General features: G+C 31.8%; 5 protein-coding genes and 1 pseudogene across 7 annotated transcripts in view; 4 read left to right on the top strand and 2 right to left on the bottom strand.

Annotated features, from left to right (window-relative positions):
- The first annotated feature begins 988 nt into the window (after window positions 1-988).
- On the top strand, window positions 989-3,158 carry LOC129891460 (metallocarboxypeptidase inhibitor-like; annotated as a pseudogene).
- A 10,870-nt stretch (window positions 3,159-14,028) lies between these two features.
- Window positions 14,029-15,458, bottom strand: LOC129893041 (uncharacterized). Of its 2 annotated transcripts, none has more exons than XM_055968534.1 (4): window positions 15,196-15,458; window positions 15,004-15,088; window positions 14,595-14,665; window positions 14,029-14,488 (listed from the first exon to the last, which is right to left on the bottom strand). In XM_055968534.1, exons 1-4 carry the CDS (start codon window positions 15,274-15,276, stop codon window positions 14,294-14,296), a joined length of 432 nt encoding a protein of 143 aa, XP_055824509.1. In that variant the 5' UTR covers window positions 15,277-15,458; the 3' UTR covers window positions 14,029-14,293. The 2 variants fall into 2 exon arrangements, with proteins under 2 accessions (XP_055824509.1, XP_055824508.1); XM_055968533.1 differs by having other exon boundaries at window positions 15,004-15,091; window positions 15,196-15,439.
- Window positions 15,459-31,344: 15,886 nt separating this feature from the next.
- Window positions 31,345-33,818, bottom strand: LOC129893040 (protein CHLORORESPIRATORY REDUCTION 6, chloroplastic). Its single transcript, XM_055968531.1, has 4 exons — window positions 33,555-33,818; window positions 32,755-32,886; window positions 32,312-32,520; window positions 31,345-31,635 (listed from the first exon to the last, which is right to left on the bottom strand). The coding sequence occupies exons 1-4, from the start codon at window positions 33,754-33,756 to the stop codon at window positions 31,432-31,434; spliced, it is 747 nt and encodes a 248-aa protein (XP_055824506.1). The 5' UTR covers window positions 33,757-33,818; the 3' UTR covers window positions 31,345-31,431.
- Window positions 33,819-38,367: 4,549 nt separating this feature from the next.
- On the top strand, window positions 38,368-42,374 carry LOC129892980 (probable flavin-containing monooxygenase 1). The gene is made up of 5 exons (XM_055968478.1): window positions 38,368-38,805; window positions 39,622-39,859; window positions 39,951-40,129; window positions 40,763-41,124; window positions 41,905-42,374. Exons 1-5 carry the CDS (start codon window positions 38,368-38,370, stop codon window positions 42,254-42,256), a joined length of 1,569 nt encoding a protein of 522 aa, XP_055824453.1. The 3' UTR covers window positions 42,257-42,374.
- A 14,954-nt stretch (window positions 42,375-57,328) lies between these two features.
- Window positions 57,329-63,874, top strand: LOC129891459 (uncharacterized methyltransferase At2g41040, chloroplastic-like). Its single transcript, XM_055966835.1, has 8 exons — window positions 57,329-57,711; window positions 58,859-58,959; window positions 59,051-59,191; window positions 60,219-60,300; window positions 61,498-61,691; window positions 61,804-61,915; window positions 63,056-63,160; window positions 63,468-63,874. The coding sequence occupies exons 1-8, from the start codon at window positions 57,547-57,549 to the stop codon at window positions 63,594-63,596; spliced, it is 1,029 nt and encodes a 342-aa protein (XP_055822810.1). The 5' UTR covers window positions 57,329-57,546; the 3' UTR covers window positions 63,597-63,874.
- Window positions 63,875-66,182: 2,308 nt separating this feature from the next.
- LOC129891458 (uncharacterized methyltransferase At2g41040, chloroplastic-like) overlaps window positions 66,183-72,089 on the top strand; it is a 6,269-nt gene continuing 362 nt past the window's right edge. Inside the window, exons 1-8 of one of the 2 annotated variants that reach the window (XM_055966834.1) lie at window positions 66,183-66,449; window positions 67,513-67,613; window positions 67,706-67,846; window positions 68,929-69,010; window positions 70,244-70,437; window positions 70,548-70,659; window positions 71,648-71,752; window positions 72,043-72,089. The exon at window positions 72,043-72,089 is cut by the window's right edge and continues 37 nt beyond it. In XM_055966834.1, coding sequence (XP_055822809.1) covers window positions 66,285-66,449; window positions 67,513-67,613; window positions 67,706-67,846; window positions 68,929-69,010; window positions 70,244-70,437; window positions 70,548-70,659; window positions 71,648-71,752; window positions 72,043-72,054 — 912 coding nt within the window. In that variant the 5' untranslated portion in view covers window positions 66,183-66,284 and the 3' untranslated portion in view covers window positions 72,055-72,089. The remainder of the gene's footprint in view (window positions 66,450-67,512; window positions 67,614-67,705; window positions 67,847-68,928; window positions 69,011-70,243; window positions 70,438-70,547; window positions 70,660-71,647; window positions 71,753-72,042) is intronic. The other variant, XM_055966833.1, reaches the window with a different exon arrangement.

Raw genomic sequence — 72,089 nt, 5'->3', positions numbered from 1 at the left:
AAAATGTTGAACCCCCTTCATAAAATTCCTGATTCTGCCACTGCTTGTAAGCACTGAATTTTTGAAGCTTTTGTAGGAGAGCCAAACATTAAAATGGAAAAAAAAAAATCGATCCAAAGGTTTAAAGGAGAAATAAAAGGGAATCGGGTATGGTGTTAATGAATCGATTTTTGTTTCCAAATTTAACGCCAATAGAATAGTTGAGTCCAACTATTAGCGAATGATATAAATGAACTTTTTTCTTAAAGTTCGATTAGAATTTTTTTTTACAAGTTTAATTTTGGTGATGTGAACCTCTAATAAGAGGTCACGTGGAAAATAATTTTGCAAACCCATCAAGCTTGACAGTCAAAATATAATGGCACGAATGGACCATTTCTGTAGTGACAGTGGCATAATTGAGCCTTATTAGCGAATGATATAAATAAATTTTTTCTCAAAGTTTGATAATATATTTAAGTTTTTTCCCTAAATTTATTAAAAAGGTAAAACACTTCCCATCTAAAATTATCGCGATGACACAATAATAATTACTAGCCACCTTTACCAACCACGATTACCATTGGCCATCACATCACAATCATCACTATCAGTTGCTATTAATACTAACTTTTAAAGTATGCTTCATCAAATAAATAATTTTTACAACACATGTAAATTAATATATGCTAATGATATTTAGTTTTTATGTTGTTTGAATTTCAATCATTACTTTTAAAATAAAGATAAATTAAACACATTTAGATATTGAGGGAACAAAGAATTTTCTCATAATTATCAAGTTTAGAGATAACATTTCAATAAACACTGAATTGTATCCAAATTCAAACATCTTAATCATTAAAGATATATATAATAGTATTTCGTAAAATTAACAACAAAAATTTTAAAAATTGTGTGGTTGTGAGACAATTTGATTTGCCAAGTGTCTTGATAAGGCTTATAAATACTATTGTTGGTTGAGGAATGAAATGTCATTACATTAATAGCTAGTATTATTACCATGGCACATAAACTTGCTATCCTTTTAACCATTCTCCTTGTGGTTATTGCTGGTAAGTCACTTCATCTTACTCCTATGTTTTAGAAGGGAAAATGATCACATTTGTTCATTTATTATACGAAAAAGAATATTTTTATCTTTTATAATACTTTACTTGATGTTAGTCAAGTGGCACAAATATATATGTAAAATTCACACACAGCAATTTTTAGACTTTGTAATTGAAAATTAATTACTATTAGGAAGTTTCAAATTTCACAAATAAAATTTACATGTTGATAAGATGAACACTATATGACATGTCACCGCACCAGCCAATTCCCCACCCCTTTTTACCCCCACCTCTCTCCGCTTCTTCCATCGTTAGCACTTTCTCCCCATCCACCATCAACAACCCCACTACCACCATATTAATTTGATCTCCATCAGCATATGAAAAACTTGGATTTCAAGAGCGATTTTGAAATATACATGTATATTCAGTGAAAATCTCATAAAGTGTGGTCCGAAGAGGATAGAGTGTATGTCGACCTTATCCCTATCTTATGAAAGTAAAGTAGTTGTTTTTGAAATACCTTCGGCTCATGCTAAGCATAACAAAGAAGTAATGAAACGTAGACAAATATGACAACTAATAGTTACGCAGTGTAGAGCATAGAGACAAGAAACAGTAACATCAAATACTGCAATCACGTAAATATATTAAACAATATATGGTAAGAGATAACAAAAGCATGAAACTACATGAATAAGACTATTACTACTACAGACATGGTGCCCCAGACTACCACCAAGACTAATCTCATCGAAAAGGATTACAACGCTCAACTACCTATCCTCCACCCTAATCTACGATCTGCATACCCTTCTATCTAAGGTCATATACTTAATAAGCTGAAATTGCACCATGTCATGTCTAATCACATCTCCCAATACTTCTTCAACCTATCTCTACCTTTACTCCTACTCACTATATCCAAACTCTCACACCTCCTTAGTGGGGCATCTACACATCTCCTCTTCATATGTCCAAACCATTTCAATCTCTTTTAATTCCCTCATCTTGTTCAATGTTCACCACGGAGGTCGCTTCCACCTTGTCCTGAAAATTTTCATTCAACTCCTAATCTTATTACTCCTAGTATGTAAATTTGAAAAATATATATGAGTTTAAAATAAGTCATATTGTTTGCAACAAATTTTAAATAAATGAAAAATAAATCAACCATAAATAAAATCTGAAGAAACAAGAATATTATAGATAAAATAATATGGGTATAATTGTGTTCCTCCCTTGATTCTTCTCTCTCTTAAGATTTATCCGTGATTCGAGGGCCATAATGGCATATTTCTCGAACTAGGATGACATTGACCTCATTGAGATTTATTTAATCTTCATTGATCTTTTTGAATATTCCATAAATTTGTGAAATATTCGAGATATCTTTTCAAGTGAATGTAGTACCCTTTATATATATGCATGAATTAGGATTTATGGTAGAGTAGCCTTCAAGAAACCCTAACGGAAAAAGGATTAGTCTTGTAAAGTCCTACAAAATTTCAATGTACACACACACAATTATGTGGCTATAAATTTTCTCATTAAGAATTTTACAATTATGTGGCTATAAATTTTCTCATTAAGAATTTTACAATTATGTGGCTATAAATTTTCTCATTAAGAAAAAAATTAAAGCAGCTCATGACAATTCATTATACTCCACGAAAATTGATTTGTGATGGCCCAAGATGATATACTACCAATGGCTTTTCAGTATAATAGAGATCCAACTTGTGACAAATCTTGTAATACACATGCTGATTGCTCTGGTGGTTGGTTTTGTCAAGCCTGTTGGAATTCCAAAAAGACCTGTGGGCCATATGTTGGCGATGCCATGGCCGTGTAATTTCAGTATTATTGTCCAAGTGCTGTTATCCTTTCCGACTTTTAGTCACTTATAAGATAAATAAAATAAATAACAAGTGACCAAAGTGTTCTTAGGAAAGAAGAAAAATAAACAAATTATGCGATGTGTTATATGCTTTGTGGCTAAGAAATCAAATATGCTTGTTGATTTGATAAAAGTTAATATGTTATCAGGGTGTAATGTGTTCATTAAATTAAATAAAAGATCATCGTAGTTATTATATGTGTGATATATGTTCCCTTTCGTTTTATACAAGTGTTGTAAAATTAACCCATACAATATGATTCGTACAAACTCTCCCGGCAAGAAGAACTTTTTCTATTGTGATTTTTTTGGCGAGTTCGACAAAAGAGGTTTGCATGGGTTACTATTTCGTTCGCTCAATATGTTTAAAAGATGAGTTGATTTGACCTAATTAAATATGTAGCTCAAATTAAGGTATGAAAAATATTCTTATCAAATATTTTTTATTTATTTTTTATTTAATATATCATATAGAACCACAATTAAAAAAGAATTTAAAATATTAATTTTATTTGATAATCAAATAAATTAAATAAAAACAACTAAAACTTGGTAAGAGCCATTGTTAAGTCTATTATCGCCAAGTTATTTCAATTCAAATAACTTTTGGGCGAAGATTAACACGCGCATATGTATTACCTTAACTCATTAGATCTATTAATCTACAGTTATTGTACACTTTTCTCTTAATCACATTGTTAACCATCTTCTTATTCAGAAGAACTGTCAGGTTGATGTTTGATAATTGACAACACTTTGTTTTTCAAGTTAGTGTATAATAGTCGGGTGACTGTTGATGTTAAGGTTTAGAGTTAAGTCTTAAATTAAAAGTGTTGTAATTTAATTTTTGGCTCATTTTGTTTAGTAGAGTTTGGAGTTAAATTCTACTTAAATAGATCGTGATTTTTATATCTTTCGAGTCGGGTAATTTCCCATGTTATAAAATCACATGCTAATTACTATTCTACACTTTACGGTCTTAGTTGTTTAAACTAAAGTGGAAATAGGTTGTTTGGGTTAAGATGAGTTTGGTAAAGATAGACTGAATCAACAAATGGATCGTTGTCAAACCCTATACAAAGTTTACTTGGGCAGTTGGGCTAATATGAGTTTGGTCAATATGCGCTAAACATGGGTCATAGCCCAACCCCTCCAACGTGGCCCAACTTTTGTTCTTTCTTTTTAAGAATATCAATAAACATTCTCAATCAAATATCAACAAACAAGTCCTCATACATATTATCTTTTTAAGTAACTAATTAATTGTATTAATTACGAGTAGTTAATCAACAATGGTTATGGTGTAGTAGTACGTACTCATTCATTTTTAATAGAGGTTTTGGGTTCGCGTCCCCCTGTATACGAGTCGTCTTTGTTAGGAAGCATGTATGGGAGAACACTATTTTAATTGTCTAAACCAATATAAAACTAACGAACAAATATTCAACATTATTGTCATTCTTAACGTTGAATTATTTTTTTGTTAGCATTAGTATTGATTTGATCTTTATCGGAGTTATAATATCTATGAACTATAACTTTTATTGGACTATTCAAAATTTTAAGTTTCAAACTTGAAGTAATATGTTAAAAGATAAAAACTATGAAAAAGTACAAGAAGTATTTATAAATTATATCAAAGTAAATATTTTTATGTATAAAATAAATTTTAAAAATTATATATGTAATGTCGGATTGATTTGGTATCGGGTTGACTTTTTTTAATTAAAACCAAACCAAGTATAGTAGGATTTTTTTCAAATACCAAATCAAGTCAAACCACATTACTAGTCGGATTTCTTTTCCAATTTGACTCTATTTACGATTCGATTCGATTTTGTTCATCCCTACTATTTGGTTCTCTCTGCTTTTGCGAAAAAATAAAAATATATCTAGTGTTCCGGCCTCTCTGTCCAGAATGCATGGACTAATTTTGTGTATTTAGTTTGAGGAGTTGTGTAAGATTTGACTTCCCTAACGGATGTGTTCGCTTTGGAGGAAATTTCTGATTTTCTCATGTTTGGTTAGTCAAACTTTTTAGAAAACATTTTTTCTAGAAAAATAAATTCTTTAAAATTGAGAAGAATGACTTTTGTAGTGATAGTAGCGAAAACAAATTCTACAAGTGGCATTTCAATTGATTGTATCCTTCCACCCCTCCATCACACCTCACCTTCACCTACACAGCCCCCCTCCACACCCTCACCACTCATAATATTTTTTTAGATTATATACAAATATTTTTAAAATAATATTTTTACTTACGTACCAAATACAAAAACATAAATTTAAAATCCATTTATTTTCCTAAAAAATATTTTTCTCCGTACCGAACTCACCCTTGATCTTCTGTATAATCTAATGGTGAAACTGATTGTCGTCTAGTTTAGAATTTGATGGTCAGTGCGTCCAATCATCAATCTTCCAAATAATTGTACAGGAGTGTTAAATTTGACAAGATTTTAGATGAATTAATTTGAATATATGGTAGGAAGATAATTTTTCATTGATACAAAAAGTCAAGGTAACTTTGTAGGTGAAAGTTTGGTAAATCATAATTTGGTTTCACAAGGTAAACCTTGACATTTTGACGCATAGTGATGTCATAGATGAATAGATACTTCTTGATTTATTAGAAACGCACCTCTCACTTGCCTTCTCATCCTCCTAGGCATTTGATCTTCTTTCTCTCTTGTAATATTTCACTTGTATTTTTTTGGAGTGAAATAAATATTGGTTGGTTATATTCGAAAATTAGGCAAAAGTAAACAAATTTTGCCGAACCTCAAAAATTTCTAACGTTCTTTTTCGATGTTATCTCATTTACTATTTATTAAATGTCCTTAGCTATAGTAATGATTTTATCACTTTTTATATATTCGATTTCCGCAACAAAAGCTCTTTGATTTCCAGTTCTGTTTGACACATTACCCAATTGGGACCAACATTAATCCCTCGTGTTGGATCTTGGTATTTGAGGAAAAGTTTATGATTAGTGAGCTTGTGAAATAATTCCAACTATCTGCTAAAGAAGCTCCCACACAATATAAACTAATAACTACCCCAATATATGCTCCAAAACATCATGAGTATTATTTAAACTATAACAAATTAGTAACAAGAGAAAAATAATATCTTATGATATAGTGAAAGTAACCATAAGATAAGATTATAAAGAGAATTAATAAGATTTAAATTTTACAGATTCAATTTTTTTTTAAGTTTTGAGTAATTTTACACATAAATTTATGTTCTACATTGAAAATAGTAAGTTTTGATATCGCAATGATATAGCCGCCTCTGCATATCTAACAAATTGTTCTACATTGAAAATAGTAAGTTTTGATATCGCAACGATATACCCGCCTCTGCATATCTAACAAATATATTCATTTTATGTATCTAAAAATGTCAAGTTTCATATCAATATAATGAATACAAGTCTTCACACTCAATAGATAGAAAAAAGACCTAACCTTGAAATTTTAAATTGACACACAAGGATACAATATTGTCCTAAAGTTTTGAACTGAAAATTTAAATTTTAGCACATAGTTCAGAACTAAAAACATGTACTTCCAAACACATGTTTAAGGAAGTGAAACATCAACTTCGCGCCTTTTTAAGTATTGATTAAATACTAAATAATTTGTAAGCTCGAGATTATACATAAATTACGGTCCTAAAGTGGCTACCTTGGTGACATTATTGCATTTTTAACCAGTAAAAAGTCGTGATCACCTTAAATGTACATTTTGCATTTTTGTGGTCCAAATTGCAAATATATCTTCCAATTTTTTGGGCCCAAAACTAGTTGACCTAACAAAAAACATATTGACCCACATTGTCAGGCATACCACTCTACTCACGTTATTGCATTTATTAGGGAGAAACACATTTTGATCATAGTCCAAAACCAATCTGTTGGGCCCAAAAAACATCATCACATAATGCAAAGATCCATAAACCTACTTCATTCATATCATAACCCTCCAGTTTTTAATGTGTACCTAAATGCTTCTGTTGAATTATAGAGGATCTATGAAGAATTCTTCATTCTCCATTGATGAACTTGATGAACATTGAACAAAGAGAGAACAGAGAAAAGAGCTAAGTTCTGAAATTGATGAAGATAAATTTGAGAAATGAAAAGTAATTTATTTCATGTGTATCATTCACATATATATAAATGTAGCTACGTCACATGTAGCACACATTCCAATGTAACAAACTAACTAATTCTAACTAACTGATCATCCAACTAATCTCTAACTAACTTCTAACTAATCTGCCAGCTCAGCATACTTAAATTAATTACTCTTCATCTCAACACCCCCACTCAAGTTGGAGGTGAGTAACTTACAACCAACTTGCGTAACATAGAATAATGTGTAGCACTTGATAAGGGCTTGGTTAAGATATCAGCTAATTGCTCACCAGTTGATATGTGGTGAAGTACTATAAGGCCTTCTTGTAACTTCTCCCTAACAAAATGACAATCCACCTCAATGTGCTTTGTCCTTTCGTGAAATACAGGATTCTTCTCAATGTGTACAGCTGCTTGACTATCACAGAAAATAGAAACAGGCAAGTTGCAAGGTGCATTCAATTCAGCAAGCACCTTTCTAGCCATACTAGCTCTCCTGCTACCTTTCTAACAACCCTATACTCAGCTTCTACTGATGACAAAGAGATGGTTGTTTGCTTTTTGGATTTTCAACTAATAGGGTTGTCTCCCATTAGGACAATGTATCCACTTACTGATCTTCTAGAATTCGGACAGGCAGTCCAATCTGAGTCACAATAGACAGTTATGTTGCAGTTGGTGTTGTTGGATAGGAATATTCTCAGGTAAGGATCATTTTTTAGATACCTTAGGACATGATAAGTAGTCTTGAGATGTGGTTCTCTAGGAGATTGTAGGAATTGACTGAGATGTTGAACATTGAAAGCTATGTCCAACCTAGTATTAGTCAGAAAATTCAACTTGCTAACCAACTTCCTATAATGTGTAGGATCTTTAAGCAAGCTCCATTTATTAGCTTTGAGCTTGACAGTAAATTCAAGGAGTGACATAACTGATTTATACGAGGAATAATCAAATTCTTTTAATAGATTTATGGTGAATTTCCTTTGAGAAATTAGGACCCCAGTGTCTTTATAGAGTATCTACAACCCTTAAAAGTAGTGAAGCTTTCCTAAATCCTTTATTATGAATTATTCATGAAGAAATCTTTTCAAAGACTTGATCTCAGCAACATTAGTTTTTGTTATGATTACATCATCAACGTAGACAACAACAAACACTAGAGAAGGACCAATTTTTCTATAGAACAAAGAATAATCATTGTCTGAATGAGAATAGCCCCTTGAGAAGAGTACTTGGGCTAACTTGTCATACAATTGCCTACTTGGTTGCTTGAGTCCATACAATGACTTTTTGAGTCTACAAACCAGACTGGAATCCTCCACCATAAGGCCCTGAGGGGTGATCATATAAACTTCCTCACACAAATCTTCATGTAGAAATGCATTGTTGACATCCAGGTGGCGCATGTCCCAACCCTTCTTCACAGCTATACTAATTAAAGCTCTGACAGTGGTCATTTTTACCATAGGAGAAAAGATTTCATTATAGTCAATACCAGCTTGTTGAGTGTGTTCCTTGACAACAGGTCTGCCTTTATACCTCTTAACTATACCATGAGCTTTGTGCTTGATTTTATACACCCACCTGCATCCTATTGCTTTCTTCCCTGTAGGTAAATTAACAAAATCTCAAGTATTCTTAGACTATAAAGCCTCAAATTTTGAGGTCATTGCTATTTGCCATGCAGGATTCAATATTGCCTTCTCATATGAACATGGCTCAATGTCATGAGAAATGTTTTTAATAAGTTGCTGACTATCTTGGTTAAAGCTTGTAAAGGATAAGTGATGATCAGGATAAATAAGATGAAAGGATGAGGTTGAAAGTTGAGATGATGAATTTGAGATTTGAGGTAAGGAATAATTATATTCTTTTAAGTAAGTAGGAATAATGTATGGTTTGGTAGATCTTCTAAGGTTGGGATATTGGGTTGGATTAGTGGTAGAATCTGTGGTTGAAGGAAAAGGTGGCAGTAATGATAAATCAGTGGTTGGAGGAGAAGGTGGCATATGTGTAGTATGAGGTACAGGCAGAGAGGTGCCAGTGACATTAGTGGTGGTGTCATTATCCAACACATAAGATTTGTTAAAAGTATTGTGAGTAGAGTTCAACATATTTAAATTAGCAGTTATCTACTGTAGGATCATGGTAAGACTAGAATTAGAATAATAAAGAATAAAAGGAAAAATATTTTCATAAAAGGACACATTTCTGGAAACATATATTCTCTTGGTGCTTAAGTCTAGAACTTTGTAACCATTTGTATTGAAAGGATATCCTATAAAGATATGGAGTGTTGATCTTGGATCAAATTTGTCTTTGTGGCTTTTGAGTGTAGAAAAGCATAGGCATCCAAAGGATTTAAGATGACAGTATGTGGGTTGTTTTTCATATAAGACTTCTAATGAAGTTTTATTGTGGAGAACTGAGTTTAGCGATCTATTTATTAGGTAGGTTGTTGTTAAAATACACTCTCCCCAAAACTTTATTGGAATTTTTGATTGGTATAATAGTATTCTAGCAACTTCAAGGAGATGCTTGTGTTTTCTTTCCACCACACTATTTTGTTGTGGTGTGTATGGACATGATTTTTAATGTATTATTCCTTTATTTTAAAAATAGATTTTTGTTTCATTATTGATGAACTCTGATCCATTATCAGTTCTGATAGACTTAACAAATTGGTTTTCTACAAGGGACAGGAAAGTTTTTATGGCATGAAAAGTATTACTTTTGCAGGTGAGTAGTTGAGTCCATGTTGATCTGTTGAAATCATCAACAATGATTAGGAAGTACTTATAGTTATCATGAGTAGACACATGATAGGGTCCCTACAAATCTACATGAAATAGTTCAAAAGGTGTGCTGCTGGAGGTAGTTTTTTTATTGGAAATGGGTAAATAATACAGTCAAAAGGTTGCTTGGGTAAAAAGGATATAGGAATGAAGGAAATTCCTTTCATTTTCACAAAGGGCACATGGCCCACTCTATTATGCCACAAGTGAACTACATTGTTTCCATGAAACATGCATGATATTAGAGGATTAGAACAAATATAGCCATTCATATTAGAAAATGCAGAAGTAGAGTTAGAACAATAGATCACAGTCTTATTATTTAAGCATGTGGATCTTATAAGTGAACTGGTGTTTGTGTGTAGAGTACTTTCATTACAAGGCAAACTAGAATCATCAAACAAAGTATTACGTGATGTAGAATTTGAAATGGCTGAAATAACAGATAAGCTAGAAGGAACAGACATATGGTTATGTGATCCATTTCTCGAGACAATAGAGGTATGACAGGAAGTGTTACATCTTGAGCACAAGAAGTCAAGTCTATTTTGTGCTCTACCAATTTTCAGAGGGCTCTTCAGTGAAGGTCTCTGCATCAAACAGGAAAAAGAATTAAAACTAACAACACCTTGAAGGTATAAAGCTAAGAAATGAACTGAATCAAGTTGAACTTGAAACTAGGCACAAACAGAACTTTGTACAAAGTTAGTGCAGAATTTAAACACGTATCACCAATTTCTGTCACTTTTATCCTAATCATTTAGTAAGGTAACTAAGAAAGGGTAATGTAGTGGTCTGATGTTAATGAGTAGTTTCTTGTTGAATGTCATATGATTTGAAGCTCCTGAATCTACGATCCAGGAATCAGCAAATAAATTAAAACATTTCATGACAAATTACCAATATCAGTGATTGAAGACAAGCTAGAATACTTGCAAAGTTTACAGCTCCACCTATGATATTGTTCACAGCTTCTCTTGTTGTGTTTCTAGTGCTATTTCCTCCTTGGACTTGAATGTGCTCTAGTAGGTTCACCAATTGGTCAAACTGTTGTTTGGTTATGATTTGGCTTTTCTCATTACCATGTCTGTCCTCACTCCCTTCATGACATTTTCCCTTGTGCATGTCTTCAAGAACACCATGGGCAATAACTGTTGTTTTTGCATTCTTTTCTTTAATGAACTTAAAATCTGGAGGAAAACCATGGAGTTTATAACATTTTTTCTTTGTGTGTCTAGGTTTTCTACAGTATTCATGAAACAAATTAAACTTGTTTGGAGGTCTGTTGTTTCCATTGCTCTTATATGGAGCATAGTTGGTCCTAAAACTAATGTTAATACTAGCAGCATTAACATGAAGTGAGGCCGATTCTAGATTAAAATTGCCATGAGGTTTGACTTCTCTTCATTTTTTCTCTTGTGCTAGGATACAGAAAGCATGTGCCATGATAGGTAGAGGATTCATCATCAGGATGTTACCCCTAACTGTAGTGTACACTTCATTCAGTTTCATTAGGAACTGAATAAGTCTTCTATCTTGCTCAGCTTTATGCATATTTGGCTTGCCTCTACAAATACATAAACATGTGTACTGAGAACTCGTGTCTATAGTACTAAGTTCTTTTTGGAGTTTTTGCATTTTGGTGTAATAACCAGTAACATCCAGGTTCTCCTGGGTGAGTTCATTAATTTCTCGCTGCAACTAATATAATTTCGCTCCATTAGCTTGATCACACTTGCCTGCTAATTCATTCCAAAGTTTTTTGGCGTTGTTGACATATTGTAAGATGTCTTGAAGATCATTCGATAATGAGTTCAAAAGTCACGAAGTCACCATGTCATCGCATCTCTCCCACTGTGCAAATTGACTTAATCTGGATTTGGCTTCTTAATCTTTCCATTAATAAAACCTATTTTGTTTTTCACTGACAATGCTTTGAGAACTCCCCATCTCCATGAACGATAACCGAATCCATCAAAAACTACTGGAACAATAAAAGATCCAGCACTTTCAGATGGATGCATATAGAAGACATTGTGAATAATTGCAGGATCATGAGTTGGATTTTGAATTGGAGTTTCCTGATCACAATTTTGATTCATGATTTTTGGATATTACCAGTTTCAACACTCTACGAAGAAGAAGAAATTGCACAGATGAAAAGAAGGAAATTTGAGAAGAAATTGCAGAAAAGAAAAGAAGGAAATCTAATTTTGACAAATGATGATTTGCGGAAAGAAAATAGAAGCCTTATGGCTCTGATACCATATTGAATTATAGAGGATATATGAAGAATTCTTCATTCTCCATTGATGAACTTGATGAACACTGAACAAAGAGAGAACAGAGAAAACAGCTAAGCTCTGAAACTGATGAAGATAAATTTGGGAAATGAAAAATAATTTATTTCATGTGTATCATTCACATATATACAAATGCAGCTACGTCACATGTAGCACACATTCCAATGTAACAAACTAACTAATTCTAACTAACTGATCATCCAACTAATCTCTAACTAACTTCTAACTAATCTGTCAGCTCAGCATACTTAAATTAATAACTCTTCATCTCAACAACTCCTTGTACTTGTTCCCATCATTAGTTTCCAATTTTTCAGTTTAAACGGAAAAAAGATGAGTAGCATTTCTTATTTTCAATCTTAAGGTCATAAGGTGAGTTCAAGTCACTAACGAAGCAAAAAAGGATGAGAGCTATTAGGGATGAGTTAAAAAAGAGCTCTTCTACACAACCACATAAACAAAATAATAAATAACCCACTATTACAAGTTAAAATTTACATAATTATGGTATATACTCAATGAAAAAAATAAAATATTGGAGTGTATCTAGATACGCATCTTCACAAACAAGAACTATAAGATCGCCCTGCTTGACTCCTTCCAGTTTAGATGCCTAATGCTCATGGGTGAAGCTAGCTTGGGGCTAGAGGATTTTTCTGAATTCCCTTCGTTGAAAATATATATTATTTATTCATGATTAAAATTATTTTTTATGTATAGATATTGAAACTCCTTCGACTATAGTTCGCGTGTTTACTGTTTCATATTTTAAGTTTCTTAGTAAAAATTCTGACTCCGTCACTGCCTCGCTTCTAGCATAGGAGGCCAAGTATTCTTCCAGTTGTCCTGGCATAGGGAATCTACTTGCCTTTGATACTTAAGTAAATCTTCTATAATAAGAGACGCTACTTAACTTTTTCAATTTTTTTTTTTTGAATATTTGCATTATTTTTGTATATAAGTTTGATAAAATAAGTAGAAATTTGAAAAAAGAGAAGTATTTCCAATCGTCGGAGGATGTTACTTTGTCCTTTTGATAGTTTTCTAAAGTAGGAAAGGTGAAATTTCGAGTTTATTTATACTTGTTCTATAGTTTTAAGTTTTAACTCTTGATCCTGATTTACAAATGTAATAACATTAATTTTCAACAAATTAAATTTTTTTAAAATTAAAATGTTATATCCACCTTTAAATAGCCAAAAAAACAACTTATTTATGATGTAATTGTTGATCTAGAATATACGGCATATCGAATATGGTCTCCACTTTATAGTAAGAGAATGCGGTTGGGTTTGACTTCATTATAAAACTAGCTAGTACGCTTACAACTTCGAATTCTATTGTGTTAGGTGCACAAAGAGTTATGTAAAAAAAACTTAATTTTAAGTGTGTTCCACGTATAAAAAAAAGAGTTAAATTTCAAAGAAACTATTTTTTTTTATTTTGATTCCTAATATTTTGATCTAGAATTACTTTCATTTAATTCTAAAAAATATATATCTCATCTTCTAGGATATATAGTTGGGAGCTTTGTCATCTCAAAAAATAAGTGGATCTACCTATGCCTAGGAATTTTAAAGTCATGGATCTTTTGATCACGAATTTGGTTTCATAATATTATTATCGGACTTATATTTCCCTCCAATAAGACTATACAGATTAAAGAACAGGTCGAATTCTGTTAAAAGTTAGCTCAAGATAATTAATTTGTTAAAAGATATATTTTTTAAAAATCAAAAGGTTTGTTAAAATTATATAGTACTAATACGTTGTTATAATTGGCACTTTGCGGGCAATATTTTATAAGACTACTTAACTAGCCATACATGAAAGTAATTATGACTCAATCATCAACTAATAATATATATAAGTAAGTAATTAATATGAAAATATGGACAAAATCTTCCTAACCCTAAAAGAAGGGCATCATTTCTGAATACTGTCTCCACTACTCTTATATAGTAATTTTTTCCCCCTAATTAAAGGGTTCTTTTTCTAATTTAAGTGCTACAAATATATATTGTTTTTTTCAACTACAATTTTTTTTGAACTATTAATATTTTCCAATAACTTCTTCATACAATATTCTCTTAGTTGTGAATTGGAGGTTTTCTCTTCGCCGGAGAATAATCCATTCCGGCTAGGTCTAGCACGTCGGGATGGTGATCGGAGGATGTTTTCCGGTGACCAGTTTCCGGCGATGAATTGACTGAGAAAGTTTCACTACGTGATTGGCCTTTCAATATGGTGGTATCATGAGCTTTATTTCCTTCATTCTTGATATTCTGTAAATATATATAAAATAAACTATGTAAATAATTTGAAAAATAAAATATAAAATTTTTTAAACTTTTTTTTAATTTTATTTTTTGGTCATGAAAATTAACCAACCTTTGTTGAAGTAGTTGTGATAATTGGACTAGAAGTAGAGGTTGTTTTTGTCATAAGTTTCCTATTTCTTCCTGCAAACATAACAAGAATAATCACTTGAATAAACAAACCAAAATGAGACATTAAATTAAGTTGAGTACTAGTTAGACATAATTTTGATGATGCAAATTCCATTAATATTACTAACAAGCTAAAAATGTCGGATATTGAGGGTTCGAGTCACGTTGAAGGGTAAATGTGAACATGGGACAGAAAATAAAATGAGAAAAAAAGAAAGTAATTAGACTAGTATTAAGTTAATGGTGTCTAGGCCTATGTCCTCTAGGTCCATAATAATCTTCATGGATACTTGGTAACCAATGGTGACTTGTTTTGGCTACTTTGGTAAGTCTTCTCTTCATTGTAGTACCTGATGATGAACAATGGTCATCTTTGCAAAGTTTATTAACTTCTCCAGAATATCCATCATCACTTCTTTCTTTCAAAACATTTTCCTGCTAAAAATAACCATTATTAAACTTTTAGCACTTTGAATTTCAAAATAAGTAAACTTTAGATCATGATGAGTATAATTGAAAAGTTGAATTAATATAATTCTCACCTTTAACATGGGAATATTCCTAGCTTGTGCTTCATGGACCAAAGTGGATAAAAGCAAAAGAGAAAGTAGAACTTGCTTCATTATCTCAAGAAAATAGGCTAAAAGGTAAAGAGATTTTTAGAATTGTTATATATGAGAGAATGAACAAAAAGAACTTTGACAAAATTGGAATTCTCTAAAAGTTGGGAAGAATAGAAGAATTAAGCTTAACTTCTTTTTGTTTCTTCTTCCACTTTCAAGATATATGAATGGCAAGTGATATACAAAAATGGGTTCTTGGTTCATTATATATATATAAAGAGAAATGGTCTAGCAAATGGTCTAGGGACCACAAATGTTTTTTTTTTGGACATGGAATTAAATTGATATACTTTGAATTTTACTATGTTTTGTTTCTTTAGTGATATGTGGGCACTAAAAATGAATAAGAGGGTCTTGATAAAGCTTAACATGCTTTTGAGGTCATTGTTATGAGGGGACAAGATTGTCTTCATGTAAAAAAAAAAGAGTACATTTTTCTTGAAAAAATTGCAGAGTAAACTCCCAAAAGAAACAATTTTCTAACAAGTAGACACTTTGGAAATGGAAGAAAGTGCAAAAAGTGACTATTATTATTTTTAGAATATGTCCATAATTATATCCACTTTTTCAAGGGTAGCTTGTCTCTCTAGCTTGCTGGCTTGGTTACCCAAAATCCAAGAAAATTTAGAACACCTTCCACACACATATATTACCTTTGAGTTTATGAATCCATTTGAAATAACTTTTAAGTTGGTCAAATTTATTTTTCAGTTAGTTTTTGATTTCTGAAAATATTTGGCAAATATAAAATAAGTTTTAAATGATTTAAAATAAGTTAAAAATTAAAAGTAGATCTCTTTCTACTTTTTATTTTTTGATTTAAAAGTAATTTAAGTTTGACTTTTTATTTTTGACTTAAAATCTACTTTTTTAAGCCAATCCAAATGAACTCTAAGTAAGTTATATTATTTACTTTTGAGGAAAAAAAATTATACTATCAGATTACTTTTATATGTTATAACAAGTAATTTGTCTTATTTTAAAATTACAAAGCTAGTATTTTTTAAAAAAATTTGTCTGTAAATATTATTTAAATAATCAGATAGTGTAACAAAAAAATTACATTGACGTAGATATAACTTAAACCCTACACCTTTCGATGTTTTCCCTTTTCTTTAGTGTATATATATACTTCTTTCTTTCCGTTATATTTTATATAATACTTTTTCTTTAATTTGATATGAAAGATTGATATTTTCTATATTGAAAAAGTTTTTAATTATAACGTTCTTGGTTTGTCTTGAATGATATTCTATTGCAGAAATGACAAGCATGACATTCTTAACTACACAAAATTTAAAGAGTATTTTTGATATATTTCACATAAAACATTTTTTATCAATAACTAATAATAGTGCATTCTTCCGATATTACAACCTGACCCTCTATTGTGAAGAGCCAAACGCTCCTTGACGTAGAGAGGTTCGATTCAATCTGTTCGCTCATTTAGATAATGTATTAAAAGTCTTTTTTTTTTGTATTATAATTTAATATTTAATCAGACACTATCATATATATATATATACGATGCGACCGAGGGTGGTGGAGTAAAATTAACAATATCAAATACAGAATCATATGATACGTCTTGCAACAAGAATTAGCTTTCATTAATTTGGTCATAGATTTTGCAATTTAAAATTTAAAATTTTGAATTTTTGAAATTTGAAGTTATGTTTGGATATGTATGTATTTTATTTGGAAAAATATTTGAAGATCAGATTTTTTGATCAAATTTCATGATCAAACAAATATTTGAAGATAAATTTTTAAAATCTGATCAAGAATCTATGGTCAAACGCCAACTTAATTAGTCATTTCACAATTATGCAACTAAACTAGTGCTCTCTTTGTTTCAATTTGTTTGTTTGAGTTTGACTTAGTATAGAGTTTAAAAAAATAAATAAGACTTTTGAATCTTATGATTTTAAATTAAAAATATGCTGAATGTACCAAAATATCCCTCAATTTTATGATTTTAAACATGTCATTTTAAAATAAAAAAATTGTCAAAAAAGAAATGAGATATTCTTTTTTTAAAAAAAAAAACAAATTAAAAAAAAGCAAGACAAATAAATTAAAACGAAAATAATTCACAAAAAAGAATTGGGTGGATCTACCAACTTGAGTCACTATATATCTAATTAATGATAGCACTGGTTTAGTATCAATCATTCAATAGTCTAATATGATGTGCCAAGACTTGAGAGGATCATCTGCCTAGACATAAAATTAGATAACTTGTATTAGTAACAAATCATTCTTGTTTTGGCCTCCTTTTTTTCCCCATTTTCCAGGACTAATCAGACCATTCATGTATCATGCATATATAGGTAGGTTCATCATTATTTTGTGTATAATAACCTGCAAGGAAAGGAACATATCAAGTGGTCGTCATCCTAAGAAATTAAATAAATTGGACTAGACTTGCATTTTGCAAATATCCTTCACTTCTTACTTTCTTCTATGTACTTATCTTCATCAAACTTTAATAATTAATCTTCGCCCTTGAATGACTTTAAGCATATTAAAATGTAATCACATAAGTGGGGTTTGGGAGGAGTAATGTCTTGTGAAGGTAGAAATATTATTGTTTTCGATAGACTATTGACTCAAGTAAAGCATAAACAAAATCAAATAAGGAAAAGAAACACAAATGTAAAATAGTTATGCTGAACATAATGAAAAAAAACAGTAATAACACACATAATACAATAATTGAATCAATAGAAACAACAAGTAATAATAAAATCGAAGAGGAAAAAGATATTATGTGAGTGTAATAACAATACTAACAAGGAAAACTAACAACGCTCAACTACATACTAACCTTTCATTCTAACCCTTGACCTCCATATCCTCTCATCTAAGGTCATGTCCTCAGTAAATTGTATGTGTGTCATGTCATGTCTAATAACCTCTCTCCAATTCTTCTTCGTCATAACTCTACCTCTCCTCGGCCTCACTTGGGTATCTATGCATCTCCTCTTCACACGCCCTAACCATCTCAATCTAGTTTCCCTCGTCTTCTCCACCATGAGGGCCACTACCACCTTGTTCCGAACTATATCTTAATTTCTAATCATATCTCTCATAATATACCCACACATCTATCTCCTCATATACCGCCATAGTCAATCTCTGCCACTAGTATGAAAGTGAATGTCGTCCTTCAAAATTCAAAGTATCTGAAACATGAGTTTCGTCGAGACAATACAAATATTACCATAAATGTGCGATTAGATAATATCAAAAACAACCGCATTTGTTAGCATATACAAGTATCAAGAAAATGACAAAAAGTCGTCTGAGATATATATATAATCTGAACATGCATGTCATGCATCAACCTTCAGATGACTAATTCTATATGTATGAAATCATGATAAGTGAAGGTATTAAAAAGAGAGAAAGAAATTAAAATCACATTCAAAAAAAAAAAAATTATCTCAAAAAATTTATAATTTCTTGAAATTCATGCGGACTTGGCCAAATTGGACTAGGTGGCAGTTGGAACAATTAATTATAGTGTAGTGCCACGTCATCAGGGGTGGGGGTGGGGGTGGGGTTTAGCTGAGGGACAGGTGGAGTAATTGCAGACGTGGACGTCCTTGTCGTGTAGGCAGTTTGACACGGTAGACGAATCGGTCCACGTGGCTGTCATTTTCTGGGACCTACAAAGGTGACGTGTAAGATATATGGCCACGTGGACACCGACGTCTCATGAGCACTGTTGATTCTTTTGGTAACAGAAAAACATCCGACCATCCCATCTTGTCTCTATTCACTCTTCCATAATCTTCACCTTATTTTATTGGCTAAAGAGTTAAATATTTTTTTTTAATTTTATAAAATAATTTATATTTAATCTCCATTTATTTTTCAAATATATTTTTCCCGTTCCACAATATTAACAATTTATTTAATGTAATTTCATAACTGAAAAAATTGAATGGTTTATGTATATGCCCTCGTTGCATAATACAATATAGAATGTCACATAGAATGCATGTGTTTACTTATTCAATTTTATACAAGCTTAAATTACTATTTGTGCACACTTAAAGTTGGAGGTCATAAATATCAGTTGAAGTCAAGTTAAAATGCATATTTATATATCATGTATTCTTCTTTTTTTTTCTTTTTTTTTTTAATTTAAGAGCTCTCACCACAATATCAGAATTAAAGGTGAAAGATGTTTAGCATCTGAACAACGTTCTCTTATCAAAATGTGAAGTAAATAATCTATTACATTACATGAATTTGCCTCGATATTGGTGTGTCGGTGTTGTGTTGTTTGGACTTAAGTGTAATTGTGATTTTTTATTATAATTACTTTTTACCTAATTCTTGGATTTGCCGGAATTAATGGAGAAATGAGAGAATTCCGTTCAGTTGCGTAGCCGCTCCGGCGTCATTTTGCATGGCGTCAATTATATTGACTTGTTAATTACGTGAAACCACTTTTTTAATTAGGGGATTAATACATTATGTCAAACGAGTAGCAGAACTTATTCAAGATTTGAAGTTTATGAATTTTCAACGATTTTAATTTAATTATTATTTTTATAAAAAAAACTTTATTATATGTGTCCAAGAGGAATTGAACCCTCATTAATTAGGAGGATAAAAAAACTTAAAGCAGATTCTATTTCTACCACTAAATCAAAAAACTATATTTTATTGATTACTAGATTTTCAGTAAATATTTCTTATATATTAAATAAATTTCTCAATATAAATATAGTATTTGTGTGAAAGTTATCATGAGTTCTAGAGAATCCGCTCCCACCACTCAGATCCTCCTTTGCATATCGCAAAAAAAATATTTCTTTTTCAATGAAGACGTATCAATTGAAACTAATTTTGAACTAATCTGTCACTTATCGTTAGCTATCCTAAGTACAAGTTAATCATAACAAAATTGCTATATCAACGATAAGATAATAACATGCATGCTTAGTGATGTACACAGAATTTTTCGTAATCGATCTCGATATTTTAAACAAAAAATGAAAAAATTGAAGAGAAGAATGAATAATTATTTCAAAGATATTAAGTTTGCTTGAACCATTAAGTTCCATAAATTTTTCAGTTCAAATTTTCAATAGTTTTTTTCTAAAATTTTTCTAATAAGCTAGATTAACTACAAAAGACTTTAGAGATTATTTTGAGTATGTGGCTAACAATCTATCAGCCGACAGAGAGACATTTGAACTTTTTTTTAATGATAATAATAAATTCTTAGAATATTTAAAAATATTGCACCATTTCCTTATGTATGATTATTTATTTAATTATTTCAGACATGTGTTAGGAGTATGTTTGGACAAAAACAAACAATAGTCATGCAATTTAGTGTGGAAGTTAGCTGGAATTTTCACTTTAATTGGAGGAAATTAAATAAACTTAAGAATAAATTGTACTCTTAATAAATATGAATTAATTAATTAATAATTGTGATTTGATTGGAATAATCAATAATGAGTTAAAAGCAATTATGAATTCAACAAAAGTAATACACCTTTGGAAAACTTTTCATTTTCAATTTAAATTATGATTTCTTATTTACGAAAAAAGAATATTATTGAAAATTGTCTTTCTTAATCAATTCAGGCAAAAATGTGTTGTTGTCTCACACTAGTTCTGGAAGGGAAGTTTACTTTGATTTTGGACAATTTTTATCACATAAACTTGCTTTTGCATCAAGTCAAACCCAAAATTTATTCTTTAGGATGAATTTAGAAAATAGTCATTTTTCACTTCTTGTAATTAAAAAATAGTTATTCTTATGAAGTTTCAATTACAGGAGCTGAAAAATGGTTGTTGGACGTCATTTCTATCATTTCTTATGATGATATTAAAGTCGTCATTCCCAATTTCTGATTTTCAGATGTTGGACTCCTATATTATATTGTCCATACTCAAGATATCCAATATTAGTCATATGAGAGGATAATGAAGTCTCATATTGATAGGGGGAGAAAAAGATTGATCTCGTTATATGATTTTGATCAATTCTTAACTCGTGAGTTAGTTTAATCTGAGTTAGATCCAAAATTTGTTTCTTAACAAACCAAAAAAAATAAAATCCTAAACGTATTTTCAAGGCCAAAAGTTTCACTCATGTACTTAATTCCCTTACTATCAGCATTTATATTTATCATTTATTTATGTGTCTGTATTGTCCATTCAAAAACTAAAAATCTGTTGAGTTGTTCAAACTTCCTAATAAAAATGGAACCTACAATCATTTTTGATTAAACGTTACTTGTATATATTTGATAATATTTCATGTCGACTAGAGGCGAGTATAGTCAAGATTTTAACTTTATGAATTTAAATGCCAGAACAACAATTTTAAATAATAAATTATTGAGTTTTAAATTTAATATTGATAATTTTTTAATGCTTTAATAAAAACTATTCGATTCGATCAAACACGTATTTAAAATTCTAGTTCCACCTCCACCCTATGTCGACTTTATGTCACTTAACTACCAAAACTATCAAAATTAGAGATAGATTTTGTTGTATTGATCTCCAACCAAAGAACGGCAAAATTTGGCCAGGAGTTCATCAGTTATATAAAAAAAACTGTATATTGTCTTATCTTTGTTACAATTAAATATTATAACATATTTTGGTTTTTAAAATGTATTTTATGTGGCTATATATGTAGCACAGTTGTTTGGATTAGATTTGATTAATAGAGTTGAAAATGTATATATTAATGTCCATTAAATTTTGCCATTCATATGCCAAATAAAATGCTGGGATTATATTTTAAATTTAATTTGTATATACACAATGATTGTGTAAAGATAACAAGTCTAAATCATGTGATAGTGTACATATGTTCAAAATGAATTATTGTAAAGGTAAAATGTTTTTTTCTTTATTAATTCTATTTCAATTTTATAAATTAACAAATAATTTGAAATGACTTTTTTAGTAATTTGAATACTCGCTCTGTTCCTTTTTACTTGTAATTTTTGACAAATCAAGAAAATATAATTTTTTTTACTTATTATATCCTCAATTTATTTAGAGATTTACTGTCTTTGAAAAATATAGAACTTCTTGAAAAATTTTAATGATAAATTTGGGACCTATCAATTAATAGGATAAAATGATAAATTTATTATATCAATTTTTTTTTAATAAATATATCAAGTCAAAATTTAACAGGTAAAAAAATACGACGGAGGGAGTAACTGATATGAAATAAACTTAAGTAAATGCTCTTTCGTACTAGTGATAACATAACTGTATAAAGACAATCTTCAACTTGAACATTCATAAATTAAATGTGAATATCCCTTCTTTAATTATATTTCATAATTACAGATAAATGCTACCAGACTAAAGTGCATAGACCTAAAAAGATTTCTTTTAAAAAAATACTTCCTCTTTTTTTTTTATTTGTCAAATTTTGACTTGACTGATATATTAAAAAAATAATTATTGATATAGTAAGTTTATCATTTTATCCCTATTAATTGATAGATTTTTAAACATATTCACTCACTATATTTTTTAAGGACATTAACTCAATATTAATAAATTGAGGGTATAATGGAGAAAAAAATTATCTCTTTCTTGATTTGTCAAAATTGACAAGTAAAAAAGAAAATCAAATTAGAAAATATTTGACAAATAAATATTAATGCAGGGAAAACACATTGACCTTACTTTCCCCGGCATACGAAAAGAAAATCCAGAATGACGGCTTTCAAAAGACGAGAGGCTTGCTTTTAATATCCTTTTTCTTTCCGGGTTTCATGATTTAGAACCCGTTTGGATGAGCTTAAAAAAAGTAACTTTTATGTATGAAGTGTTTTTAGAACTTTGAAGTGCTGAAAGTTATTTTTATAAATAAGCAGTTGAGTGTTTGGATAAAAGTGCTTATGATGTGAATTTTAGGGTTAAAAGAATAAAAAAGGTAGTTTGGGAATTTAGTTAAAATATAAGAGATATAAAAGTAATTTCCATGGTCAAAGAAAATGACTTTAAGCACTTTGGGAAAAAAAAGTTAGGAATCCTAATTTTTCATTTTTGACTGACTTTAAGAACTTTATGGCTTAAAGTCAGCATTAGGCAAACACGTCCAAAAGCTAAAAAGAGGCTTTAAATTAGTTTTGACCAACTTAAAGCCAATTCAAACGGGCTCTTAGTCTTAGTACTTTTTTGTCTTAAAATACTTATTGTCCTTATTAAATATATTAATTTATTTCAAAATACTTGCTATTTTTTAAAATTTTAAGAGAAAAATAATCATTTTATTCCATTTTAATCTTAATATTAATTGTTCTTAAAGACTACAAATACCTCAATTATAGAGTTTTTCTTATAACTATGGTATTCGATCCATCATACGTGCACCTCGATTAATTTTACATAATATCTACCATCTTCTACCAGCAATATGTACCAATTAACTCTGTCCATCAAAGCTAGGATAGATGAGAAAAAAATTACCTAGTGTTTTTGTCTCTAAAATTTAAACTTGAAACTTAATGATTTTTCATCTACTTCATTGCTACATCCTTGAAGTGCAATTATAGAGTAAATATTTAATGAAAAATATTATACCTTTAAAACATAAAATATGAGTAAAATAGTCCAACACTAGTTCTAATTAATATTTTCTTAAAATATATGTAAATGTAGGACCACAAACTCAAACAAAAAAAAGAAGTAAATAAATAAATGAAGGGATGGGTATAATGCAAGTTGAGGGATTATTAATTGCATATGAACAGAAAAAACATCTCATGCATGATTAAATGCAGAGCTATATAGGGCCACAAAATAATTACTCAGGAAGGTATTTCAAATAGATTTGTAATTAATGCATATGAAACTATATATTATATTGGAGAAGCCATAATATTGGTAAATATATTACAAGTGGAATAATTTGGGCATGGCTAAAAAACATAAATATGTATATTCTTGTCTAGAAGGGTTATTAATTAAGGTGTCATGAACATTACTGATTCATGGGATGTCATACGAACAACTAAAAATATATATTAGCTTGTGATAGAATTTGTGAAATTTTGGCCGATTATATTCTTTTTTAAATAACTGTGGAGAAATTTAGAGAAAGAAAAAAGGATCTTCATATGATGTTCATTGACTTGAAAAAGGTTTATGACAAAGTTCCGAAAGATATTTTCTAAAGGTGTCTGGAGACTAAAGGTGTTCCGATAGTGTATATTAGGACGATAAAGGACATGTATGCTGGAACCAAGACTCGGATTAGGACAGTGGGAGGTGACTCAGAGCATTTCCCTATTAAGATGGGACTACATCAAGGATCTGTGCTGAGTCCTTTTCTTTTTGTCTTGGTGATGGATGAGTTGACACGGTCTATTCAGGAGGAGGTTCCATGGTGTATGCTAGTAGCGAATGACATAGTTTTGATTGATGAGACTCGGGATAGAGTTAATGATATGTTGGAGGTTTGAAAACAAACGCTGAAGTCCAAAGAGTTTAGATTGAGCAGGACTAAAACGAAATATATGGAGTGCAAATTTAGTATTGGGATTGATGAAGAGAGCATGGAAGTGAGGCTGGCTATTCAACCTGTCCCCAATACAGAAAACTTCAAATATCTTGGACCCAATCCAGAGTAGTAGGGACATCGATCATGATGCCACGCACCGTATTGGGGCAGCGTGGATGAAATGAAGGTTTGCCTCTGGAGTCCTGTGCGATAAGAAAGTACCTCCTAAACTTAAAGTTAAGTTCTACAAAATGGTGGTTAGACTAGCGTTGTTATATGGAGTGGAATGCTGGGCCAATAAAGAACACTCATGTTCAAAAGATGCATGTTGCGGAGATAAGGATGCTGAGATAGATGTGTGGACAAACTAGGAGTGATAAGATTAGGAATGAGGTTATTCAGGAGAAGATGGGAGTGACATCTGTAGCAGACAAGATGAGAGAAGCGAGACTGAGATAATTTGGGCATGTGTAGAGGAGAGGTGTCGACGCCCCAGTTAGGAGGTGCGAGCGGTTGGAGTTAGGGGTAGATCGAAAAAGTATTGGAGAGAGGTGATTAAATAAGATATGGCTCTACTCCATATCACCGAGGATATGACCTTAGATAGAAATGATTGGAGGTCGCGGATTAGGGTAGAAGGCTAGTAGGGATAAAATTGTGTCCTACCGTATGTCGATTTAGGGTGGTCGTAGGTCTAGGCGTGCATTTATAATTGTGTTGTTATTGCTTTTGATTATCACATTACTTTGCTATCATTATTGTTTTTGTCTTGTAAAATATGCAGCCTTTTTTTCTTACCATTATGCTATATATTTCATTTTTTTCTTTTAATTGGGATTGTGACTTTTGAGTCGAGAGTCTTTCGGAAACAGTCTCTTTATATCCATGAGGTAATAGTAAGACTTGCATACATCTTACCCTCCCCAGACCCCACTTGTGGGTTTTCACTAGATATGTTGTTGTTGTTGTTATTGTTGTTTAGTAAATAACTTTTTAATTTTTTATAATTTATAATTTTTTTAGGTTACATTCTAAAGATTTCTTTTGAAGAGACTAAAATTTTTATGAGAAAATGTTCTTAGATCCCAATTTAAATTAAATTTTGTGATTTAATTTTGTATAACATTTTGTTTGTAAGGTTGAGCAACATATGAGAAGATAGACCCGAGTCTAATGTCTTCTGGGATGATAATTTTTCAAGAGTTATATTTTCACAAGCTTTCTACCAAAAAATGATGGAAAATATTTTATATTTTATATTTATTTTCTATCTGATGTCCACTACTCGCTTGGGGGCGATTAAATATGGATTTCTAATATTTAGATAAAACACTTTCTAATAAAGATGACTTTATATCCTGAGTTTGAAGATAAATTTTTTGATTAAGAACTTATAAATTAAAAAGTATTTAGCACTTTACCGGAACTTCTGTTTGTGCTGGAAGAAATTAAACTTGCTAATGTACTTGACAAGAAGTTAGTTAGATGTATGCTTCATTATAGTTGAAATTAAACCTTAGAATGGAAAGTGTCTTCTAATAAGAGTTGAACCCCTTTGAGCAGCCAGACATGGGCCAAACCCTTTGCCAAAAGTTAACAAATAGCAGAAAACCAAACAAGGACAAGGAGATCTCTATATATATCCATCATATGTGCAGCACTCAATTAATGTTTTTTGGTTTTGTCTATCTTTTTGTTCTTTGTAAGTAGGGGCAGAATCAGGTAGGGCAAGGGATTCTTCTGAATTTCTTTTGACGGAAAATTACATTATATATATATAATTTTTAAAAAAAGCTGTTCATAAACCTGATGGATATCGCTAGGATAGAAGAATTTTCATCAACAGTTTGTTTTATCTTTAATATTTATAATTATGTTAAAAAATGCATAATCTGTTGCTAATCCATCACTAAATAAAAGGACTAATTCATATTAATTCCTATATTTTCAATGTCTTATTACTACGATTGTCCCTACGTAGACATTGTTTACATCTCCCTTTATATATGTTCCCTTTGGTTTCCCTACATTTGCTTTACGTGGATGACATTGTTTTCTCTAATAATAACTTAAATTTTGATTAATGAGCGGAAGAAAATATTTAGAACCCTGTTTAATATGAAAGATTTAAGAGATCCTGTCCATTTTTGGTATATCATAAAGACAAATTTCAAAATAAATATCTTCTTTGATTGATATAATATGATAAGAACATATTCCGTTGTTTTAAATAATTTCTCAACGGAAAATATTTATGTCAAATAGACAAAAATAATTTATGTTATTTATTTTTGTCCGGCATAATTAATAATAATTTTCTTCAAAGTCTTAATTCAATATTATTTGCTCCATCGAGCACATCTAAATAGTATACTAGCACTAGCTATGTGTTTTTTTGTTGAGACCTCAATCAATTTTTTTTAATCAAGAAAGATCGTGACCACAAAATCGAGTTTTGTTGGTTTGACTTTGGTTTCAAAATTTAAGAATAGTTAGTTTGATTTGATAAATGAAAAAAATCGAACCAAACCGATCTTATTTATGTACAACCTAACTCGTGGATGAAGGATTTGTGACAAAATATTTGTCAAAAACATTACCAACGAGACAATTTCTGACTGAATCCATATGAAAATAGTTTATTTTCTCATAATGTATACAAGATTTATATATATTTTTTTTTGAACAATAATGCTATACTAGAAAAGAAAAAAAAAATCAATAGTATCATACACTCAAAAAAGGAGAAAGTTGTATGATAGATTTGATTTTGAGTTTGATTAGATACTTGGTTTGATTTGGTTTTTAGATTTAAAAATTTGACAGAGTTAGTTTAATTTGGTAAATGAATAAAATCGAAGCAACCCGACTTAGGTACATTTCTGTTCGCTGATAAAGGATTTTCGATGTAATATTCATTAGAAATATTATCGACGAATCAATTTTTTGTAGGGAATACAAGATATATTTTGTTTGAACAATTATGCTATACTAGTACTAGAAAATAACAGTAGTGTCATACACTAAAAAAAAAGGGGGGGAAATTGTATGATAGATTTGATTTTTTGGATTACATTTTTGTAACATTTTTTCTTATCTAAAAACACGTCTTTCCCATACACTCAACACGTTTATTGAACCAATTTCACATGGCCATGCCCCATTTGCAAAACATTTTTGCATGGCTCTTTTGGTTAATGTCAAGAATTGGATCTTATTTTGTTCCCCCCCCAAAAAAAAATGTTTTCCAAAGTAATTGACATAGATCTTAATTGTTGGTTGTGATATAGTATATGATGTGAAATGTCACTATTAAAGACTATTGGGACAAAAAAGAATGGGTTGTCAAAGAACGTACAAAAAAGAGAGAGAATGGAAACTTCTCCACTCGTATCGCTCGACGGCTTTATAAAATTAATGATCTCAAAACTATACTTACTTTTTTTTGGGGGGGTCTATTTAAAAAAAGAACGAACTTTTTCATTTCTTGGGACTTCAAAACCCTACAATAGTTGTATATACTACCGTTGTTCTAACTATGTTGTTGTTGTAGTTTAATCTGATATAAATTTCAAAAAATAGAATTTATTTTCAAAAAGAATTATAATCTTAAATTTGTCATAACATTTCTACGAAAACGGTAACTACTAACTACAAAAGCATGTATACTATTGCCAGTAAGTATGGATGAAAATCATCATATACACTAGCTATAACAGAATTGGGTAGACCAACTTGGGTTGTGGTGGTCTTGGGTTGTGGTGCAGTGATAAGACTGATTTATCTTTAATCAGAGGTCCTAGGGTCGAGCCTCAAATATAGAGAAAATCTTGTTGGGAGCGTCATCTCCAAATGGGTCCTGCAGTTCACTATCTAGATTTGGTCGAGGCTCCATTGCGGGCACCAGACACTGGTTGAAAAAACAAAACAATTTTTTTTTATCTAAATACATAACTTATTTTACCATATTCTCTAAAATTCCCTTCCATTTGAAAAAAATACAAAAATCTCTACTCTCTCCTATTCTCGGATACATCAGTCTACCCGAAGTATCAGTCGGATACATCACTTTATGAGATGTGTCCGAATTCCACCAAATTTAAGAAATTTTTGTAATTTTGAAAAGAGTAGGAATATAATGTAATTAGCCCTTAATACTATGAAATTTGTGTAATCCTTCCCCGCAAAAAAAAAAAAAAAGGCATTAGGCAGGGCACTATTTTGGGCCACATAGAACCCATTTGAATGGGCCTCTTAAATGTCCAAATGGTTGCCTTCTTATGTTCTCAATATTTATATTTTGAAGACATCTTTTTTGTTTTGTTTTTTTCTCAGTTCAATTTTAGGTGAAATTTGTGGTTGGGCAGTGGTGTGAAGCAAATGAATTGGATTAAATGTTCAGTAAGATTCTTGAGAATTAAAAAAAATAAGAGAAGAAAGAACAAATAAATAAAAACTCAAGGAACAAAAATTTGGGCTTTCATCTCAGTTCATTTTTGGGTTGGGCACAAACATTAAAGGAAACTTACATAAATATACATTATTAAGAAAATATTTTCCATCTATAACAATAAAAAAAAATTCACTGAACACTTATAATACATTTATAATACAGTTTTAATACATATTGCAGATAACTATTTATAAAACATATATAATACAAGTTTTATAGATGGATAATACATTTAACACATACTTTAATAGACTTATAATACATTGTGTCAGTTTCTTACAACACAAACATAATATATATTTTAAAACACTTATAATACATTTATATTGTATGCATAATTCATTTTTAATACAAGTGTAGATTTATTATAATATTGCTATGTATTGCTATAAATGGTAATAAATAAAAAATATCGCTAAAATCAGTAATTAATTTTTAAAAAGCACTCAATCAAGTAATTTTTCCAACATTAAATTATGAGTATTTTACTTAAATCTCATAGTGAAAAAGCCCAATTATAATTTATTCCGACTTTTTTGATAATTATCTGAATTCCCTCTTTTTTCCAGATTTCTGATACATACGAATGACGTTGATACATCGCGATTTGATACATAAGTCCTTTTCATGATACATCACTAGTTGATACAAACCAAACATTGTAATATCAATAAAACTTATGAATCAACTTATAACACCTAATATATCATGAACACAATAAAAATAACAGTAAAACTTATGTTTCACTGATACATTTTGTGTTTGGTTTGTATCAACTAGTGATGTATCATGAAAAGGACTTATGTATCAAATCGCGATGTATCAACATCATTCTTATGTATCAAAAGAGGGATTTTTGAATTTTTTATAAATGATAGGGAATAATTAGAAATATAGGAATACAAGGTGTGTAATTTGGTAATTTTTTCTTAAATTATTGGGCCTTTTGTTACTTAAGGTTAGGGGTGTACATGGACCGGGTTGGTTCGGATTTTTTACAAACCAAACCAAACCATTTGTGTCAGGTTATTAAATTTATAAACCAAACCAAACCAATAAAATTCAGGTTTTTTATATCAATTTTTCTCGGGTTTTTCGGGGTTTTTCGGGTTTCTCGGGTTTCTCAGGTTTTTCGGATTTTTTCGGGTTTCTCATAGTATCAAATAAAAAGCACAGAGCAGTGCTTCTTAAAAAGAGTTCTAGTACAAAATATCAACATATAAGATGGAGACACAACACTGTTTGAAGTTTTAACTTTATAATATAACTTTATAAGATAAGTTTTTTTTGTATATTATTAGATGGGCTACTCAAGTCCAAATCTAAATGTAAGAAAGAAAACAAAAATTATGAAAAAAATTTAAAAAATATTTTTAAATTACATTTTAATAAATATTTTTATGTATAACATAATTTAAAAGTAGTATATCTATAATCGGGTCGGTTTGGGTTCGGTTTGACTTTTTTTTTGTTAAAACCAAGCCAACCCTATAATGGTCGGGTTTTTTTTTCAAACACCCAACCAAGTCAAACCAAACCACTAGTCGGGTTTTTTTTCCGGTTTGATTCGATTTGTCGGTTTGGTGCGGTTTATCGGTTTGTCTTGTACAGACCTACTTAAGGTAATGGGTCTTTGGATAAGCTATGAGTGCTATGGATTCATGAATTCTACGGTATAGCTACTTAACATCAATTCATTCTAGGTTATCTCACTATTTTGTGGTTGTTACTGTTTTCTTATTAGTTATTTTATTTCCTTCATTGTTGTTTTTCCCTTTTCATACCTACTTTCATATATTAAACTCGAATCGAGGGTTTCGAAAATAACATTTTTTACCTTTACGGTGTAGGGACCACTTGTGGGATTCACAGAATATGTTATTGTTGTTGCTATTTGTAATGCCTAGTAATATTCAGTAGTTTGATTCTGTAGGGTTAGCTGAGAGAGATCCGCCCTCCTAGTCGTAATAATTCGTAGTTAAAGTCGATGTATATACTCAATATACAATAAGTAACAAACTATAGTCCAAAGGGAAAAGAGGGGGAAAAAAAGCATGCAATTCCTATAATACCATAGTTTTTCTAAGATAATTGTGTTTATCCGAACCATATTGAATTTAATTAATACAAAAACCATTTTATATTGAACAATTTCAAAATATATTTTGAAAAATTAATTCAACTTTTATTATGGATCAATGTGATTTTTATCAATCAAGTCAAAAAGTTCATCACCAATCCCAAAACCAAGCATTCTTGCCATGTCTTTTGTCTTGAGCCTTGGCATTGGAATCTCATTTTGCTTCAACCAAGAATACACTACAAACACCTTATTCATCACAAACAATTCCAATGCTTCTGGATTGAATACTACTCCCATTTTCATACTCATCTGTCAACAAAAAAAAATGAAATATTAAAAAAAAAAGAGGCTGCATTTAGCTTTAATTGATCAAAAGTTCTTAGCGTAACGGTAAGAGTTATTATCATGTGACCAGAAGATCACGTATAGAAAGCAGTGGTGTAGTCAGAATTTTCTCTAAAAGAATTCAAACTATAAAATAGTAAACACATTAAGAAATCAAAGAGTTCAACGTATAATACGTATTATAGAAGGAACAAAAAGAATGATTTGTTTACATAATGTTGTTTTCTGGCTAAAGGGTGTCTATTAACTTTTCTTTGAAAACATGCAAGGTAAGATTGCGTATTGGTCCAACTTATTCCAAGGACCCAACAACAAGAGCGGAGCTAGGAGGTGCAAGGGGATTCTACTAAAAATAACATTGTATATATATAACATCAAAATTATTTTTATGTATATAGAATAGATACTGAATTCTTTCGGACTTTGTTATGAGTTTTGAACAACTTTACTGAAAAAAATTCTGATTCTACCACTGTCTGCCGATAGTGTGAGCTTGGTGCGCTAGTTGCCCTACTTTTTTTGGTTTAATCAAGAATTTAACACCGGCTATACAACAAGTTAAAATACTGTAATTATGTAAAAAAAAATAAAAAAAAATTACACTATCAGCGTATATAAATTTAATTAAATAATTGGATACCTGATGGGGTACCAACATTGCTGCATAACGTGCAAGTTCTCCAGCTCTCCAATCCAATAAAATTGGCAACCATGGGTAAGTAGCATCTAATCTAACAAACCATAGTCTTATATCTGGAAATTCTGATAATTCCCTAAGATCATATTTGTCTTCCCTTTTGTAGTTTATTGTGAAACCAATTGTCCTTTCCATAAATTCTTTTGGCTTGGCTGTTACATTTTTTTTTTTTGCAACATGTTAAAATCATAGACAGTGCTAATAGGAAAAAAAAGAAGAAAAAATTAACTTAAATAATTGTTCATCCAACTGATTAAATTAAAAATAGTCGACGAATATATAATATATGTATAATCGAAATATAATATATCTATGATCATGTATAATTTTTGTATATCGAATAAAAATAATTTTTAAATGCATTAATTAATTAATGAAATACTTACCAGATAAGGGTGATGAAATTCCAGTTGCATTCTGAAATGGGGATAAATCAAGACGTTGAATGATGTCATTATCTATTACAACTTCATATCTACCTTCTGTTGGTGGCATTGGTGGAGGTGCTATTTCTGTATCTGTTAAAAAGACGAAATTAGAATTTTAAGTTTATAAATTTCAGAATTTTATTCGATTGAATTATCTCATTGTCGTGCATTTAGCAGGGGAATTGAACTAGCGAATTGACCAATTATGAGCTAATCTTATCTTTTCAGAATAATAACATATGGACCACATTCAATTGAAACACATGAAAACATGAGAAAATAAAAGAGATAGACTGAAAACAACATTTAACATTTTTGATGAAACAGAAAATTGTCAAAATAAGAGATACTTAAGTGACAAATAAAGTTGTCTCATAATCGTGCATTCAGTAGGAATTGAATCGACGGATTAACCAATTATGAGCTAATCTTATCCTTTCAGAATAATAACTTATGGACAGCACTTAATTGATAACTTTAAAGAGATAGATGAGAAACGACATTTGTTATACCAATAATATTAAAAGGTGTGTGATGGTGGTGGTGATGGAGTGTGGAGGGTGGGGGTGGGGAGAGCTACACTATAGGTACGTATTTCAATGAACTTCATAGCATTTACTTAAACTTTATATATGTATTAAAAAATCTAATAAATATTTAATCGCGAACCTAATATGAATTGATAACAAGTTTAAAATCAATAAATTTCAAATCTCAATTCTTATAGATATGTAAATGAAAGTATAGTATGTGCTTACTTTCTTGGTCCTCATAAAGGGTGAGGTCAAAATTTCCAGAAGGATTAAATGATACAAAGGCAGCAACTTGTCTCAAACAAGAAGAAGAAAAAGTAAAAGAAATTGAATTGGATTTGTGTGCATTAATCAATGGAACCAAAGAAGGAATTGTTTGTTTAAGTGGAGAAGAAAGTGTGTTTAATATTGGTCTTGCTGAAGCCATGGATAAAGAAGAAATGATTTATTTTTTTTGGATAGTTGAAATAGTTGTTTTATTCTTTTTAATTTATCACCTTTTTATTCTAGCCTTGTGTTTAAAATTGCTTATATCCATTATTTGGCTATTTTGGAAGTGTTCTTTTTAAAATTGCAAGATTGGACTGGAACTATTAACTTTTTACAATCGCTTCCCCATCCCCTATGGATGAGGACAAAATTGATAAATATTGTACGGAATGCCTACTTTAGTGATGATGTCAAATTTTTTATTAAAGAGCATAAAATATAAATAAATAAATAAAATATATTATATAATGTAATTTTTTAATGAAGTTGTGTAAATTTATTCCTCTTTCGAAGAGGTGGCTCTACTGATGCTCCATCGTGAACCCGAGTTCTTGGGTTGGAGCATAGAGAGCACTTCCTCTTTAGTAAGCTTTACGAGAGTGAATTTAAATTTGTCAGATCTTCAAAACAAATACAGAACACATTTAAAGAGAAATAAAAAAAAATATCTACACCAACAATTATAATAATAATAATAATAATAATAACAAATTTAGCATGATCCCACCTGTAAGATTTGAAGAGAATAGCGTGTATATGCATATATACACACACTAAGGCCGGCCATTTTAATTGTATTTGGGGGGATAAACTTCATTAAAAATGCTTTAAGTTACACATTATATTACCACAAGCTAATTAAATCTCATTTAACATTGTTCATTGGGGGGTTTTCATCATGTGATTCATTCTTCTCCTTTACTAGGTAAGAAGAGTTTTAATTTATTTTGTATTCAACTTTTTTCTTTTCTATTAATTTCTCCATTCTAATCAATGACCAATTGTTATAAAGAAATATATAATTAAGGTTCCTCGCTATTAGAAATATGTGGTTTTTTAAAACAAATTTTCAATAGAAAATTTGATTAGCTTCTTTTTTCGTACAAGCTATATAATCTAACGACTCTTGTTAATGTTGCACAAACTATTTTCGATGGTTTTTGTGATTTCCAACAGAATTTTTTGTCGAAAAAATGTGTGTTTATAGTAGTGTCCCATTTAAAGACATTTTAAAAAATAACATTATATCTGAAAATGGCAAGGAGAATTGGAAAAAAAATAATCAGCATTACTTGTGATCATATGCTAATCATCTTCTTCTAATTATTAATTTGGATATCCCTAACATGAATTATGTTTTACAAACAATATATTTCTTTATCAAAATATATGTACACCTAAATCTTCTTAAAATTGAAATTTATAATTTTAAAAGAACAAGATAAATTACGTGCTATAACAGGTAAAAGTTATCTAATGATGTAAAAATTTCTTACACTAACGATTAAAGTGTATACACTAACGAGCACTTAATATACCGATTTAAACTAAGATAATATATTTTCTAAAAAAAATAATTTAAAACTAAGATAATATATTCCTCCTTAAATTGAATTTTTTTTTTTGGAAAGAAAAAGGAGGATGGTTAATTTGATTATTTTTTAATTAGCGAAGTACCCTAGGGCCGGCATGTGGGAATAAAATTGGGAGAATTTATATATTGCCAATTTGCCACAAGCTAAATTTGGCATTGTTAAAATAAAATAAAACAAATAAATAAATTGACATTGTTCACTTGTTTAATTCTAAGATATGTAGGAACCTTATTTTGGGCAGGTGTAAAATAGTTTTTAAAAGATATAATATATAGTGAGACATTTTAATTTGATTTCAATTAATAACCTAACACTCAAATTTTGAGAATGCATGCATATTTGGACATTTTAATTCGTTCCTATTGTATATCATGGACATCAAACAGTTAAATACTGATATGACACGTAAATTTTGGACCTGTCTAGATGATCAGTGTAAGTTGGAGTATTCAATTGACAAAGTTGGAGTATTCAACTGATATAGTTGAATTGTTTACTTATCAGTTGAGACAAACTTTGAGTGTCTATTTAGTATTATGCCTATAGTTCTAAAAAGACATAATTATACATGCATGGATATACATCATAATTTGGCCTTGACAGGCAATTAAACACTCCAACTTTGAGAATGCATGCACATCTAGACATGACCTGATCAACTAGTCTCTATTGTGTCTCGTGGACACTCGATGCAGACATAACACATGTATATATTTTGGAGGTGTCTAGATGATTATTTTGTTAGTTGGAGTGTTCGACTAATATAATATTTGGAGACGATTTAAGATATTTAGAAGTGCATCTTCAAATTTGGGAGTGTTTAATTGATAGTTGAAACCAAATTAAAATGTCTATCTATATATTATGCCTTTTAAAAATATATTTATGTAATTTCCAACTTTTAAAATTTGTCAAAAAGTGAGCACATTTAATCTTTTTGTCAAATAGCTTATTTTTAAAATTAAAAATCCCGGTTAGTAAATTTAACGGAAAGATTTGATAGATACTCATTTTAGGTGAAGATTCGTAGTTTCCTCCATTTTTGCTCTATTTATGTTGTCTAATATGTTTTTTTTGACGTGTAATTTCTGCTATTTTTATCTATTATGATGTCTGGTATAATTTTGATATTTACCATTCACACTAGAATTTTCTCTTGTTTTAAAAAAATAGGAGAAAATTGCAAATTGAGGGATGGAGTTATATTTCAAGAGATAATATTTCCGGTAAGTCCAATTTATTTGTTTTACAAATAATATTCATGCTTAAATGAAGATATTTTTCGATATTCACTTCAAAGTTTCTTTTTTGTTTAAAAGAACATCTACATATTAAGTGTAAAAATTAACACGGGTTGTGTTGAAATGATAATTAGTAGGATGTTTTTTCAACCTTTTATTTTTATTTGGTAAATTGCATCTGACTTCGCTTCACTTTTATTTTTAATTATAAGTTTCATATTTGAAGCATATAGTATAGAGAATTGTTCTTATTTAATTGGGATCGATTTTCTTTACAGATAATACATAAAAATAGTAATATATTTAGTGAATTTTAATTGACTTTAATATTTGTATGCAATGTTTACATCGAAATAACATATGCAAAACATGTGTCTTTTCTACGCACATTTATAACTTAATCGTGGCTAATTGTATGTATTTTTAGTTTAATTTTTATTGCTAAAATAAAATTATTTCATTTAATGTAAATGTCCAATTAAATATTCGTTGAAAATCTCACTAACCTTTTAATCTTTTGAATTTGAAAAATAATGTCCTTTTCAGTTTTTGAATATAATAATAGACCCCCTTATTGTTAAAACATTCTCCAAAAATGGATTGATACTGTAGTAAATATCTACTATACTGTATCAGTTTTAGACATTGATTTAATGTTAAAAAAGATATTAAATAATATTCTAAAAATGAATTGATACTATATTTAATATCTACTACTCCTTGTAGTCCAAATTAAGTAAATTGTTGAGATTTTTTTCATAGTTCAAAATAAGTGAATTTTTTAAAGTTGGAGAGAACTTTGGAGATTTTTTGCATATTTTTACCCTTTCTATTAATGAGATTACATTTTCTAGGAAAATAGTTTGAAAAATAATCAAAAGGGCAAGAGTGGAAAGTAATCAAAAGAGTGTTTCATATCCCAACAATTCACTTATTATGGATTAGATGGAGTATATAGTGTGGAAGAAATTTCTTATTTAATATTTAATTAATGTCCAAAAATAAATTATTTCATTTAACTTTTTGGATTTTCTTTTAAAACATTAATTGTCTAGATAAGGTAATATTTTAAAATCTTGAAGTATTAGTAGATAATTCAATCAAGTTTGGATTATACTTAAATTTATTAACTAATTTGACCATATATTTTTTCTTGTTATTGGTTCTTTGTACCACATTGTTTGTAACTCCTAATATCAAAATATTGTAAAAATTATATAAAGGTCTATTGGTTCTTAATATAAAGTTTTATGCTTCAATTTATTTCTCTCTCTTAAGAAGTTCTTACCCAGGTAACCTTCTATCCCATGCCTTTTTATTTTCATTTTTGCTCTTTAACTTCTTATTTTATTGTCAAATAGCTTTTCTTGTTTATCCTTTCTTTCCTAAAGATTTACCCTAATAAGATTACTAAAAACATGACTATTATCGATTGAAAAATCGATCGTTACGGTTGATTTTAATGAATAACTAATTAAAAATCGAGCAAAAAGGATTTTAAAAATTAAAAATCAGACGAAAAGAATTTTAAAGGATAACTAATCAATAATCGAATGAAAAATATGGATTGATAAAAGGTAGGTAGATTAAAAAAAAATCGATCGATTCGAGCTTGAAGTTTGGTTGATTTTATTGATATAAATTTTTCATTTCACATTTGTTTTGGCTTGGTTGTTATTGTTAAATGTCTTTATAGAAAATGATGTAACAGATAAGTCTGGTTGTATTTTAGTGAGATATACTATGAACTTTAAAATGGTGCAAATTTTACATTTCATCTTTTTCTTGACATCATACAATCAAGATTAATTCAAACAACAATTAAAATTAAACCAAGAAAATTAATTATCCTACTAATTAAATATTAATTATCTTAATTTAACTTTTCAAATTCTTAATATAAATTCTCCTACTTTTTTTTTTCAAGTCATCATGGAGGAGAAAAGAGTAGCAATTATTGGAGCTGGAATTAGTGGTCTTTTAGCATGCAAATATACACTAGAAAAAGGTTTAATTCCAATAGTTTTTGAAGCTTCAAATGCAATTGGTGGAGTTTGGACACAAACAATTGAATCAACAAGGTTACAAAGTCCAAAAAGGACATTTGAATTCACTGATTTTCCATGGCCTAAAAGTGTTAGAGGAAGGTACCCTCATAACATGGAAGTATTGAAGTATGTTGAGGATTATGCAAAACATTTTGGGCTAATGGGATATATCCAATTGAATAATAAAGTTATTGGGATTAATTATGTTGGAGTTTGTGTTGAAGAAATGGATTCTTGGGAGTTTTGGAGTGGAAATGGAAAACCATTTGGCTCTGAGGGGAAATGGCAAATCTTAGTGCAACATGAGGACTTCACCACTCAGGTATGATCAGATTCACTGTTTATTTTTTTATAATCAATATATATAGATTATTATATAATATTAATTTACATGGTTATGTATATATTGTACATGAATTATACATGTATTATATGTTCGTCGGTTATTTTTAGTACAATATAAGGATTTCACCAATCAGGTATGATCAGATTCAATGTTTAATTTTTCTAGTAGGTATACAATGGTTATTATATATTAATTTACATGGTTATATCTATATCATAAATGAATTATACATATATTATATATCCGTCAACTATTTTTAGTGCACCATGAGGACTTCAATTCAAAACTCAAGTATGCATTTCTTGAATGTATTTTTGTACAAATAACTAGCTAGTCAGATTTACTATTTAATTTTTTAAATTGATATATGCGTAGCCTACATACATTACATGACTTCACCACTCGGTATATATATTTGAAGTTTGAACTATGTACCTTCATCCACAATCGTCACTACTATGGAGCACCACAATCAACTGTCACAATCTCTAATATCCATTCTCTACAATCACCATGACCATCATCTACAAAACAATAACCATTATCGGTCACTATCATATATTGCCAATTGCCTATGTTAATTAGTAGTTAGTATCATTATTTATCACCACCATCTATGACAATTATTAGTTGTCACCATCCCCATCACCTAGCACTAGTTCTAACCACTAATATGTAAGTTTATCATTACCTCTACTCATTATCCGCAATCATCGTCACAAATCACAATCAACCAATATTACGATAGCAATGTATAGAAATTAACTTTTTCATCTATTATATTCTTTTCAGGAATATGAAGTTGAGTTTTTAATTTTATGCATCGGAAGATATAGTGGTTTAGCAAATATGCCGGAGTTCCCTCTCCGTGAAGGACCGGACGTTTTCGCCGGAAAAGTGATGCATTCCATGGAGTACTCAGCCATGGACAATGAAAGTGCTAGAGAACTAATTAAAGGAAAGAGAATTGCCGTTATTGGTTCTCAAAAATCAGCTATAGATATCGCAGCTGAATGCGCAAATGTTAATGGTATACGAAATAACTATTTGATGATAACATTTAAGTTATATATACTGATAATATTAATATTTTTTTAATGCGATCGTATTTTATGACTTAGGTCCAGAAATTCCTTGTACATTGGTACAAAGGACAATAGCATGGACACTTCCAAGTGGATGTTTTTGGTGGGGAATTAATCTTGGATTTTTATATGGTAGTCGATTTTCAGAGCTTTTGGTTCACAAGCCTGGCCAAAACGTTATATATAGTGTGGTCGCCTCCCTACTTGCTCCTCTGGTAATGTTTCTCGAAATCCATTACATTGAAGAAAAAATAAGTCATAATATTATTCCTTTATTTTACTTTATGTGTCTTGGTTGTGAGTCGCCACGATATTTGAGAAAGTAAGAATTTTTTTTACATGATGTGATGTATCTTAAACTAAAGATGTTTATAGTTTGTCTTTTGAATTTTGTGGTTTTAAACCTATCATAAGATGTATTGGAATAAAAAAGTTGTTCTTTTTGTTTCAATTTATGAAATATTTTTTTTTTTAATTTTTCCATAAAAAAAATTAACTGTAAACTTCTCATTTTATCCTAAATGAATAATTTACCGTCGCAAAATATCTGACTTTATTGGATCACAATTTTTTTTTTTTACTTTCTTCCTTGAACTCCTAGCCTAGTCAAAGAATAAATATTTACCTAAACCTAGTGTTTATACCAAACTAATCAAGTTACCATGGTTAAGTGATTAATAAAGCAAAAACGTATACTAGTTAATCATGATTAAGAAATGATTGTGTATATTTTAATACGTGTTTCACCCAATCAAAGTGTGTCACATAAATTAAAACAACGGGAGTAATTATTCATTTATATGATATTATTTTCTTTATTGAACAATAATTATTATATTTTTTTTCAGAGATGGGGGTTCTCAAAATTTGTGGAGAGTTATCTTACATGGAACTTGCCATTGAAGAAATACAACATGGTACCAAAACATAGCTTTCTTCAAGACGTGTCTTCTTGCAAGTCCCTTTTATTGCCTGATAATTTCTATGGAAAAGTTGAAGAAGGCAGCATTGTTCTCAAGAAAATACAATATTTTTCTTTCGTCAAACAAGGGTTGATTCTTGATGAAGAAGTTGATAAGCCAATAGTAGCTGACCTTGTTATCTTTGCTACTGGATATAAAGGTCAAGAAAAGTTGAAGAATATGTTTTCCTCAAAAAAATTTCAGAATCACATAATGGGATCACCAAACTCATTTTTTCCTCTTTACAGGTACACATTATTACTACTATTATTATTATTACACGTATGTTTACTTACATCACATACACAAGTGCTTTCTGAATTGTGTGCAATAAGGTCTAGACGCGCGCACACACTTCTCAAAAGGAAAAAAAGTATACTAAAGTAGAAATTTTTTCAAATTTATCCCTCTATCATGGAAATGTTTTAAAATTATAAAATTACCCTTAGTTACCTTAGTTATGTTTTAAAGTTTAAAAAATTTCCCTTTATTGTTGTACCTTTAGTTATACTTTGGGTCTATTGATGTTTTTGTTGTTATTAAATCGACTCATATTTGCTCTAGGAAGCACATGGATTTTAAGATATTAACTTGATTCAAATCTTCCTACACTACTAGAAAAAACAGAAATTTCCGACTTTCTTAACAGAAATCCCAGATTTTCAACGAAAAGTCAATCGAAAAGGTTAGTGATGAGTATGATTCCGATGGATTTTTGTTGAAAATTTGTATTTTTTTGTCATCGCTTATTCTTCAATTTATAATACTACAATTATGGCTTCTTTTGCTTTGTTCATCTTGTTACTCTGTTGCCGTTATTTTATTTCAACTTTTGCTTTGATTTCACTTTTTTTGAACTAAGGGTCACAACCTTTCCACTTCTCAAGGGTAGGTGTAAGGTTTGCGACTTTAAGTATATCCTACTCTCTCCAAATCCGCTTATAGAATTACATGGATATGTTGTTGTTGTTACAATAATAAGATCCATGTTCATGATTATATGATTTTCTTTTGCAAAATCTTGGCAGGCACATAATACATCCAAGAATACCAAACCTAGCAATAATTGGATACTCAGGAAGCATAACAAATCTCCACACATCTGAGATGAGGTGTCAATGGCTAGCACATTTTCTTGACCAAACATTCAAGTTGCCAAACATAAAAGAGATGGAAAAAGAGATTCAAAAGTGGGAAGATTACATGAAAACATATGCTGGAAAAGAGTACAAAAGGGGCTGTATTGCAGCACTACACATATGGTACAATGATCAATTGTGCAAGGACATTGGATGCAACAATAGAAGAAAGAAGAGTTTCTATGATGAATGGTTTCAACCATACTTGCAATCAGATTATGTTAGGCTAACTCCAAATTAATTAGTCTTATTAAGTATTTCATATATTTTCCTGCGACTAGAAAGTTACTTTTTTTGTAGTAAGACGTTTTCTATTGTTTGGTTGTCTGAAAATATTTTTCATCAGATAGGGAAATGACTTTCCTCACTTGTGGGCCGAAGTTACAACTATAGATCTTTGACTTTCCTTAGTTATATTAAGTACTATGTGTTTGCAAAATAATATGGATGTCCCTTTTTTGATTTCCTTTTCTTCTGCCTCCATCTTTATCCTTTAATCCCTTTAGTTCAAATGGGCTATAAATAGCCAATTAATTTGCAAAGATCAATACAAAGAAATTTGTCAACTCTCTTTCTTTCTCTTACTATCTCTTCTTCTTATTAATTTGCTAAGTTAGTTTGTTTTATAACATATTATTAGAACGAGCCTCTATTATTTTGAGCTATTTTAAATAGGTAACAAAAGGGTAAAAATTATATTTTTTTAAAATGTCAAATATCTCTAAACTTGAATTTGTTGCTCTTGATATATCTGAAAAAGGTTATTCATCATAGGTACTAGATGCCGAAATACACTAGAATCGATGGGTCTGTCAGACACCATCAAAGATGACAATATGACATTTAGTCAAGACCGTGCCAAAGCCATTATATTTCTCCGTCACTATCTTGACGACGGGTTAAAAATTACAGTACATCACATTAAAAGACCCTCTTAAACTGTGGAAGAATCTAAAAGAAAGATATGACCACCTGAAGTTGGTCATCCTTCCACAAGCACGTCATGATTGACTCAATTTGAGATTAATGAATTTTAAAATATAACTGAATATAATTCTGCCTTGTTTAGAATTATAGCACAATTAAATTTATACAGAGAAAAAATCACGGAGAAAGACAAACTTGAAAAAATATACTCCACATTTTCACCCGTGAATATGCTCCTACAGCAGCAATATCGCGAAATGGGTTTTAAAAAATATTTTGAATTACTTTCTCACCTTTTTATTGTTGAATGCCACAACGAACTGTTAATGAAAAATCATGATAGTCGGCCCTTTAGTTCTTTGTCACTCCCTTAAGTGAATCAGACAAACTATAACCAACGAAAAAGAGGTCATGGTTGTCACGCCCCGGGAGGGTACCCTAGGTGCGACCGGCACTCGAAAGCCATTTCTGGCCTTCAAGCGAACCACCTGGTCCAGTCACACTTTCATTCAATCACATTCACTCAGTGGAGGACTCAATCATAAGCACACTATTCATATTATAAGGGTCGAAGGGCAAACTCTATCAACTCATCAAACAAGTATAATAAAACTATTCAATATAACAGTCCAATCTTCCCACACTCTGGTCTATGAAGCCTCTATCACAATCTAGGAGGTGCCAATGACAAGCCCATGGCTACCAACAAACAAGAATAAAGAAAGCAAACAAAACGATAAAGAAAGTCTGGCATCCTCCGGAAACTAGGAGGGCTCACCAAGTAGTTGGAGGTGTGTAGATCTTCAACGGTGTGCCGGTTGATGATCTCTGGTACCTGTCTCTGCATCATGAAACGATGCAGGCCAAATGGCGTCAGTACATGGAATGTACGAGTATGTAAAATGGCCGAATAAAACAACATCAGAAAAGGATCAACCAACTTGGAAATCTCAACATCATAAATAAGTAACAACTCCCTCAAGTGTCCTAAGTCTAACAAGAAATGGTTTAGACGGGACCAAATCACATGCCAATCAACTCATCTGACTCGGAGTACTATCAAGACCTAAATGGGAGTTTCTCTTATCCGACAACCATCACTTATGAGCCAGTGACAATACAACAAACCGATGTTGTTGCCGCGTCCGTTCATACTTTTCCAGGGTATAAACTAATCAACCAATTGTGGATCCAATCCAACCAAGTCCTATAATGTCAGGACAAAATTTTTGGGGAAGCATCCGACTTTAACGGTTCAATCCCCTCCTACGTTTGGCGACGTAGTTATTGGGTTCGAGTATGGACTATACTCTTTCCCAATTCGGTGTTCGATACTCCTCCCAAGACTCAATGCTCATAAGACTCCGTCCAATCAACTCGATCCAATCATATCGACAAGTATCATTTATAACCTTGTCAACTCATCAACTCTATCGCAATCAAACCTCTCCCAATCATGTTATCCGATCAATCCCAATCATATCTTTCAAAAGTAGATTAAGCATGCATTTATAATAACATACAAATCTATCCAATCGTTCCTCTATTCGTTTAACAAATCTTTTGGGACTCATCACAACTCTCAAGTTTTAATTCAACAATTCGAGATAAACAACATATTTAAGAAAATTAGCATTTCTGTCATAAAACACATAGCCAAGAAAAATTAATAAAGCATGTTTAACAACCCATCTCCATCGACTCATGCTAACAAGAAGATTTTAGAAATTTCTTAGTTCAACAACATCAACATAATAGACATTGATTAAATAAGTGACAAGACTCATTTGAACATAAACCTACTAAGAACTCCATTCTTATGAACCTTTAACCTCAAAGAAAGTATAGGGCACATGGGTAGACTCAACCCATGTTTTAAGTAGCCTTACATACCTTAGAGAAGACTTGAAGAAAACCTTGATGTTGGGTCTTCAATGGGAAACTTGAATTTCTTGAAGCTCTTGAATAAAATCTTTGTTGGAGAAGGATTGAAGAAAAAGAGAGGGATTTCTAGGGCTTTTAGAGAGAGAGAGAGATTGAAAATGGTCCCAAAACGTACTAAGGATGATACATATATAATTTGGGAAAGTTCCCAAATTACCCTTTCCCCAAAATTCTGAAAATTAGGCTAAAATGCTCTTGGCGCCATAGTAGCGCGTCGCACCATGCAGCGCCAAGTCGATTAGGCGTAAAAACCCTGCAACCCAATAGTGGCGCGTCGCGCCAGGGACCAAACTACTGAAGCTGTTTTGTGGCGCGATAGTGGCGCGTCGCGCCCTTATAGCACCAAGCCCAAGTTTTCTAGGTTCTGGAAAATAGGCTTGAAAACCCTGCACACCTCGTAGTGGCGCGCCTCGCCAGGGGCCAAACTACTGAGGCTTGTTCCTGGTGCGATAGTGGCGCGTCGCGCCACTGCGGCGCCAAGTCCAAATTTCCAGCAGTTGCAACCCAGGCCTGAAATTCCTGCCGTTCTAGTTCGTCTTAGGATCGTCATATCTTTTGACTCTGAACTCCAAAAATCACATTCTTTGTGGCGTTGGAAAGAAGACTCGACGACTTTTAATTTAGTAGGTCGTGGCCATCCAGATCGTCATATTTCGAATGATATGGTCGTTAGAAGTCGACCTTTATACCAACTCCTTTGAAAACTTACCCAAGACGGATTCTTTTGGACTTAGCTTGGTCCTAGGGGTCATTTGTGACCCCACATCACCTCTCACACTTTTCAATTTCTGAGGGACTCATCTTAACTCATGCATATACTTCACAATAATCGAGTTCGACCCTACACGTATACAAGAAAGGTCCGAATCTTAGGAATTTTTTTTTGGGGGTGTTACAATGGTCCTAGTCATGGTCGAAGAAGAAATTATAATCATGATGCTCGTCTGACACCGAAAAATGATCAGCAATATAGAAAGAATAGTGAAAAGCAAGAATCTAAACCAAAAAAAAATTAAGAAAGTATATATCATAAATGTGGAGGTATGGGGCACTGGTCACGTACCTGCCAGTCATCAAAACATTTGGTTCAGCTATATCAGGCATCCTTGAAGAGAGCAGAAATAATTCAAAGACAAACTTTATCTCTGAAGATAATATTGAGCCTATACATCTGGATGTAGCTGATTTCTTTAATTTTTCAGAAGAAAATATGAATATTGATAAGCCTAATAATATTTAAATAATTTTATTTTCATTTGTCTGTGCTAAATAATATGCTTATATTTTTCTAATTCATGTAAATAAATAAAATTTGTATAATGAGTCATGTTTTAATTATAACATTTACCTTCTTCTTTTTGAAGAAAAATATGAATATGCCTCAAATTTTGTTTGGATCAATAATTGATCACGAGAATATTTATGTAATTGATAGTGAAATGACTCATGCTATTTTTAAAGACGAGAAATATTTTTCCTACTTGCATAGAAGAAAAACAAATGTTACTACAATTTTTGAAAATTCAAAAATTATTGAAGGCTCTGGAAGAGCTACTATATTTCTGCCTAAGGGGACAAACAATGTTATAGAAGATACATTATTCTCTTCTAAATCCCCAAGAAACTTGTTAAGTTTTAAAGATATCCACAAAAATGGATATCATGTTGAGACACTAAATGAACTGAATACTGAATAGCTTGGTATAACCAAGAGTGTCTCAGTCCAGAAATATATTTTGGAAAAATTAACAACTTTGTCGTTTGACCTATATTATGCAGAAATTAGTGCAATTAAAGAACATTTGATCATAAATCAGAAGTTTACTGATCTAAATACATTTGTGCTATGGCATGATCAAATAGATCATCCTAGATCAATAATGATGAGATGAATTCTTGAAAATTCAACTGGATATCCGTTAAAGAACCTGAAGATTCTTACGAATGATGAATTTTCATCTGTTGCTTGTTATCATGACAAATTAATTATCAGAACATCAACCCTGAAGGTTAGCATCGAATCTCCTGACTTTTTAGAACGTATACATTGGGATATATGCGGACCTATTCATCTACCTAATAGATTGTTTAGATATTTTATGATCCTAATAGATGCATCATCAAGATGGTCTCATGTGTGCCTCTTATCATCTCGCAACCTGACGTTTGCGAAGTTATTAGCACAAATAATAAGATTAAGGACATAATTCCCAGATTATCCAATTAAAGTTATTCGCCTTAATCATGCTGGAGAATTTACATCCTAAGCTTTTGATGATTATTGCTTATCAATTGGGATAAAAATTGGACATATTGTTGTTCATGTTCATACTCAAAATGACCTTGTATGGTCATTTATTAAGCATCTACAATTGATAGCAAGACCTCTATTTATGAAAAATAAAATTGTCGATTACTGTTTGGGGTCATGCTATCTTATATGCAACAGTACTTATACGTCTCAGACCGAAAAATTATAATAAATTCTCTTTGTCACAATTAGTATTTGGTCATAAGTCAAATATAGCCCATCTACAAATTTTTGGTTGTGTGGTATACATAGTTGTAGCACCACCACAACGTACAAAGATGGACCCTCAACGAAGGTTAGACATATATGTTGGGTTTATGTAATGACCTTGAGGGTCATTTTTAAAAATTTGTGCAAAATTACTATTTTACCCCTATCTTAAGTGCCCCCGATTGTTATTTGATTGGTTTGTGTTATTGGTTTCGTTAAAATCTTAATAGGTTGTGAATTGTGAGTTTTTATAAGTTTTAAGTGTTAAAGAGTAATTGTTGGTACCAACTAGTGCTACGGATCTCAAAATAGGGTTTTGTCGGTTCCATCAGCTCCGGAATATGGAAATTGGTCTGGGAGAGTTGTCGAAATCACATTTGGAGTTAATACATGGATTTGAGGTCTTAAGTTGAAAAGTTTGATTTTTATGAGCTAAGTTTGACTTTGGTCAACAAATTGAGTTTCGAGTGTCAAATGGTGATTTTGCTAGTTCCATTGGCTCCGAAATGTGTTTTCTAATCAATTTGCACTATTGATTCATACTTATAGAGTTCTGAATGAATTTTGAGGGTCAAAAACATATTTTGAAGGGTGGTGGTGTAAGTTGACCATGGTCAACACGTGATCAGCAGTCAACACGCGTGAACAGTAATACGTGTGAACAGTAACTTTTGGGATAGAAAATGTCCCTTTCTTCCCATTTCAACATTTTTCACCATTTGTTTGAGTTCTTGAAATCCTTGAGGTGATTTGAGAAGAGATTTTCGAGGCAAAGTGTTGGGTAAGTGATTTTTGACCTAAAACCTTCCTTTTTCATTAAGTATTTGATGATTTTAACTCCTAAATCTTAGTTTCAAATCCCAAAATCTTTGTTTCTTCCCTAATCTGAATTTAAGAAAATTAGTGATTTCTAATTCGTTTTGAGCTTTATTTTTATGGTTTTTTCAACCAAGAGTTCCTTATTACCAATAGAATGTGATTGTCAAATAAATTTTTAGATTTGACCCTTTTTGGAAATAATTAATTTTTGAATCATTTTATTCCTGATTTCAAAACCTATCAATATGGGTGTCATTGGTTTCTTTGTGATGTGTATGTTTCTTTTTTGATAGTGGGTTATCATTCTAGGCATTGAATTCGAGAGTTACTTGTCTGGTGGAGGTATTCAGGTGTGGTTTCGGCAATTGAGGTAGGTTTGGCTATCCTTCTTTGAGACTGAGATGGGGTAAGTAGTCATTCATATGTTATAGACTTTGAGATGGGGTTGTAGTATGAGTTGAGAATGTTATATATATTGTGATATCCGTGTGGGGGCTTATTTATTAATGTGTTGCCGTGTGAGGGCTTGTTTGTATTACATAGCCCTTGTGGGAGCCTTATTTGTTATCTTATTTGCTTTGAGAGCATGTGATTCATGATTTGCTTGTGAGAGAGGTTTGATGATATTATTTGACTTGTGATGCCCGCCTAAGGGGTTGAGTTGGGGTTTTTGAGCATGCCTGAGTATTGAAATATTGTTGAGAAAGGGATGAACACTTATATTGAAATATTTCCATCCCATTGCTATTTATTGAGGGTGAGTATCATGTGTAGGTTAAGTTTTGAGAACTTTGAACCTTATACTACATGTTGAGTTGAATATTGCTTCCATGCCATATGTGTTTTGATGTATTCATCCTCATTCATCCTATCATGAAATATGGAAAGTTGAGAAATATGAAGAAAAAAAATTTAGAAAAAAAATGAAACACCTTTAAATCTTTGTATCTTGAGTCACTGACCGAGACAGTTTTACGGTAGGGTGGTGGATACATTATGATCCTTTGACCACGAGGAAGTGGCAAGGATAAGAAGATATTGTGATTGAGGAATATGGTTTGCGAGACCCCACGGGTCCTACTTGGTAGCACAGCTCGACAGGTGTATACGACAGGCTTGATTCCACTGTATCACCACATCACTCCATCATCATATTGCATTGCATTGATAGTTGTACTTCTTAAATTATTTGGTTAATTATAATTATGAGTTGTTGTCATGAGATTAATTTATTCGCGTCATTCTATATAAATTGGCGGCATCGATGTCGGAGTGGCTTTTCTGTATGCAGGTGAAAATGTTTCTTAGTTTATTTTATAGGTTTAATTAATTTTTTATAGTCAGTCGGCTAAAACCTACTGAGTACATGTGGATTATACTCACCCCTACTTCTGTGTTCTTTTATGCAGATACTAGTCAAGGTAGCTCACATGGCAGCTAATATTCTAATGGATAATGTATTCTCAAATTAGTGGTGAGTTTCCAAAATTCGAGTCGTTATTAGTCTATCTTTATTTCTTAGTCTTTTGTATCATTCAGAGACTCATGTTATTTCTTCAGACTCAAACCTTATATTAGATGTTCTTTATACTTGTGACACCAGGTTTTGGGATAATTTCATTATTATCCGTTTATTGTGATTAATTGTGGTCTGACTTCCCTTTGGGAGTCTCATATGGTTTTATTTTTTTGGGCTTACACATTGATATAGGATTTGGGATGTGTGCCATCATGACCTCTGGTTTTAGGTCGTGACAGTTTGACTCATCCTCCATAATTCGCTACCTTATACCGTTGATAGGAGACTTATTTACTGCTCGATTTATAGATTATCGGTTTGATGAAATAACTTTCCCACAATTAGGAGGAGAGAAAAAGGAACCCAAAAGAGAAATTGAGTGAAAAGTTTTATCACTATCTTATTTTGATCCACGTACCCAAACATGTGAGAAGGAGGTCCAGAAGATCATCCACTTATAGAAAATAGCAAATCAAATGTCAGATGCATTTACTGATTTGAAATGGATAACTAAGTCACATATCCCTGTAGTAAATTTATCTATCCGGATTAATGTCCCAAAAAGACCATCTACTAGTATCATAGCTTCTAAATCACAAACACACCTAAAGCGTGGTAGACCATTTAGTTCAAAGGATAAAAATTCTAGAAAGAGAAGCATGAGAAATTATAAAGATGATACTACAAAAAAACCTCCTAAAGAAGGTCAAGTTTGAGTAATCCTGATATTCCTAAAAAAATCAGTGGATCCGAGACTCAAGCGAATGAAGAACTTTCAATAAGTTCTACTAGTGATGAGATAAATTTAGATCGATCAAAAATTATGATGGATAATTTTTTTGCATATAATGTTGCATTTAACCTCATGCAAGATAGTGAAAGTCTTGAGTCTAAATCCATCGAAGAATGTCGACGTAGATGTGATTGGCCAGAATGGCAAAAGACAATTCAATCAGAATTACACTCGCTTGCTAAATGTGAGGTTTTTGGACCTGTAGTCCAAACTCCTGGAGGTGTAAAATCAGTTGGCTATAAATGAGTTGTTGTGCAAAAATAAAATAAGAAAAATGAAATTGTAAGATACAAGGCACGCCTTGTTGCACAAGGGTTCTCTCAAAGATCCGAGGTTAACTATGAAGAAACATATTCACCTGTTATGGATGAAATAACTTTCCGATATTTCATTAGTTTAACTGTACATAAAATTTTTGTAATCCATCTAATGAATGTAGTTACAACTTACTTTTATGGTTCACTTAATAATGAAATTTACATGAAAATCATAGAAGAATTAAAATTACCTGAAGCATGTACTAAGTATCGGGAGATATACTCAATCAAATTGCAAAAATCATTATATGGTCTGAAATAATCAAAGCGTATGTGGTATAATCGCCTTAGTGAGTTCTTGATAAATGAAGGTTATACAAATGATGTTATTTGTCCATGTATTTTTATTAAGAAAACGAAAGCAGAACTTATTATACTCGCTGTTTATGTTGATGACATAAATTCCATTGGAACCTTGAAGAGGTCCAAAAGACAATTGAATATCTAAAGAAAGAATTTAAGATGAAAGACCTTGGAAATACAAAACTTTGTCTGGGATTGCAAATTGAACATTTAGCAGACGGGATCTTTGTCCACCAATCTTCCTACACAGAGAAAATCTTATAACGATTTTACATGGACAAAGTACATCCATTAAGTACTCCAATGGCTGTTCGATCACTTGAAGTGGATAAAGATCCATTTCGACCTCCAGAAGAGAATGAAGAACTTCTTGGTTCTAAAGTACCATATCTTAGTGCTATTGGTGCATTTATGTATCTTTCTAATACAACCAAACCTGATATAATATTTTCTGTTAATTTACTGGCAAGGTATATTTCATCCCCAACACGAAGACATTGAATTAGTATCAAATATATTTTGTGATACCTAAAGGGTACCATTGATATGAGTTTGTTTTATACTAACAAAGGTTATGCATACCTTACTGGTTATGCAGATGTAGGTTATTTATCAGACCCACATAAAGCTCGATCTCAAACAGTCTATCTATTAATATACGGAGGAACTGCTATATCATGGCGATCTACAAAGCAGTCTATTATTGCTATTTCTTCAAATCATGATGAAATAATAGCAATTCATGAAGCAAATAGAGAATGTGTATGGTTGAGATTGATGATACAGTTCATCAAAAAGAGATGCGGCGAGAAAAATAATATCAAAGTACCCACAGTTATATTCAAAGACAATGCCGCGTGCATAGCTCAATTAAAAGGTGGTTTCATAAAAGGAGACAAAACGAAACATATTTCACCAAAATTATTCTTCACACGTGATCTCTAGAAGAATGGTGATATTGATGTACAACAAGTTCGTTCAAGTGATAACCTTGCAGATTTATTTACAAAGGCATTACCAATATCAACTTTTGAGAAACTAAGATATAAGATTGGAATGCGTCGTCTCAAAAATATCAAATAAAGTTTTCATCAAGGGGAGTAAAATACACGATGTACTCTTTTTTCCTTAACCAAGTTTTTGTCCCACTCGGTTTTCTTGGTAAGGTTTTTTAATGAGACAGCACTCAAGGCGTATTATCAGATGTGTGTACTCGTTTTCCTTCATTAGGCTTTTTTCCACTGACTTTTCCTAATAAGGTTTTAACGAGACACATTATCTTTTGATGGACTCTAATCAGGAAGGCAACTTGCAAGTAACTCAAGTAGAGAGGATGTAATTATAGTCTTCATCATGAAAGTAATGAGGGAACAAATAATGTGTATTACAAATAATTATGTACATATTTTTCTTTTGAACATGGATATCCAAGGGGGAGTGTTGCAAGATAATATGGATGTCCCTTTATTGATTTTCTTTTACCCTACCTCCATCTTATCTCCTAGCCCCTTTAGTCAACATTTGCATACTTCAAATTGGTTGTAAATAGCCAACTAATTTGCAACTATCAATATACAGAAATCTCTCAACTATCTTACTTTTTCTTACTATCTCTCATTCTTATTAATTTGCTAAGTTTGTTTGTTTTATAACATTATGGATATTTCGCTGCGACATAAGTAATTTTTTGGTTTTTTATACAGTAAGTCATTTTCTATTGTTTGGTTATTTGAAAATTAATATTTTTCATCATATAGGGAAACGAACTTTCCTCAGTTATGGGCTGAAGTTATAACTATGTATCTTTGACTTTTTTTAAGCATATTACGTATCAAACAAATTACCTAAATATACAACTTATTTTATCATATTCTCAAAAATTTCCTATTATTTGAAAAAAATTACAAAAATCCCTACTCTCTCCTATTCTCTAATACATCACTTTATGTGATGTATCAGGACGTTAGATACATCATTTTATGCGATGTGTCGATCGGATACATCATTTATGTGATGTATCAGGACGTCGGATACATCACTTTACGCGATGGGAAAGTCAGATACATCACTTTATGTGATGTATCAGGATGTACATGATGTATCCGAAAGTGACCAAAAAGAAGGAATTTCAGGTAATTTTTAAAAAGGTCTGTAAATGGAAAGAATCACTATGAAATTTAGGTAAAACTTCCTTAAGTTTTTCGTATATTCTGGTGCAACATAAGCCATTTTGGGGGATTTTTTTAATAATAAGTTATTTTTTGTTGTTTGGTTTGAAAATAATTTTCATCAGATGGGGAACTAACTTTCCTCACTTGTGGGCTGAAGTTACAATTATATATCTTTGACTTTTCTTAGTCCTGTTAAGTATTTTGGATATTTTGTTGGGATAAAAGTCATTTTCTGGAATAATTTTGTCACGATTCGAGTCTACACCCTAGACGTGACACGATACTTAGAACCACAAGTGATCTCAAGCTAACTATTGACATAACACATCAAAGCATATCATAAGAAAACTAAGTGGAAGCTGAAATATATGCATAAATGGTCTTATTAAAAAGATAGCATATCCATGCACACTGAAAACAAATGTCTGAAACAAGCCTCTAACATCTGAACCAAAAGAAATAAGTTTGTCGGGACATGGGCCCCGACTACCATTGCTTAGTAAAAAGAACTAACTAAAACTACTCCATGAAGCCCCCGAATAAGGAGGACTCACCTATTGCTTGCGGGAAATTTCTGATATCTCACTATTCACGTATCTGAGAATGAGCGTCAGAATCTACATTATAAAAGAATGCAACGCAGAGAAAGTATGCGTCAGTATATGGAATGTACTGAATATGAAAGGGGCACCAACATACTGGTATAACATATCATAAAGGGAATAGTGGAACAAGGTTTTCAAAAGTCATATACATAGTGAGAGTGCTTGAAGAGAAAACGGTTGGAGTTCATATCTAAATACCATTCAAAATCTTCTTTCAAAAGCATATATATAGATGAGTCTATTTCATTAATCTTGAATAAACATATACATAAAATAGCGTACTTAAAATGACCATAATAAATGAATACCATATCATAAAAAGTGGTAAAATTAGAGAGTTTCTTACAACTGACATACACTATGTGAGCTCATTATGTCCAATAGCTAACCTAGTTTGGGAGGGTTGCCCTATACTTTGCCATAGTATAGAACCATATCATATCTATGAGGATCCACTGGTCTGTACCTCTTAGGGCCATATGGAGTTGTCCGACAAAACGGTATACTTAAGTCCTACGGTGGCACGTACTTATGGAACTTAGGAATTGCTACTAAAGGTCCACGGACGCTAAACAAAAACTTTCATCCCTAAAGTCCACTCATTGCTAAATAGTCCTTCCAAAATAACATAAATAAATATTAATGCTCATAAGTATAGAAATTGTCTATATATCTGAATCATATATGAGATTAAGCTCAAAAATCATATTTTAAATCATAAGTGAGACTAAGTTCAAAAATCATATCTTGAATCATAAATGTTGTGAGGTAGTGCTCAAATATCTCTTTCATAAACATATCTTTACTTCTATACATATGACTTTAAACATGAGACAACTTACTTGCATTCATGCATAATTTGTAAATACTCAAAAATAGCTTTCATAACTTCATAAATGATCTTGACACATGCTTGGAGAATCATAATCATATAATAAAACATATAGTTCATGATAATTCAGTGAGATGCATGGGAAATTTTTCATAAAAACTCTAATTTTGCATAAAAATCATAGCTTGAAGAAGATTGGATAAAACCCTAGATTTAAACATAATTCATCATATAATCAAAATATTTTAGGCATGAGAGTGAAAGGAATACTCTCACTGAAGCCTTACGTACCAGAGAGAACGAAGCTTAAAAGAAGAACTTGCTTGGAAACCTTAAAAACCTAGCTTTTACTTTTCTTGCGGTAGTTTCTGAGTTGAGGGAGTTGAAAGCGTAGAAATTTAGGAGTGAATAAGGGATTTTAATAATGAAAACTGATTTCCTACATATTTAGGGCCATTTAGAAGAAAACTCCCCAAAAGTTTTTAGGACAAGAATATCCTCAAAAAGATAAAAATCGATGAAATTTGTCGTCTGGGTGACGAACCGTCACTTGGGTGATGGCTGGTCTGACAGGCCATCACATTTCCCATCGGACACCGACAACTTGTAGCGTCTCTGGTAAAATAGTCATAACTTTTTACTCCAAACTCGAATTTACGCAAACTTGGTGGCTTTGGAAAGAAGACTTAAAAGACCTTTAATTTGATAGATGTGGGCCACCTAATTCTTTATATTCTAGGAGATATAGTTATTTGAAGTGACCCTTATATAAACTCATGCGAAAACTTAGTAAGTAGGAAAGCTTTGCACTTGGCTTGGTATTTGAGGTTTCTTATGACTGTACTTACATCTAATACACTTCAAATACTTAGGAAAGAACCTTAGCATATATATAAAACTTAGAAATCTTCAGATTTGAGTCTATCCGCATACGGAGGATGATTTGAATCTTTACTTAGAAGTTGCGGACGTTACAAATTAAAGTGAGTCATTTTCTGTTATTTAATTGTGTGAAAACATTTTTCATCAGATGGAAAACCGACTTTCCTCACTTGTGGGAGAAAGTTATAACTATATATCTTTGATTTTCCTTAGTCCTATTAAGTATTATGAAATGTCGCTTTATCTTTTGATGGATCAATTTGATGCCAATCTAGAAAATCAATGAACTTTGAATACCGAGATTTTAAAAAATAAAAGTGAATAGGTTTTAAAAAAATTAAATCATCGCTATTTTATGAGTTTTATACTCAAATTATTGTATGTTCCTTTTTGCACACTCGTGTATTATAACTCTGTTTATATTAAAAACCCCGATTGAATATGTGACAATAAATTAATGATAGTTCGGGAGATTCTATAAACACTTAATAGTTTAGATATGCAATTCTCAATATAATGATAGTTTAGAGAGATTTTTAGCCTAACTATTTTCACATGTATTGCCATTTGAAACTCTTTGGAAGAGCTTTAATTTGGAATGTGATATTTATTAAGCATTTCGTATCCACCCAAAAAGGTATTTTAATATAAGTTTTTGATAGTTATTTTTTTCTTTTTTTAATTAAGGATTTGTTTAGACATATGATATGAAATTGCGTGATTTTTTTTAGTAGAGAATAACTAATGACAAAAGAGACACAAATATCTCTAAGACAAGTAAAGATTAATTTGTGTAAAATATTCATACAGCAAAATATTTAACTTGAAAGTTAATTTGTGTTATCATTTTATAAGTGTGAATAAGAGTTTTTGACTATACCTACTTAGGTGGTAGTTTATATATTTGACAACCATGGGGTTAGCAAAATATGTCCACCACATTCTTTTAGAGATGTTTCAGTATAAATTTATTTCAGGCTAAATTAATATTTTTCATCAAATAAAGTTGTATAATTTTATATTCCAAACTTAATTATGAAATATCTCATTTTATTCGTATCAAAATTTTAAGGGCTCATTTGGTTGAGAAACAAGTTATTTTAAGATTAACTATTTGAGATTAGTTATTGCAAATTGTTATTTCATCTTTAATATGAGATAAAAATAATATTATAATTTGAAAACAACTAGTCTCAAAATAAATTATCATGCAATTTTTATTCCAATCAAATATAAGATAATGACAATTCCTTCTATTGCTTTACTGTGAAAGACTAGATTGACTCCGTTATGCCATAAGTACCTCCATATTCCGCTGAGTAGGATTTGACAATGAGTTTGAATCGATGATTGTAAAACTTTCTTTTATCGATCTTGATTTGTGTATAAATTCTAGAACTACGGACCTAGCTGAACCGGAGAGCCCCAAAGTTCCACGCTATCTATTCATTTTAAAATTAATCTCAACATTAGTTATTTCTTATCATCACACTAAACGAGAGCAATGTAGAATAAAACTAAAATATAGTGGAATGATAAATATTCATTCGTCCTTAACTAAAGGTTTTGAGTTCGAATCACCTTAGGAGCATTTTATTTCTAATGTGGAACTTTTGATTCGAATTTAATTGGACTCTAGTAATTAATATTTAATGGAAAACCAAAAATAAAAATAAAAATATACATGATGTGGCCAATATTCATCCTCAAACACGAGCTTAACTTCTGGAGACCAAAAAAAATGAATCAAAATCACAAAAAATTTCCTGCTCTTCTTCTCTCCATTGTGAAAACACCCATTTATATAGGCTTGTTTATCTATCTCTACACTCGCAGAGAATCAAATCAAAAGGGGAAAAGACAAGAAAACCCTCATCAGTTTTAGCTGAATTTCATCAATGGCTGCTTCAGCTTCTCCTTCACTTTCTTTGAATCATCATCGTTCTGTGGTTCCAATACAACATGGGGTTTCTTTGAATTCAAGAATTTGTGTTCCTGCAAGGTTTTCCTCAAATGGGTTCACTTCAAGAATCAGGACTAGCTCTGCTCTTGCTGTAGAACCGGTAATTCTTGGAATTGGGAAAGTTTGCAACTTTTTTTTTGTTCTTTTCACAGTACTGATTATGTTCCGATGTTCTTTTGGTGTTTGTTATTTTTGTGGGGTTCTTGTTTATTTTTGGTATAATACATAATCAAACACTCAAATAAGCATTCCAATTTTGAGATTGCACATCTAGACAACTCAATTTGATCTCAATTGATAATTAAACAATCCAACTCGTCTCCACTGTGTATCGTAGACACTTGATGGACACTGGATGCTGACATGGAACATAAATTTTGGAGATGTCTATATGATCATTTTGTAAGTTGGAGTGTTTAATTGATACAATGGAGACGAGTTGAGTTGTGGAGATGTGGATACTCAAAGTTGGAGTATTTACTTGCTAGTTGAGGATAAGTTTGAGTGTTGTTTATGTATTATGTTGGAGTCTGTTGTCGGACGATAGAATGCTGATGCATGAAATGAATTTTTATTTGTTGCTGCTGCTACATTCATGCAATTATTAGCTAATTTTAACCATAATTTTAATTGGCATAATACATAAATGTGCCCTTTAACTTGGTCTCAACTGACATATATACTCTTCAACTTTGGGTATGCATAAGTAAACACTTAAACTTATATAAAGTTGAAAAAGTAGACACATGTGTCCTATGTGGCATAATACAAGTAGGACACCATGTAGGACAAATGTGTCTACTTGTTCAACTTTATACAAGTTTAAGTGCCTACTAGTGCAAACCCAAAGTTGGAGGGCATAAATGTCAGTTGAGGCCAAGTTAAAGGGCATGTTTATGTGTTATGCCATTTGAATTTGGCAGCTTAGTTTTTATAATGAGTGTGTTGAATGCAATTGAATGCTGGGTAATGTTAAATTGAAATGTGTACAAATGATTAAATTGAAATATATATCTCGCTTTACGGCTCATATTAAATCAAGAAATCTGGTCATTGCTATATTTCTTTTCTCTTCCTTGTTGATGCATAGGATCGTGATCAAATGTTACAATCGTGAGTGTTTTGCCAAATAGTTGCCTTTTTTCGTTCTTTCCTTTGTTCATTCGCTGAAAGTTTAAAACTTAATGTGGTTAGGTGATGCATTACCTTTTGTTTTCAGTTTATGTATAATCTTCACTCTTGTTCAGGAATTGAGAACTCCAGCTCAGGATGCTACAGAAGCTGAATTGTTTGCTTGCCCAATTTGTTATGAACTACTTATAAGAAAAGGCCCTTCAGGCTTTAATGTGTAAGTTAAGTCTTTCAGATTTTAAATACATAATAACTCTGATTTGACGTGTGGTCTAATTGTTGTTTGACTTTGCATTTAAAACATGCAGACCAGCAATCTACAGATCGGGTTTCAAATGCAGAAAATGTAACAAGTCATATTCAAGTAAAGATATCTACCTTGATCTCACTGTTACTTCTGGGACAAAACAATACAATGAAGTTAAACCAGCTCGGAGTGAACTATTCAGGTACCATAGCGATGTTTCAAGATTCATGTTATTGCTTGAATAAATTATATTCAGTTTTTCTAGTACTTATCTTTTATTTCTGATTAGTTTTTTTGGAGTCTAATGTTTCATCTAAAGATGTTGACTTGAGTTTGGAGAGTCCGAACAACATAGCTTACAGGTTCTACTGTCAGTTTCATCCTTTGATCAACCTTTCAATCAATAAACTACTTCTCAATCCTGAACTAGTTGTGGTCGACTATATGAATCTTCTAAATCCGTTTGCTCTATTCGGGTCCATTTAAATACTATGTAATTTGTCTTTTTGATGCAAATTTGGGGTTGTCTAAAATTAGAGGGTTCCTAAATGTCGCTTTTCTGACAATGACTTACAATTCTTTGACTATAGTAAAAAGATTCATGACTATTAGTGTTACAACCACAGTTTTAACTTAAATCTCTACATATTGGTTTTTGCCTAGCTATATTGATTCGTTGCTTTCACAATCTTGCCTTGATTTAATTATTACCCCATTTTTCTATTACAACTATCGGTTCAAAGTAAAAAAAAGGGTAGCCCGGTGCACTAAAGCTCCTGCTATGTACAGAGTCCGGGGAAGGGCCCGACCACAAGGATCTATTGTACGCGGCCTTACCTTGCATTTCTGCCAGAGGCTGTTTCCAAGGCTTGAACTCGTGACCTCCTGGTCACATGGCAACAACTTTACAACAACTTTATCGGTTCAAAGTAGTGCACTGAAAATTTATGGTTTATAAAGAAATGGTTTCTTTAATTTGTGGCCTTTTTTGCTTTGTTGGATTAAGCATTTCTTCCTTTTCCCTGTAAATAGCTCTCCAAAATGAAGTGCTGGAAATTCTCTTGATCTATTTTCGAGCTGTTTTTTCGCCCTGCTTCCTTTTTTGTTGGACTCATGGTGCATCAAGTAAAATCTTGTAATAAAGGACTTTTAGACGTCATCTAATCTTTTTTGATTTTCCAGATGTTTATTTCTTAATTCTAATTGCTGCTTCTCTTACCCTTTCCTAGGAGTCCAATCGTTTCATTCTTGTATGAGAGAGGCTGGCGTCAAAACTTTAACCTAAGTGGTTTTCCTGGTCCTGATGAAGAGGTAAAAAAATTTGATTGCTCAGATTAGATGTATCTTAGTAGCTTCATGGGTTGTATAACTAAATAATCTAAAAGTAGTTGTGTTCTTTAATCTTCCTACATATATAATCGTTGTGACTTACCTATTAACTTTTCCATGTTGGAGAAAATTTGGGGGTGGGGGTGGGGTGGGGTGGGGTGGGGGGGTTAAAGGTGTTTGCCACTTAATCAACACCTCTTCTCTCAAAGGATTATGTCATATCTTATATCTATAGACAAAAGCCTAAAAATTTTATTTTTGCTTCTTTTGTCCCTATTTAGTTTGACTAGTTTAGAGGTTAAGAAAATGTAGCTATAGTGTGGTACTCATAGAGTAAAAACTTTAAAGTAATTGTGCGAAATTGTTGAACTAGGATTAGTATTCGAATAGTTTATGAAAATATTTCCCCAGTACCTTGATCTAGTGGTAAGAATGCAACGCGCCAATGCATGATGTGCCATTGAACTCTGCATCTCTGCGGCAGACTAAAGCATAGTATTTAAGTGGAGTAGGGCAAAGAGGCGGGCCTATTGTCCACCGTGCTTCGAATTATGTGTCACCGCTAAAAGAAGGTTTTAGAAAAATTCAATTTAGGGAGCGTTTATTTTTTAAATAATTTGTTTAGGGAAATTGTGATGGATTAAACTAGAAATAGTTGAAGCAATTAGATGGAGTAAATCTGCTTCTGGTTTTGGCGCATCAGTCTTTACATACTAATTGATGTTTTAGTGGACTAGCTAGCTACGTGACCTGCTGTAAATTAGCCAGTAACTTCGTTTATTTCCTGAAAGTTTTTAGAACCCATCTTGTGAAGTCACTGTGTAAGGTCACAAAGCATATGGTGATTTCTGGAACGGTGAAGGAGCATATCATAGACACATTTTCACACTGATAAAACATGTTTCTTTCCTGATGTATAAACTAACTGAAAACTGCTTACCATGACCATACTCTGACCACCTAATATGTCAATATATGATAATAGAAGAACTTATTCATGGATTCAAAATATGAAAAACTCAATTGATTTCATTACATGGAGTACCCCCTTGACTATATACCTATAGCATCAAGGAAAGGAGTGAAACTAGTAATTTATCCTGTATTCAAAGTTTCATGGCTAGATATAGTCTACTGATGGCTCACTGCTGCGTGGTTGTCTTTTGATATTAAATGCAGTTTAAGATGGCTCAAGAGTACTTTAAAGTTGCTGAAGGTGGTGTTCTTATTGACGTTAGCTGCGGTAGTGGACTGTTTTCCAGGAAATTTGCCAAATCTGGGGCCTACTCAAGAGTCGTTGCACTTGACTTTTCTGAAAACATGCTTCGTCAGTGTTATGATTTCATCAAGAATGATGAGAGTATCATAAGCTCGTAAGTGATTTTCTGACTAATACACGATATCAAATCATTGTAATCTCATTAGTTGGAAATTGTCTTTTAAGACGAGAAAGATTTGAATTTTTGTTTCTATAAAAAATTTCAGCAATCTAGCTCTTGTAAGGGCAGATATTTCCAGATTACCTTTTTCCTCTGGATCAATTGATGCTGTGCATGCAGGTGCTGCCTTGCATTGTTGGCCATCTCCGTCCAATGCAGTAAGTTCTTCAGATTTTAATCTTTCCTGGGCAAATGATCCTATACTTCATGACTTAATAATGATCTATTTCTCAATTCCAAACTACTCTAGGTCAGCCGTATGAGTTCTCTATATCCATTCTTCTCTATCTGGTCCGTTCCATCCCAATAATGGTTAATAATTTTTCTTTTTAGGTTAATTAGGTGCTCTCACAGACTAGAGGTTCCATGGATCAAACACTTGTTCCTACACTAACATTTACATCTCTAACCACAATAAAGGACTCACGCTAAGGTGAGATTTAGTATACGTGTCGATCCTTGTACTTGTAATATGACTAATATTGATACTATGAGTCTTACACTTTGGGCGAGTTTTTCCAACTTGGGGTTGACTTTACGGTGACTTAGCCATGTAAATTGGGAAATAATTGTAGATCTATTTCAGTGGAAGCTGCAACACAGATGACCCTTTATTACCATAATTATTCTCACGGAGTCAATTTACTCGGCATGGACAAACTTTTCCATTTTCTGATTATAACCATAGAGTTTTGTTTTTCTTTACACCCATTTAACACTTAACGGCGTATTTACCAACAATTCCAGTATTAATGTCACCGAGTGCAAACAGGACAACTGACTCTGGGACAAGAAAGTACTATTTTAGGATACCAACCGCGAGCCCCTAAGATTTTGAAAAAGGAAACTTTTGCTAGAAATATGAGCTTAATTTGAGGGCAGAAAATGGAGTCGATACATATTTGTGGCCGAGTTAGTTTCAAGGAAACTAAACAACGGTTCTCTGGGTTTAGGACATGTATCTGATTGTTGATGAACTAGCAGTCCTTTTCATTGCATGCTGCTTTTGGCTGTAACTTGATTGATTGTTGTAATTAGTTTTGTACGAATTCATAAACTTATAATTTGGATTTTCTGTTATTTTATGACCTGTTGCTTCCTGTGCTTCGGTTACCGTATTATTTGTTGTTGTTATTGTTCTTTTCTCCATTATTTTCATCATAGCTTCTTCACTATTGTATTCCCTTTTCATACTTGCATTGAAATGCTTTACTTGATCTGAGGGTCGATTTCTGGCACTCACAAGTTCAATGAATGAAGTTGAGTGTACAATGATGATACTGTTATTTGTTCGCCAGATTGCTGAAATTAACCGGATTTTGCGTAGCGGGGGTGTATTTGTTGGTACTACATTTCTTCGAGTCAATCCTTCAGCTCCTACGATATTCAAGGCTTTGGAGCAGGTAAATTTCATTTTCCATCTCGTCATTATACTCTATACTCTAAATTACCTCCATTTTAGCGTCTTATGAAATTGATCGATTATAGTGGTAAAAGAATAGTTACCAACACATTAGACAACATAAAATTCTTGCACACTAACTGAAGAACACCAATATAGTCATCAAACCAGTCTAATCGTTAACATGAAAAAAAAAAAAGGCCACGAAAAAATCTATGGTCACTAGGACATCGGAAAAAAGACTCGTATCTGATAGATAATCGTTTCTGTCATATAGATATGAACGTAAATTTCCTCTGTGATCGCAGAGTGCTACACGGACTTACAGCTATTTTACTCAAGAGGAGATTGAAGACTTGGTAACAAGCTGCGGTCTCATCAACTATACCAGTAAAGTTCAGGGCTCTTTTATCATGTTTTCCGCACAAAAACAATGATCTTTTGGCTCGTATAAACGCGTTATTTTGCCCGTTGTGGTATGCAATTGCACTCGTTTCGATGTGCAATCTATCTCAACCCTGTAAGTAAATACAGTATATAAAAGTTGATTCAGTCAGTTAAAGAACATTCTTTCTTGTGAATAATACACTGCTGGTGTAAAGACAGTGTAACTAAACATATAATAATTCTTGGACTTAGTTATCCCGCGATTATAATTCTCGGACTAATTTATCTCACCTAGAAGGTGGGATAAATAACACCAAGTTTGATGAGATGAGGTGACGACCCCTTAGTACTTGACCTCGACTTGTTTAATTTATTGGAATCTGTTTATATATTTTTATTATCCCTGAATTTAGTTTCGCTATACAGTCAATATCTATATTTGGATACGAAGAACAACGATCTTTTACTTTGTAATAATAAAATTTAAATACTGAGCAACCAGTATTGTTGAATATAAAGTGAACATCAACACAATCAAAATTGCTCAAAAACCAATTCCAAGCACCAACAAAAATACTAAAAAATTAATCCACTAGTATCAAAGTTATAATAAATAAATTCTTATAATCAAAGATAAACAACTGTGTAGCAGTAGAATGGAAGTAAACACTACAAAATGATGGGTTCTTTTTTTTTTTTTTTTTTACAAAAGGAATAATACATAAATACGTTTTTTAATTTGAACTCAATTGATATTTATATCCTCAAATTTTGGATATGCATAAGTAGATATAAAGTTGAATAATTAGGCACTCATGTCCTACGTGACAATTGGGCCGAGAAATATTTGAACTGATTTATATTATGTCATGTAAAATGTGTGTGTCTACTTGTTCAACTTTATGCAAATTTAAGTGTCTACTTGTGTATACTCAAAATTGGAGGACATATATGTCGACTAAGACTAAATTAAAGAACAGGTTTATGTATTATGCATTTACAAAATATAAATTTATGAGTTAATTTTTGTATATAAAATAAATAAAATCGTGATTTGGAATTTTAATTCATACCTTTTGGAATTCAAAATGATGATCCCCAAATCATATATCTAAATATTGATTTGAAATAATGACTTTAAATGAATTAAGTGAAAAATATTAAAAACAATCATATAAAATGAAGGAAAAGTTACCTAATATGTCATACGTGTGATATGTAATATCAACAAGGATTGTGGTGGAAAGGATAAGTAATCCTTAGCCTTAACCAGATATTTTGGTTTCAAGTTTTTTTGGGTACGAAGTCGCTTTTGTTCGGGAGCGCTTTATTCCCAATGTGAAATTTTTCGGCAGGAATTCAGTTATAATCGAGCTCTATTGTGGATATCGAACACCTGATAAAAAATCAAAAAATCGAGCTCCAATGCAGATTCGAACATCGGATGAAAAAAAAAAAAAAGAAGGGGTGATATGTATTATTTACAATACACAACTATTGTTTAAAATAAGTACAATTCCCAGCATCCTATATTTGTATTATGACAATTTATATTGCCAATTGTATTCGTTAATGCAATTGGTACAATTATATTCAATATATGATACAAATTAATCGTATTTGTGATAGAACTTAATACAACAAAATACAATATGCCTTCATCATTTTTGTCAAATGTATTTTATATTGATTGTATTCAATTAAATATAGGTGATAAATTTATATTTTATATCATTTGTATTTAGACAATTATATTTGTATTTTATATCAACTGTATTTGTATTCTATATTAATTATTTTCGTGATACACCGAATACATGTATTTATCCTCTCTCCTCCCCCTCTCGATCCCGCTTGCCACTCTCCTCCTTCTCTCGATTTCGCTCGCCTCTCAATCTCGCTCGTCTCTCTCCTACCTCTCTAGATCTCGCTTGCCTCTCCTCCTAATATGTAGCTAAATACAATAACTTTTGATACAATTGTATTCATTAATAAAAATCACTTGTATCAATTATATTTGTGATACAACAAATACAACATGTCCTCAACCTCTCTCTCACGTCTCTTCTCCCTTTTCTCTCCCTCTCTCCTCTCTCCCCTCCCAAACATATAGCTATAAATCATAATTGAATAAATTTAACTATAAATCTCTAATTAATTCCGAAGTATAATCATATTATTGAAAGCTACTCTATAATTAACTAGTTAGCTCATTATATTATAGCGGTTAATGGTTATACATGTTATGTGAAGGAGATTTTATGAATAAGTTTAGCTTCCACACACCAACTAATGATTGTTTTCAAACATTTATATAGTCATCAGCTTTGAGTTGTGTTTTTCTATATATAGATTAAATTAAAAACTAACAAAAAAAACTACTTCTGGGGACGACAAAATGGATCAAAATCACAAAAAAAATCCCTTCTTTTTTGAGGCCGTTTGGATTGGTTTATAAATTGTTTTTATTATTTTTTAAGTATTTGATTGATCAATTTAAAGTCATTTTATACTTAAAATAAGCTTTAATAAATAGTTAAGTTTATTTAGATAATTTATTTTAAAAAATTTATAAATTTAAAACAGGTAAACTTATAATCCGCTTAAAAATAAGTGGATCTCCATTGTGAAAACACCCATTTATATAGGCTTGTTTATATATCTCTACACTCACAGAGAATCAAATCAGAAGGGGAAAAGACAAGAAAGCCCTCATCAGTTTTAGCTGAATTTCATCAATGGCTGCTTCAGCTTCTCCTTCACTTTCTTTGAACCATCATCGTTCTGTGCTTCCAATACAACATGGGGTTTCTTTGAATTCAAGAATTGATGTTCCTGCAAGATTTTCCTCAAATGGGTTCACTTCAAGAATCAGGGCTGCCTCTGCTGTTGCTGTAGAACCGGTAATTCTTGGATTTGGGAAAGTTTGCAACTTTTTTTTTCTGTTGTTTTCATTTTGATAAACGTTAGGAAACCCAACAATTGGAACTTGAATTTATCAATATGAGTTGCTCTTTGAGCATCAGATGTTCTATTAGTGTTTGTTGTTTTTGTGGGGTTCTTGTTTAATTTTGCGATAATGGCCAAAAATCACTTCTTCTTTTTTTGGCGAGTTTCACGTTTCAACTAATTAGCTGCTTTCTGTTTCTACCTAAACTTTCACCGATTATTTTTTTTTTCAAAAATACACTTAGTTGAGTAGGTGGTGGAAAGAGAATAATTGATAGTTGGTCTAATCAGTTTCGAGGTGTGTTTTGATATATAGATGGTGATAGTTAAGGTAGAAAAAGGGAAGAATTGCTAGTTGGGGTGTGAAATTCGTGAAAAAGTGATATTTTAGGTGTGTTTTTTGACCATTAACTCTTTCATTTTGGTTTTACTCTTTTTCTTAAGTTGTTGAAGCATAGACTGATGATGCATGAAATGTGTTTTGGCTTATTGCTTTATATTCATGCAATTGTTAGCTAATTGTAACAACAACAACAGCACATCCAGTGTAAAATTCCACAAGTGGGGTATGGGAAGGGTAGAGCGTATGTGGACCTTACCCCTACCTTGGAAGGTAGAGAGACTGCTTACGATAGATTCTCGGCTCATGTTAGCTAATTGTTACTATAATTTTAGTTTGGGAGCTAAGTTTATATGACGTGTGTGTTGAATCCAATTGGATGCTGGGTAATGTTAAATTGAAATGCGTATGAACAATTAAATTGAAACATTTATCTTGTTTTATGACTCAACTCTTATTAAATCAAAAAAGCTGGTCACAGCTATATTTTTTTGATTTATCACGTTGATGCGTAGGATCGTGATCAAATGTTACAATCATGAGTGTTTTGCCGAATAATTGCCTTTTTTCGTTCTTGCCTTTGTTGGTTCGCTTAATGTTTAAAACTTAATGTGGTTAGGTGATGCATTACCTTTTGTTTTCAGTTTATGTATAATCTTCACTCCTGTCTTGTTCAGGAATTGAGAACTACAGCTCAGGATGCTACAGAAGCTGAATTGTTTGCTTGCCCAATTTGTTATGAACCACTTATAAGAAAAGGCCCTTCAGGCTTTAACGTGTAAGGTTTAGTCTTTAATATAGAAAATGCATCATAACAGTGAGTCGAGGTGTGACCTAATTGTTGTTTGACTCTGAATTTAAAACTTGCAGACCTGCAATCTACAGATCGGGCTACAAATGCAGAAAATGTAACAAATCATACTCAAGCAAAAATATCTACCTTGATCTCACTGTTACTTCCGGAACAAAAGAATACAATGAATCTAAGCCAACTGGGACTGAGCTATTCAGGTATCATAGCATTGTTGCAATTTTCATGTCTATGCTTGATTCATTGTTATCAAAAGCAAAACATGCAAAAAAACTTTAAGGTCCGTTGGGGCTTTAAGCACAAACAAAGCGTGAGCTTTAAAGAAAAAAGGTGCAAAGAGAGAAAAAATACAAATATAAATGTTTAGTCCAAAACTAATAATTATAAACATGAATGACAAATATATGAACAAAGAAACTGAATTTTTTGTACGATAAAGTGAAATATCAATTGTTTAGTGTCGCCTCTTCAGAAGAGGCTCATTGGCAAGGAAAAGTATGCCTTAGAACTTTGATGACGAGACTGAAGTGTACATTAAGGGAGGGAAACACTCAACATGTTTTGAGCCTCGCTTCAGAGCATAAGCATGACCTTGACAACACCAGTTTGATTAAATTATTTCCAGTTTTACTGTTACTGATTGTTAATCTCCGATTAGTTTTTGGGCTCTAAAATTATTTGCCTAAAGATGTTGCTCTAGTTAGAAGTCAATATCTTTTCATCCCTCCTCCCTCACATACCGACCGTTTTGTATGAACTCCACACAGATAAGCTAAAGTATTTTGTATTGGGCTGTAGCTATCTCATTTTTAGGCATGAACGCTAGACTGGTAGACATTTACATTTAATGCTTGAAATCATAATCCTGTAAATCTTTAAAATAACAACTGAAGTGAAAACTATGAAACGGAAACAATGTTGGATATTGGGTCGCCCACGTGGGCTAATTCGATCCATTTGGTGAAAAGGAATAAAATTGGGTTAAGCGTAACCAGTGGTTAACATAAGTTATTTGGGGATAAACTTCTTCAGTTTTTTTCTTATCTATTAACAGATACTCTGCTGATAAAATATGCACCTTTCCACCACTTCATACCATTCTCCACTGATCTCCACAACCTCAAATGACCTTTGACCAGAGGTGGCGGGTGGGATGCTTCTTTTTATTGTATTCCTGATATATCTAGTAAAAGCTTGTAATAGAGGATTTTCAGAATTAGTCTGATATTTTTGGATTTTTGACATATTTACTTCTAATTGCTGATGCTCTTACCTTTCTAAGGAGTCCAGTTGTTTCATTCTTGTATGAGAGAGGCTGGCGTCAAAGTTTTAACAGAGGTGGTTTTCCTGGTCCTGATGAAGAGGTAAATCTTTTAACTCCGATTAGATTTATTTTAATAGTTTTATGGATTGGATAACTAAAAATTAATCTAAAAGTAACTATGTATAAGTTTTTGACCTTCCTACATACTCCCTCGGTACCAATTTATGACATTATGTCCTTTTTGGTTGGTCCCAAAAAGAATAACACCTTTTTATAATTAGTAACAATTCTTTTTTTGATGACCGTGGTGTCCGGGCCAACTGTCGCGCACCTAGACTAATTCCAAGGAATACCTGCCACCTCCCACCAACAACAATTATAGTGTTTTTGTATCCATTGGGATTTGAACCTTAAACCTCATGACTCTCAACCACTCATTGACCACTAGGCCACACCCTTGGGTGCACATTTAGTAATAATTTAACTTTAAGTTTCTCATTTTATCCTTAAGATGATTTCTAGCCACAAAAATATCTATGGCCTATTTTGGACCTCAAGTTTTAAAAGTCTCATTTCATTCTTAAACTCCATGCCCAATCAAACACCTTCGTGTAAATTGGGCGGAGTGAGTATAAAAGAGGTTATCATAATAAAACAACAACATACCCAGTATAATTCCACATGTGGAGTCTGGGAAGGGTAGAATGTATGCAGACCTTACCCCTACCTTTGCGGGGTAAAAAGGTTGTTTCAGATAGACCCTCGGCCAAAAGAAGTGTACTCAAAGTAGGATTGAAAGGAAAATAATGACAACAATGGATAAAAGAGTTTGTCACTTATCCATTAATTTCTCCTTGTTGGAGTATATCAGGGGCTTTATGAAACAGAACATGATATACTTAGCTAAAATGCCATTTCACTGGGGACATGTCACGCATGGAAGGTTTAAGGTATTGGCCACCAAATTAACTCCTATGTTTCTCATAATGACATGTCATGTGTATAGACAAAAGCTTCAAAGTTTTTTTTGTGATGGATTAAACTAGAATTTAGGCAAACAATCAGGTGGAGTAAATTTTATTGCTGCGTTTGGTCGCATCAGTCCTAATTGCTAGTCCTCCGAAAACAACCTCTTTACCTCCACGAGATAAGGGCATGATCTGCGTACACTCTACCCTCCCCAGACTCTACTTGTGGGATTTCATTGGGTGTGTTGTTGTTGTTTAAAGTTTTGCAGCACTAACTATGTGAAGTTAATTTCCTTAAATTTTGAAGTCCATCTTGATGTGTTACGGTGACTAAGCTTATGGTTGTTCTTTTGATATTTATGCAGTTTAATATGGCTCAAGAGTACTTTAAAGTGGCTGAAGGCGGAGTTCTTGTAGATGTTAGCTGTGGCAGCGGATTATTTTCCAGGAAATTTGCCAAATCTGGGGTCTATTCAAGAGTCATTGCACTTGACTTTTCTGAAAACATGCTTCGCCAGTGTTATGATTTCTTCAAGACGGATGAAAGTATCTTAAGCTCGTAAGTGGTTTTGCTGCCTAATTTAAGATATGAGGCAATTGAAATTCTCATTAATTAGGAGTTGTTTTTGAAGAAAGATATAATTGAACTTTTTCTGTAAAAATGTGCAGCAATCTTGCTCTTGTAAGGGCAGATGTTTCCAGATTACCCTTTTTTTCTGGATCGGTTGATGCTGTACACGCAGGTGCTGCCTTGCATTGCTGGCCATCTCCGTCCAATGCAGTAAGTTATCTAAATTTTAATCTTTCCGGGAAAAATCACGTTTGACTTAATAGATGAACTATTGTTCAACCCTAAACTAGTCAAGTTCAGCTATATCAATCCTCTTTATCCGTTCCACTCTGTCCGGTCCATTCTATTCCAATACAACAACAACTAAGCCTCAGTCCCATACAAGTTGGGGTCAGTTGTATGAATCTTCATTTAAGCTCATATCGTATCATCATCATCAAATAAAATAAAGTGAAAATAAGTTAAAATCATATATGTAAATAATAGAAGGTTAATTAGGTGTCTTATTTGACTAGAGCTTCTCTCACACTTATCCCTGCATTGACATTCCGGTTTCTGACCAGACTAAAAGGACTCGTGCAAACACTAGAGCAAGTACAAGTGTAACCAAAGTTTTAATTCAACTAGTTAGTATTGCCTGTATGGATCCTTTGCTTCCATTGACCAAGAATGATAATCATGAATAACAAATATATGGACAAAGAAATTGGAAAGAAAAAGAAAGAGAATAAAGATAAAGTGAAATATCACTTGTTTAGTGTCGCCTCTTCGGGAGAGACTCATTCGGCAAGGAAAAGTGAAATATCAGTATACTTTTCCTTACCATGTCGCCTTTTCCTTGTCATACGCTATATGTGTAGTTTTTCTCCCTTTGTGCCTTTTTTTTTCATTAAAGTCCACCCTTTATTTTGTGCTTAAAGCTCCAACGGACCTTAGAGATTTTTTGTGCTTTTTTGCCATTGATAACACTGACCTATAGTTGTGGTATTGCTGACATCAATATCTTATTCTTGATGAGCTAGTGGACCCTTATTGCGTGCTACTTTTGGTTGTACCATTAAAATTCGGTTTCCTGTCTCAGTTTTAACTTTAACTTTTTGTTTCTTACTGAACTCTAATGACTTTATGGCATTCACAAAATCATTGAACGAAGTTTTGAGCTTTGAACTAATGATGCAGTCGTCTGTTTGTCTGTCAGATTGCTGAAATTAACCGGATTTTGCGTAGTGGGGGTGTATTTGTTGGTACTACATTTCTTCGAGTTAATCCTTCAGCTCCTCCGATATTGAGGGCTTTGCAGCAGGTAAACTTCATTTTCCTTCTCGTGGTTATACTCTAAATTTTCTTCATTTTACAGTTAACATGAAATTGATTGATTATAGTGGTCAAAGAATACAAACTAGTTATCAATTCTTGAACTTCCCGCTAGAATACTCACATACATTAGACAAAAAGAAACTGCTTACACTAACTGAAGAACGTCGATATAGTCCTCTAAGCCAATCTAACCATCAACATGAAAGAAAGTGAAAAAATATGGTCAAGATGATATTGGAAAAGGGCCCGTATCTGATAGATAACCGTTTCTGTCAGAGAGATATGTAAGTAAATTTCCTGTTTATCGCAGAGTGCTACACGGA

The sequence above is a fragment of the Solanum dulcamara genome, chromosome 6 (genome assembly GCF_947179165.1).
Source record: "Solanum dulcamara chromosome 6, daSolDulc1.2, whole genome shotgun sequence".
NCBI lineage: Eukaryota > Viridiplantae > Streptophyta > Magnoliopsida > Solanales > Solanaceae > Solanum > Solanum dulcamara.
The sequence above is the reverse complement of the archived record's forward strand: the minus strand, read 5'-3'. Positions and strand labels throughout refer to the sequence as shown.

Coding starts and splice junctions, on each gene's coding strand:
- LOC129893041 (XM_055968533.1), bottom strand. CDS start 15,276: ATGAAGCAAGTTCTACTTTCTCTTTTGCTTTTATCCACTTTGGTCCAT. Junction 15,092..15,195: donor GGAATATTCCCATGTTAAAG/GTGAGAATTATA, acceptor GGTTATTTTTAG/CAGGAAAATGTTTTGAAAGA. Junction 14,489..14,594: donor TCACAACTACTTCAACAAAG/GTTGGTTAATTT, acceptor ATATATTTACAG/AATATCAAGAATGAAGGAAA.
- LOC129893040 (XM_055968531.1), bottom strand. CDS start 33,756: ATGGCTTCAGCAAGACCAATATTAAACACACTTTCTTCTCCACTTAAA. Junction 32,521..32,754: donor AATTTCATCACCCTTATCTG/GTAAGTATTTCA, acceptor AAAATGTAACAG/CCAAGCCAAAAGAATTTATG. Junction 31,636..32,311: donor CAATGTTGGTACCCCATCAG/GTATCCAATTAT, acceptor TTTTGTTGACAG/ATGAGTATGAAAATGGGAGT.
- LOC129892980 (XM_055968478.1), top strand. CDS start 38,368: ATGGAGGAGAAAAGAGTAGCAATTATTGGAGCTGGAATTAGTGGTCTT. Junction 39,860..39,950: donor TGAATGCGCAAATGTTAATG/GTATACGAAATA, acceptor TTTATGACTTAG/GTCCAGAAATTCCTTGTACA. Junction 40,130..40,762: donor CCTCCCTACTTGCTCCTCTG/GTAATGTTTCTC, acceptor ATTTTTTTTCAG/AGATGGGGGTTCTCAAAATT.
- LOC129891459 (XM_055966835.1), top strand. CDS start 57,547: ATGGCTGCTTCAGCTTCTCCTTCACTTTCTTTGAATCATCATCGTTCT. Junction 57,712..58,858: donor CTGCTCTTGCTGTAGAACCG/GTAATTCTTGGA, acceptor ACTCTTGTTCAG/GAATTGAGAACTCCAGCTCA. Junction 61,692..61,803: donor GATGAGAGTATCATAAGCTC/GTAAGTGATTTT, acceptor AAAAAATTTCAG/CAATCTAGCTCTTGTAAGGG.